The sequence below is a fragment of the Salvelinus fontinalis genome, chromosome 1, assembly GCF_029448725.1.
Source record: "Salvelinus fontinalis isolate EN_2023a chromosome 1, ASM2944872v1, whole genome shotgun sequence".
Classification (NCBI taxonomy): Eukaryota; Metazoa; Chordata; class Actinopteri; order Salmoniformes; family Salmonidae; genus Salvelinus; species Salvelinus fontinalis.
Genome location: NC_074665.1, coordinates 93,756,241 through 93,828,329, shown reverse-complemented (window position 1 = coordinate 93,828,329; position 72,089 = coordinate 93,756,241). Strand labels below are relative to the sequence as shown.

At 46.0% G+C, this 72,089-nt stretch overlaps 1 protein-coding gene across 1 annotated transcript; it reads left to right on the top strand.

Annotated features, from left to right (window-relative positions):
- The first annotated feature begins 35,170 nt into the window (after nt 1–35,170).
- On the top strand, nt 35,171–49,449 carry LOC129864024 (transmembrane protein 26-like). Its single transcript, XM_055936566.1, has 6 exons — nt 35,171–35,419; nt 35,605–35,701; nt 36,194–36,283; nt 42,945–43,153; nt 43,372–43,451; nt 46,441–49,449. The coding sequence occupies exons 1-6, from the start codon at nt 35,232–35,234 to the stop codon at nt 46,695–46,697; spliced, it is 921 nt and encodes a 306-aa protein (XP_055792541.1). The 5' UTR covers nt 35,171–35,231; the 3' UTR covers nt 46,698–49,449.
- Nucleotides 49,450–72,089: the final 22,640 nt, after the last annotated feature.

Genomic DNA, 72,089 nt, shown 5'->3' with positions numbered 1-72,089 from the left:
TCAATGTGGAGGCTATATACAGGGGGTACCGGTACAGAGTCATTGTGGAGGCTATATACAGTGGGTACCGGTACAGAGTCAATGTGGAGGCTATATACAGGGTGTTACGGTACAGAGTCAATGTGGAGGCTATATGCAGGGGGTACCGGTACAGAGTCAATGTGGAGGCTATATACAGGGGGTACAGGTACAGAGTCAATGTGGAGGCTATATACAGGCGGTACCAGTACAGAGTCAATGTGGAGGCTATATACAGGGGGTACCGGTACAGAGTCAATGTGGAGGCTATATACAGGGGGTACCGGTACAGAGTCAATGTGGAGGCTATATACAGGGTGTTACGGTACAGAGTCAATGTGGAGGCTATATACAGGGGGTACCGGTACAGATTCAATGTGGAGGCTATATACAGGGGGTACCGGTACAGAGTCAATGTGGAGGCTATATACAGGGGGTACCGGTACAGAGTCAATGTGGAATCTATATACAGGGGGTACCGATACAGAGTCAATGTGGAGGCTATATACAGGGTGTTACGGTAAAGAGTCAATGTGGAGGCTATATACAGGGGGTACCGGTAGAGAGTCAATGTGGAGGCTATATACAGGGGGTACCAGTACAGAGTCAATGTGGAGGCTATATACAGGGGGTACCAGTACAGAGTCAATTTGGAGGCTATATACAGGGGGTACCGGTACAGAGTCATTGTGAAGGCTATATACAGGGGGTACCAGTACAGAGTCAGCGTGGAGGCTATATACAGGGGGTACCGTACAGAGTCAATGTGGAGACTATATACAGGGGGTACCGGTTCAGAGTCAATGTGGAGGCTATATACAGGGGGTACCGTACAGAGTCAATGTGGAGGCTATATACAGGGGGTACCGGTACAGAGTCAATGTGGAGGCTATATACAGGGGGTACCGGTACAGAGTCAATGTGGAGGCTATATACAGGGGGTACCGGTACAGAGTCAATGTGGAGGCTATATACAGGGTGTTACGGTACAGAGTCAATGTGGAGGCTATATACAGGGGGTACCGGTACAGAGTCAATGTGGAGGCTATATACAGGCGGTACCAGTACAGAGTCAATGTGGAGGCTATATACAGGGGGTACCGGTACAGAGTCAATGTGGAGGCTATATACAGGGGGTACCGGTACAGAGTCAATGTGGAGGCTATATACAGGGTGTTACGGTACAGAGTCAATGTGGAGGCTATATACAGGGGGTACCGGTACAGATTCAATGTGGAGGCTATATACAGGGGGTACCGGTACAGAGTCAATGTGGAGGCTATATACAGGGGGTACCGGTACAGAGTCAATGTGGAATCTATATACAGGGGGTACCGATACAGAGTCAATGTGGAGGCTATATACAGGGTGTTACGGTAAAGAGTCAATGTGGAGGCTATATACAGGGGGTACCAGTACAGAGTCAATGTGGAGGCTATATACAGGGGGTACCAGTACAGAGTCAATTTGGAGGCTATATACAGGGGGTACCGGTACAGAGTCATTGTGAAGGCTATATACAGGGGGTACCAGTACAGAGTCAGCGTGGAGGCTATATACAGGGGGTACCGTACAGAGTCAATGTGGAGACTATATACAGGGGGTGCCGGTTCAGAGTCAATGTGGAGGCTATATACAGGGGGTACCGTACAGAGTCAATGTGGAGGCTATATACAGGGGGTACCGGTACAGAGTCAATGTGGAGGCTATATACAGGGGGTACCGGTACAGAGTCAATGTGGAGGCTATATACAGGGGGTACCGGTACAGAGTCAATGTGGAGGCTATATACAGGGGGTACCGGTACAGAGTCAATGTGGAGGCTATATACAGGGGGTACCGGTAAAGAGTTAATGTGGAGGCTATATACAGTGGGTACCGGTACAGAGTCAATGTGGAGGCTATATACAGGGGGTACCGGTAAAGAGTCATTGTGGAGTCTATATACAGGGGGTACCAGTACAGAGTCCATTTGGAGGCTATATACAGGGTGTTACGGTACAGAGTCAATGTGGAGGCTATATACAGGGGGTACCGGTACAGAGTCAATGTGGAGGATATATACAGGGGGTACCGGTACAGAGTCAATGTGGAGGCTATATACAGGAGGTACCGGTACAGAGTCAATGTGGAGGCTATATACAGGAGGTACCAGTACTGAGTCAATGTGGAGGCTTTATACAGGGGGTACCAGTACAGAGTCAATGTGGAGGCTATATAAAGGGTATTACGGTACAGAGTCACTGTGGAGGCTATATACAGGGTGTTACGGTACAGAGTCAATGTGGAGGCTAAATACAGGGGGTACCGGTACAGAGTCAGCGTGGAGGCTATATACAGGGGGTACCGGTACAGAGTCAATGTGGAGGCTATATACAGGGGGTACCGGTACTGAGTCAATGTGCAGGCTATATACAGGGGGTACCAGTACAGAGTCAATGTGGAGGCTGTATACAGGGGGTACCGAACAGAGTCAATGTGGAGGCTATATACAGGGGGTTACGGTACAGAGTCAATGTGGAGGCTAAATACAGGGGGTACTGGTACAGAGTCAATGTGGAGGCTATATACAGGGGGTACCGTACAGAGTCAATGTAGAGGCTATATACAGGGGGTACCGGTACAGAGTCAATTTGGAGGCTATATACAGGGGGTACCGGTACAGAGTCAATGTGGAGGCTATATACAGGGTATTACGGTACAGAGTCAGTGTGGAGGCTATATACAGGGTGTTACGGTACAGAGTCAATGTGGAGGCTATATACAGGGGGTACCGGTACAGAGTCAATGTGGAGGCTATATACAGGGGGTACCGGTACAGAGTCAATGTGGAGGCTATATACAGGGTGTTACGGTACAGAGTCAATGTGGAGGCTATATACAGGGTGTTACGGTACAGAGTCAATGTGGAGGCTATATACAGGGGGTACCGGTAGAGAGTCAATGTGGAGGCTATATACAGGGGGTACCGGTACAGAGTCAATGTGGAGGCTATATACAGGGGGTACCGGTACAGAGTCAATGTGGAGGCTATATACAGTGGGTACCGGTACAGAGTCAATGTGGAGGTTATATACAGGGGGTACCAGTACAGATTCAATGTGGAGAGTATATACAGGGGCTACCGGTACAGAGTCAATGTGGAGGCTATATAGAGGGGGTACCAGTACAGAGTCAATGTGGAGGCTTTATACAGGGGGTACCGGTACAGAGTCAATGTGGAGGCTATATACAGGGGGTACCAGTACAGAGTCAATGTGGAGGCTATATACAGGGGGTACCGGTACTGAGACAATGTGGAGGTTATATACAGGGAGTACCGGTACAGAGTCAATGTGGAGGCTATATACAGGGGGTACCGGTACAGAGTCAATGTGGAGGCTATATACAGGGGGTACTAGTACAGAGTCAATGTGGAGGCTATATACAGGGGATAACAGTACAGAGTCAATGTGGAGGCTATATACAGGGGGTACCGGTACAGAGTCAATGTGGAAGCTATATACAGGGGGTACCAGTACAGAGTCAATGTGGAGGCTATATACAGGGGGTACTGGTACAGAGTCAATGTGGAGGCTATATACAGGGTATTACGGTACAGAATCAATGTGGAGGCTATATACAGGGGGTACCGGTACAGAGTCATTATGAAGGCTATATACAGGGGGTACCAGTACAGAGTCAGCGTTGAGGCTATATACAGGGGGTACCGGTACAGAGTCAATGTGGAGATAATATACAGGGGGTACCGGTACTGAGTCATTGTGCAGGCTATATACAGGGGGTACCGGTACAGAGTCAATGTGGAGGCTATATACAGGGGGTACCGGTACTGAGTCAATGTGCAGGCTATATACAGGGGTTACCAGTACAGAGTCAATGTGGAGGCTATGTACAGGGGGCACCGGTACAGAGTCAATGTGGAGGCTATATACAGGGGCTACCAGTACAGAGTCAATGTCGAGGCAATATACAGGGTGTACCGGTACAGAGTCAATGTCGAGGCAATATACAGGGTGTACCGGTACAGAGTCAATGTGCTGGCTATATACAGGGGTTACCAGTACAGAGTCAATGTGGAGGCTATATACAGGGGGTACCGGTACAGAGTCAATGTGGAGGCTATATACAGGGTGTTACGGTACAGAGTCAGTGTGGAGGCTATATACAGGGGGTACCGGTACAGAGTCAATGTGGAGGCTATATACAGGGTGTTACGGTACAGAGTCAATGTGGAGGCTATATACAGGGGGTACCGGTACAGAGTCAATGTGGAGGCTATATACAGGGTGTTACGGTACAGAGTCAATGTGGAGGCTATATACAGGGGGTACCGGTACAGAGTCAATGTGGAGGCTATATACAGGGTGTTACGGTACAGAGTCAATGTGGAGGCTATATACAGTGGGTACCGGTACAGAGTCAATGTGGAGACTATATACAGGGGTACCGGTACAGAGTCAATGTGGAGACTATATACAGGGGGTACCGGTACAGAGTCAATGTGGAGACTATATACAGGGGGTACCGGTACAGAGTCAATGTGGAGGCTTTATACAGGGGGTACCGGTACAGAGTCAATGTGGAGACTATATACAGGGGGTACCAGTACAGAGTCAATGTGGAGGCTATATACAGGGGGTACCGGTACTGAGACAATGTGGAGGTTATATACAGGGAGTACCGGTACAGAGTCAATGTGGAGGCTATATACAGGGGGTACCGGTACAGAGTCAATGTGGAGGCTATATACAGGGGGTACCAGTACAGAGTCAATGTGGAGGCTATATACAGGGGATAACAGTACAGAGTCAATGTGGAGGCTATATACAGGGGGTACCGGTACAGAGTCAATGTGGAAGCTATATACAGGGGGTACCAGTACAGAGTCAATGTGGAGGCTATATACAGGGGGTACTGGTACAGAGTCAATGTGGAGGCTATATACAGGGTATTACGGTACAGAATCAATGTGGAGGCTATATACAGGGGGTACCGGTACAGAGTCATTATGAAGGCTATATACAGGGGGTACCAGTACAGAGTCAGCGTTGAGGCTATATACAGGGGGTACCGGTACAGAGTCAATGTGGAGATAATATACAGGGGGTACCGGTACTGAGTCATTGTGCAGGCTATATACAGGGGGTACCGGTACAGAGTCAATGTGGAGGCTATATACAGGGGGTACCGGTACTGAGTCAATGTGCAGGCTATATACAGGGGTTACCAGTACAGAGTCAATGTGGAGGCTATGTACAGGGGGCACCGGTACAGAGTCAATGTGGAGGCTATATACAGGGGCTACCAGTACAGAGTCAATGTCGAGGCAATGTACAGGGTGTACCGGTACAGAGTCAATGTCGAGGCAATATACAGGGTGTACCGGTACAGAGTCAATGTGCTGGCTATATACAGGGGTTACCAGTACAGAGTCAATGTGGAGGCTATATACAGGGGGTACCGGTACAGAGTCAATGTGGAGGCTATATACAGGGTGTTACGGTACATAGTCAGTGTGGAGGCTATATACAGGGGGTACCGGTACAGAGTCAATGTGGAGGCTATATACAGGGTGTTACGGTACAGAGTCAATGTGGAGGCTATATACAGGGGGTACCGGTACAGAGTCAATGTGGAGGCTATATACAGGGTGTTACGGTACAGAGTCAATGTGGAGGCTATATACAGTGGGTACCGGTACAGAGTCAATGTGGAGACTATATACAGGGGGTACCGGTACAGAGTCAATGTGGAGACTATATACAGGGGGTACCGGTACAGAGTCAATGTGGAGGCTATATAGAGGGGGTACCAGTACAGAGTCAATGTGGAGGCTATATACAGGGGGTACCGGTACAGAGTCAATGTGGAGGCTATATACAGGGGGTACTAGTACAGAGTCAATGTGGAGGCTATATACAGGGGGTACCGGTACAGAGTCAATGTGGAGGCTATATACAAGGGGTACCGGTACTGAGACAATGTGGAGGTTATATAGAGGGGGTACCGGTACAGAGTCAATGTGGAGGCTATATACAGGGGGTACCGGTACAGAGTCAATGTGGAGGCTATATACAGGGAGTACCGGTACAGAGTCAATGTGGAGGCTATATACAGGGGGTACCGGTACAGAGTCAATGTGGAGGCTATATACAGGGGGTACCGGTACAGAGTCAATGTGGAGGCTATATACAGGGGGTACCGGTACAGAGTCAATTATGAGGCTATATACAGGGGGTACCAGTACAGAGTCCATGTGGAGGCTATATACAGGGTGTTACGGTACAGAGTCAATGTGGAGGCTATATACAGGGGGTACCGGTACAGAGTCAATGTGGAGGCTATATACAGGGGGTACCGGTACGGAGTCGTTGTGGAGGCTATATACAGGGGGTACCAGTACAGAGTCAATGTGGAGGCTATATACAGGGGGTACCGGTACAGAGTTAATGTGGAGGCTATATACAGTGGGTACTGGTACAGAGTCAATGTGGAGGCTATATACAGGGGGTACCGGTACAGAGTCATTGTGGAGGCTATATACAGGGGGTACCAGTACAGAGTCCATGTGGAGGCTATATACAGGGTGTTACGGTACAGAGTCAATTTGGAGGCTATATACAGGGGGTACCGGTACAGAGTCAATGTGGAGGCTATATACAGGGTATTACGGTACAGAGTCAGTGTGGAGGCTATATACAGGGTGTTACGGTACAGAGTCAATGTGGAGGCTATATACAGGGGGTACCGGTACAGAGTCAATGTGGAGGCTATATACAGGGGGTACCGGTACAGAGTCAATGTGGAGGCTATATACAGGGTGTTACGGTACAGAGTCAATGTGGAGGCTATATACAGGGTGTTACGGTACAGAGTCAATGTGGAGGCTATATACAGGGGGTACCGGTACAGAGTCAATGTGGAGGCTATATACAGGGGGTACCGGTACAGAGTCAATGTGGAGGCTATATACAGGGGGTACCGGTACAGAGTCAATGTGGAGGCTATATACAGTGGGTACCGGTCAGAGTCAATGTGGAGGTTATATACAGGGGGTACCAGCACAGAGTCAATGTGGAGAGTATATACAGGGGGTACCGGTACAGAGTCAATGTGGAGGCTGTATAGAGGGGGTACCAGTACAGAGTCAATGTGGAGGCTATATACAGGGGGTACCGGTACAGAGTCAATGTGGAGGCTATATACAGGGGGTACCAGTACAGAGTCAATGTGGAGGCTATATACAGGGGATAACAGTACAGAGTCAATGTGGAGGCTATATACAGGGGGTACCGGTACAGAGTCAATGTGGAAGCTATATACAGGGGGTACCAGTACAGAGTCAATGTGGAGGCTATATACAGTGGGTACTGGTACAGAGTCACTGTGGAGGCTATATACAGGGTATTACGGGACAGAGTCAATGTGGAGGCTATATACAGGGGGTACCGGTACAGAGTCATTGTGAAGGCTATATACAGGGGGTACCAGTACAGAGTCAGCGTTGAGGCTATATACAGGGGGTACCGGTACAGAGTCAATGTGGAGGCTATATACAGGGTATTACGGTACAGAGTCAATGTGGAGGCTATATACAGGGGGTACCGGTACAGAGTCATTGTGAAGGCTATATACAGGGGGTACCAGTACAGAGTCAGCGTTGAGGCTATATACAGGGGGTACCGGTACAGAGTCAATGTGGAGGCTATATACAGGGGGTACCGGTACTGAGTCATTGTGCAGGCTATATACAGGGGGTACCGGTACAGAGTCAATGTGGAGGCTATATACAGGGGGTACCGGTACTGAGTCAATGTGCAGGCTATATACAGGGGTTACCAGTACAGAGTCAATGTGGAGGCTATGTACAGGGGGCACCGGTACAGAGTCAATGTGGAGGCTATATACAGGGGGTACCAGTACAGAGTCAATGTTGAGGCTATATACAGGGTGTACCGGTACAGAGTCAATGTGGAGGCTATATACAGGGGGTACCGGTACAGAGTCAATGTGGAGGCTATATACAGGGGGTACCGGTACAGAGTCAATGTGGAGGCTATATACAGGGGGTACCGGTACAGAGTCAATGTGGAGGCTATATACAGGGGGTACCGGTACAGAGTCAATGTGGAGGCTATATACAGGGGGTACCGGTACAGAGTCAATGTGGAGGCTATATACAGGGGGTACCGGTACACTGTCAATGTGGAGGTTATATACAGGGGGTACCGGTACAGAGTCAATGTGGAGGCTATATACACGGGGTACCGGTACAGAGTCAATGTGGAGGTTATATACAGGGGGTACCGATACAGAGTCAATGTGCTGGCTATATACAGGGGTTACCAGTACAGAGTCAATGTGGAGGCTATATACTGGGGGTACCGGTACAGAGTCAATGTGGAGACTATATACAGGGGGTACCAGTACAGAGTCAATGTGGAGGCTATATACAGGGGGTACCAGTACAGAGTCAATGTGGAGGCTATATACAGGGGGTACCGGTACAGAGTCAATGTGGAGGCTATATACAGGGGGTACCGGTACAGAGTCAATGTGGAGACTACATACAGGGGGTACCGGTACAGAGTCAATGTGGAGGCTATATACAGGGGGTACCGGTACAGAGTCAATGTGGAGGCTATATACAGGGGGTACCGGTACAGAGTCATTGTGGAGGCTATATACAGGGGGTACCAGTACAGAGTCAATGTGGAGGCTATATACAGGGTGTTACGGTACAGAGTCAATTTGGAGGCTATATACAGGGGGTACCGGTACAGAGTCAATGTGGAGGCTATATACAGGGTATTACGGTACAGAGTCAGTGTGGAGGCTATATACAGGGTGTTACGGTACAGAGTCAATGTGGAGGCTATATACAGGGGGTACCGGTACAGAGTCAATGTGGAGGCTATATACAGGGTGTTACGGTACAGAGTCAATGTGGAGGCTATATAAAGGGTGTTACGGTACAGAGTCAATGTGGAGGCTATATACAGGGGGTACCGGTACAGAGTCAATGTGGAGGCTATATACAGGGGGTACCGGTACAGAGTCAATGTGGAGGCTATATACAGGGGGTACCGGTACAGAGTCAATGTAGAGGCTATATACAGTGGGTACCGGTACAGAGTCAATGTGGAGGTTATATACAGGGGGTACCAGTACAGAGTCAATGTGGAGACTATATACAGGGGGTACCGGTACAGAGTCAATGTGGAGGCTATATAGAGGGGGTACCAGTACAGAGTCAATGTGGAGGCTATATACAGGGGCTACCGGTACAGAGTCAATGTGGAGGCTATATACAGGGGGTACCAGTACAGAGTCAATGTGGAGGCTATATACAGGGGGTACCAGTACAGAGTCAATGTGGAGGCTATATACAGGGGGTACCGGTACTGAGACAATGTGGAGGTTATATACAGGGGGTACCGGTACAGAGTCAATGTGGAGGCTATATACAGGGGGTACCGGTACAGAGTCAATGTGGAGGCTATATACAGGGGGTACCAGTACAGAGTCAATGTGGAGGCTATATACAGGGGGTACCGGTACAGAGTCAATGTGGAGGCTATATACAGGGGGTACCGGTACAGAGTCAATGTGGAGGCTATATACAGGGGGTACCGGTACAGAGTCAATGTGGAGGTTATATACAGGGGGTACCGGTACAGAGTCAATGTGGAGGCTATATACACGGGGGTACCGGTACAGAGTCAATGTGGAGGTTATATACAGGGGGTACCGGTACAGAGTCAATGTGCTGGCTATATACAGGGGTTACCAGTACAGAGTCAATGTGGAGGCTATATACTGGGGGTACCGGTACAGAGTCAATGTGGAGACTATATACAGGGGGTACCAGTACAGAGTCAATGTGGAGGCTATATACAGGGGGTACCAGTACAGAGTCAATGTGGAGGCTATATACAGGGGGTACCGGTACAGAGTCAATGTGGAGGCTATATACAGGGGGTACCGGTACAGAGTCAATGTGGAGACTACATACAGGGGGTACCGGTACAGAGTCAATGTGGAGGCTATATATAGGGGGTACCGGTACAGAGTCAATGTGGAGGCTATATACAGGGGGTTCCGGTACAGAGTCATTGTGGAGGCTATATACAGGGGGTACCAGTACAGAGTCAATGTGGAGGCTATATACAGGGTGTTACGGTACAGAGTCAATTTGGAGGCTATATACAGGGGGTACAGGTACAGAGTCAATGTGGAGGATATATACAGGGTGTTACGGTACAGAGTCAGTGTGGAGGCTATATACAGGGTGTTACGGTACAGAGTCAATGTGGAGGCTATATACAGGGGGTACCGGTACAGAGTCAATGTGGAGGCTATATACAGGGGGTACCGGTACAGAGTCAATGTGGAGGCTATATACAGGGTGTTACGGTACAGAGTCAATGTGGAGGCTATATACAGGGTGTTACGGTACAGAGTCAATGTGGAGGCTATATACAGGGGGTACCGGTACAGAGTCAATGTGGAGGCTATATACAGGGGGTACCGGTACAGAGTCAATGCGGAGGCTATATACAGGGGGTACCGGTACAGAGTCAATGTGGAGGCTATATACAGTGGGTACCGGTACAGAGTCAATGTGGAGGTTATATACAGGGGGTACCAGTACAGAGTCAATGTGGAGGCTATATACAGGGGGTACCGGTACAGAGTCAATGTGGAGGCTATATACAGGGGGTACCAGTACAGAGTCAATGTGGAGGCTATATACAGTGGGTACCAGTACAGAGTCAATGTGGAGGCTATATACAGGGGGTACCGGTACTGAGACAATGTGGAGGTTATATACAGGGGGTACCGGTACAGAGTCAATGTGGAGGCTATATACAGGGGGTACCGGTACAGAGTCAATGTGGAGGCTATATACAGTGGGTACCAGTACAGAGTCAATGTGGAGGCTATATACAGGGGATAACAGTACAGAGTCAATGTGGAGGCTATATACAGGGGGTACCGGTACAGATTCAATGTGGAGGCTATATACAGGGGGTACCGGTACAGAGTCAATGTGGAGACTACATACAGGGGGTACCGGTACAGAGTCAATGTGGAGGCTATATACAGGGGGTACCGGTACAGAGTCAATGTGGAGGCTATATACAGGGGGTTCCGGTACAGAGTCATTGTGGAGGCTATATACAGGGGGTACCAGTACAGAGTCAATGTGGAGGCTATATACAGGGTGTTACGGTACAGAGTCAATTTGGAGGCTATATACAGGGGGTACAGGTACAGAGTCAATGTGGCGGCTATATACAGGGTATTACGGTACAGAGTCAATGTGGAGGCTATATACAGGGGGTACCGGTACAGAGTCATTGTGAAGGCTATATACAGGGGGTACCAGTACAGAGTCAGCGTTGAGGCTATATACAGGGGGTACCGGTACAGAGTCAATGTGGAGGCTATATACAGGGTATTACGGTACAGAGTCAATGTGGAGGCTATATACAGGGGGTACCGGTACAGAGTCATTGTGAAGGCTATATACAGGGGGTACCAGTACAGAGTCAGCGTTGAGGCTATATACAGGGGGTACCGGTACAGAGTCAATGTGGAGGCTATATACAGGGGGTACCGGTACTGAGTCATTGTGCAGGCTATATACAGGGGGTACCGGTACAGAGTCAATGTGGAGGCTATATACAGGGGGTACCGGTACTGAGTCAATGTGCAGGCTATATACAGGGGTTACCAGTACAGAGTCAATGTGGAGGCTATGTACAGGGGGCACCGGTACAGAGTCAATGTGGAGGCTATATACAGGGGGTACCAGTACAGAGTCAATGTTGAGGCTATATACAGGGTGTACCGGTACAGAGTCAATGTGGAGGCTATATACAGGGGGTACCGGTACAGAGTCAATGTGGAGGCTATATACAGGGGGTACCGGTACAGAGTCAATGTGGAGGCTATATACAGGGGGTACCGGTACAGAGTCAATGTGGAGGCTATATACAGGGGGTACCGGTACAGAGTCAATGTGGAGGCTATATACAGGGGGTACCGGTACAGAGTCAATGTGGAGGCTATATACAGGGGGTACCGGTACACTGTCAATGTGGAGGTTATATACAGGGGGTACCGGTACAGAGTCAATGTGGAGGCTATATACACGGGGTACCGGTACAGAGTCAATGTGGAGGTTATATACAGGGGGTACCGATACAGAGTCAATGTGCTGGCTATATACAGGGGTTACCAGTACAGAGTCAATGTGGAGGCTATATACTGGGGGTACCGGTACAGAGTCAATGTGGAGACTATATACAGGGGGTACCAGTACTGAGTCAATGTGGAGGCTATATACAGGGGGTACCAGTACAGAGTCAATGTGGAGGCTATATACAGGGGGTACCGGTACAGAGTCAATGTGGAGGCTATATACAGGGGGTACCGGTACAGAGTCAATGTGGAGACTACATACAGGGGGTACCGGTACAGAGTCAATGTGGAGGCTATATACAGGGGGTACCGGTACAGAGTCAATGTGGAGGCTATATACAGGGGGTACCGGTACAGAGTCATTGTGGAGGCTATATACAGGGGGTACCAGTTCAGAGTCAATGTGGAGGCTATATACAGGGTGTTACGGTACAGAGTCAATTTGGAGGCTATATACAGGGGGTACCGGTACAGAGTCAATGTGGAGGCTATATACAGGGTATTACGGTACAGAGTCAGTGTGGAGGCTATATACAGGGTGTTACGGTACAGAGTCAATGTGGAGGCTATATACAGGGGGTACCGGTACAGAGTCAATGTGGAGGCTATATACAGGGTGTTACGGTACAGAGTCAATGTGGAGGCTATATAAAGGGTGTTACGGTACAGAGTCAATGTGGAGGCTATATACAGGGGGTACCGGTACAGAGTCAATGTGGAGGCTATATACAGGGGGTACCGGTACAGAGTCAATGTGGAGGCTATATACAGGGGGTACCGGTACAGAGTCAATGTGGAGGCTATATACAGTGGGTACCGGTACAGAGTCAATGTGGAGGTTATATACAGGGGGTACCAGTACAGAGTCAATGTGGAGACTATATACAGGGGGTACCGGTACAGAGTCAATGTGGAGGCTATATAGAGGGGGTACCAGTACAGAGTCAATGTGGAGGCTATATACAGGGGGTACCGGTACAGAGTCAATGTGGAGGCTATATACAGGGGGTACCAGTACAGAGTCAATGTGGAGGCTATATACAGGGGGTACCAGTACAGAGTCAATGTGGAGGCTATATACAGGGGGTACCGGTACTGAGACAATGTGGAGGTTATATACAGGGGGTACCGGTACAGAGTCAATGTGGAGGCTATATACAGGGGGTACCGGTACAGAGTCAATGTGGAGGCTATATACAGGGGGTACCAGTACAGAGTCAATGTGGAGGCTATATACAGGGGGTACCGGTACAGAGTCAATGTGGAGGCTATATACAGGGGGTACCGGTACAGAGTCAATGTGGAGGCTATATACAGGGGGTACCGGTACAGAGTCAATGTGGAGGTTATATACAGGGGGTACCGGTACAGAGTCAATGTGGAGGCTATATACACGGGGTACCGGTACAGAGTCAATGTGGAGGTTATATACAGGGGGTACCGGTACAGAGTCAATGTGCTGGCTATATACAGGGGTTACCAGTACAGAGTCAATGTGGAGGCTATATACTGGGGGTACCGGTACAGAGTCAATGTGGAGACTATATACAGGGGGTACCAGTACAGAGTCAATGTGGAGGCTATATACAGGGGGTACCAGTACAGAGTCAATGTGGAGGCTATATACAGGGGGTACCGGTACAGAGTCAATGTGGAGGCTATATACAGGGGGTACCGGTACAGAGTCAATGTGGAGACTACATACAGGGGGTACCGGTACAGAGTCAATGTGGAGGCTATATATAGGGGGTACCGGTACAGAGTCAATGTGGAGGCTATATACAGGGGGTTCCGGTACAGAGTCATTGTGGAGGCTATATACAGGGGGTACCAGTACAGAGTCAATGTGGAGGCTATATACAGGGTGTTACGGTACAGAGTCAATTTGGAGGCTATATACAGGGGGTACAGGTACAGAGTCAATGTGGAGGCTATATACAGGGTGTTACGGTACAGAGTCAGTGTGGAGGCTATATACAGGGTGTTACGGTACAGAGTCAATGTGGAGGCTATATACAGGGGGTACCGGTACAGAGTCAATGTGGAGGCTATATACAGGGGGTACCGGTACAGAGTCAATGTGGAGGCTATATACAGGGTGTTACGGTACAGAGTCAATGTGGAGGCTATATACAGGGTGTTACGGTACAGAGTCAATGTGGAGGCTATATACAGGGGGTACCGGTACAGAGTCAATGTGGAGGCTATATACAGGGGGTACCGGTACAGAGTCAATGCGGAGGCTATATACAGGGGGTACCGGTACAGAGTCAATGTGGAGGCTATATACAGTGGGTACCGGTACAGAGTCAATGTGGAGGTTATATACAGGGGGTACCAGTACAGAGTCAATGTGGAGGCTATATACAGGGGGTACCGGTACAGAGTCAATGTGGAGGCTATATACAGGGGGTACCAGTACAGAGTCAATGTGGAGGCTATATACAGTGGGTACCAGTACAGAGTCAATGTGGAGGCTATATACAGGGGGTACCGGTACTGAGACAATGTGGAGGTTATATACAGGGGGTACCGGCACAGAGTCAATGTGGAGGCTATATACAGGGGGTACCGGTACAGAGTCAATGTGGAGGCTATATACAGTGGGTACCAGTACAGAGTCAATGTGGAGGCTATATACAGGGGATAACAGTACAGAGTCAATGTGGAGGCTATATACAGGGGGTACCGGTACAGATTCAATGTGGAGGCTATATACAGGGGGTACCGGTACAGAGTCAATGTGGAGACTACATACAGGGGGTACCGGTACAGAGTCAATGTGGAGGCTATATACAGGGGGTACCGGTACAGAGTCAATGTGGAGGCTATATACAGGGGGTTCCGGTACAGAGTCATTGTGGAGGCTATATACAGGGGGTACCAGTACAGAGTCAATGTGGAGGCTATATACAGGGTGTTACGGTACAGAGTCAATTTGGAGGCTATATACAGGGGGTACAGGTACAGAGTCAATGTGGCGGCTATATACAGGGTATTACGGTACAGAGTCAGTGTGGAGGCTATATACAGGGGCTACCGGTACAGAGTCAATGTGGAGGCTATATAGAGGGGGTACCAGTACAGAGTCAATGTGGAGGCTTTATACAGGGGGTACCGGTACAGAGTCAATGTGGAGGCTATATACAGGGGGTACCAGTACAGAGTCAATGTGGAGGCTATATACAGGGGGTACCGGTACTGAGACAATGTGGAGGTTATATACAGGGAGTACCGGTACAGAGTCAATGTGGAGGCTATATACAGGGGGTACCGGTACAGAGTCAATGTGGAGGCTATATACAGGGGGTACCAGTACAGAGTCAATGTGGAGGCTATATACAGGGGATAACAGTACAGAGTCAATGTGGAGGCTATATACAGGGGGTACCGGTACAGAGTCAATGTGGAAGCTATATACAGGGGGTACCAGTACAGAGTCAATGTGGAGGCTATATACAGGGGGTACTGGTACAGAGTCAATGTGGAGGCTATATACAGGGTATTACGGTACAGAATCAATGTGGAGGCTATATACAGGGGGTACCGGTACAGAGTCATTATGAAGGCTATATACAGGGGGTACCAGTACAGAGTCAGCGTTGAGGCTATATACAGGGGGTACCGGTACAGAGTCAATGTGGAGATAATATACAGGGGGTACCGGTACTGAGTCATTGTGCAGGCTATATACAGGGGGTACCGGTACAGAGTCAATGTGGAGGCTATATACAGGGGGTACCGGTACTGAGTCAATGTGCAGGCTATATACAGGGGTTACCAGTACAGAGTCAATGTGGAGGCTATGTACAGGGGGCACCGGTACAGAGTCAATGTGGAGGCTATATACAGGGGCTACCAGTACAGAGTCAATGTCGAGGCAATATACAGGGTGTACCGGTACAGAGTCAATGTCGAGGCAATATACAGGGTGTACCGGTACAGAGTCAATGTGCTGGCTATATACAGGGGTTACCAGTACAGAGTCAATGTGGAGGCTATATACAGGGGGTACCGGTACAGAGTCAATGTGGAGGCTATATACAGGGTGTTACGGTACAGAGTCAGTGTGGAGGCAATATACAGGGGGTACCGGTACAGAGTCAATGTGGAGGCTATATACAGGGTGTTACGGTACAGAGTCAATGTGGAGGCTATATACAGGGGGTACCGGTACAGAGTCAATGTGGAGGCTATATACAGGGTGTTACGGTACAGAGTCAATGTGGAGGCTATATACAGGGGGTACCGGTACAGAGTCAATGTGGAGGCTATATACAGGGTGTTACGGTACAGAGTCAATGTGGAGGCTATATACAGTGGGTACCGGTACAGAGTCAATGTGGAGACTATATACAGGGGGTACCGGTACAGAGTCAATGTGGAGACTATATACAGGGGGTACCGGTACAGAGTCAATGTGGAGACTATATACAGGGGGTACCGGTACAGAGTCAATGTGGAGGCTTTATACAGGGGGTACCGGTACAGAGTCAATGTGGAGACTATATACAGGGGGTACCAGTACAGAGTCAATGTGGAGGCTATATACAGGGGGTACCGGTACTGAGACAATGTGGAGGTTATATACAGGGAGTACCGGTACAGAGTCAATGTGGAGGCTATATACAGGGGGTACCGGTACAGAGTCAATGTGGAGGCTATATACAGGGGGTACCAGTACAGAGTCAATGTGGAGGCTATATACAGGGGATAACAGTACAGAGTCAATGTGGAGGCTATATACAGGGGGTACCGGTACAGAGTCAATGTGGAAGCTATATACAGGGGGTACCAGTACAGAGTCAATGTGGAGGCTATATACAGGGGGTACTGGTACAGAGTCAATGTGGAGGCTATATACAGGGTATTACGGTACAGAATCAATGTGGAGGCTATATACAGGGGGTACCGGTACAGAGTCATTATGAAGGCTATATACAGGGGGTACCAGTACAGAGTCAGCGTTGAGGCTATATACAGGGGGTACCGGTACAGAGTCAATGTGGAGATAATATACAGGGGGTACCGGTACTGAGTCATTGTGCAGGCTATATACAGGGGGTACCGGTACAGAGTCAATGTGGAGGCTATATACAGGGGGTACCGGTACTGAGTCAATGTGCAGGCTATATACAGGGGTTACCAGTACAGAGTCAATGTGGAGGCTATGTACAGGGGGCACCGGTACAGAGTCAATGTGGAGGCTATATACAGGGGCTACCAGTACAGAGTCAATGTCGAGGCAATATACAGGGTGTACCGGTACAGAGTCAATGTCGAGGCAATATACAGGGTGTACCGGTACAGAGTCAATGTGCTGGCTATATACAGGGGTTACCAGTACAGAGTCAATGTGGAGGCTATATACAGGGGGTACCGGTACAGAGTCAATGTGGAGGCTATATACAGGGTGTTACGGTACAGAGTCAGTGTGGAGGCTATATACAGGGGGTACCGGTACAGAGTCAATGTGGAGGCTATATACAGGGTGTTACGGTACAGAGTCAATGTGGAGGCTATATACAGGGGGTACCGGTACAGAGTCAATGTGGAGGCTATATACAGGGTGTTACGGTACAGAGTCAATGTGGAGGCTATATACAGTGGGTACCGGTACAGAGTCAATGTGGAGACTATATACAGGGGGTACCGGTACAGAGTCAATGTGGAGACTATATACAGGGGGTACCGGTACAGAGTCAATGTGGAGACTATATACAGGGGGTACCGGTACAGAGTCAATGTGGAGTTCTATATAGAGGGGGTACCAGTACAGAGTCAATGTGGAGGCTATATACAGGGGGTACCGGTACAGAGTCAATGTGGAGGCTATATACAGGGGGTACTAGTACAGAGTCAATGTGGTGGCTATATACAGGGGGTACCGGTACAGAGTCAATGTGGAGGCTATATACAAGGGGTACCGGTACTGAGACAATGTGGAGGTTATATAGAGGGGGTACCGGTACAGAGTCAATGTGGAAGCTATATACAGGGGGTACCGGTACAGAGTCAATGTGGAGGCTATATACAGGGAGTACCGGTACAGAGTCAATGTGGAGGCTATATACAGGGGGTACCGGTACAGAGTCAATGTGGAGGCTATATACAGGGGGTACCGGTACAGAGTCAATGTGGAGGCTATATACAGGGGGTACCGGTACAGAGTCAATTATGAGGCTATATACAGGGGGTACCGGTACAGAGTCAATGTGGAGGCTATATACAGGGGGTACCGGTACAGAGTCAATGTGGAGGCTATATACAGGGGGTACCGGTACAGAGTTAATGTGGAGGCTATATACAGTGGGTACTGGTACAGAGTCAATGTGGAGGCTATATACAGGGGGTACCGGTACAGAGTCATTGTGGAGGCTATATACAGGGGGTACCAGTACAGAGTCCATGTGGAGGCTATATACAGGGTGTTACGGTACAGAGTCAATGTGGAGGCTATATACAGGGGGTACCGGTACAGAGTCAATGTGGAGGCTATATACAGTGGGTACCGGTACGGAGTCGTTGTGGAGGCTATATACAGGGGGTACCAGTACAGAGTCAATGTGGAGGCTATATACAGGGGGTACCGGTACAGAGTTAATGTGGAGGCTATATACAGTGGGTACTGGTACAGAGTCAATGTGGAGGCTATATACAGGGGGTACCGGTACAGAGTCATTGTGGAGGCTATATACAGGGGGTACCAGTACAGAGTCCATGTGGAGGCTATATACAGGGTGTTACGGTACAGAGTCAATTTGGAGGCTATATACAGGGGGTACCGGTACAGAGTCAATGTGGAGGCTATATACAGGGTATTACGGTACAGAGTCAGTGTGGAGGCTATATACAGGGTGTTACGGTACAGAGTCAATGTGGAGGCTATATACAGGAGGTACCGGTACAGAGTCAATGTGGAGGCTATATACAGGGGGTACCGGTACAGAGTCAATGTGGAGGCTATATACAGGGTGTTACGGTACAGAGTCAATGTGGAGGCTATATACAGGGTGTTACGGTACAGAGTCAATGTGGAGGCTATATACAGGGGGTACCGGTACAGAGTCAATGTGGAGGCTATATACAGGGGGTACCGGTACAGAGTCAATGTGGAGGCTATATACAGGGGGTACCGGTACAGAGTCAATGTGGAGGCTATATACAGTGGGTACCGGTCAGAGTCAATGTGGAGGTTATATACAGGGGGTACCAGCACAGAGTCAATGTGGAGAGTATATACAGGGGGTACCGGTACAGAGTCAATGTGGAGGCTGTATAGAGGGGGTACCAGTACAGAGTCAATGTGGAGGCTATATACAGGGGGTACCGGTACAGAGTCAATGTGGAGGCTATATACAGGGGGTACCAGTACAGAGTCAATGTGGAGGCTATATACAGGGGATAACAGTACAGAGTCAATGTGGAGGCTATATACAGGGGGTACCGGTACAGAGTCAATGTGGAAGCTATATACAGGGGGTACCAGTACAGAGTCAATGTGGAGGCTATATACAGTGGGTACTGGTACAGAGTCAATGTGGAGGCTATATACAGGGTATTACGGTACAGAGTCATTGTGAAGGCTATATACAGGGGGTACCAGTACAGAGTCAGCGTTGAGGCTATATACAGGGGGTACCGGTACAGAGTCAATGTGGAGGCTATATACAGGGTATTACGGTACAGAGTCAATGTGGAGGCTATATACAGGGGGTACCGGTACAGAGTCATTGTGAAGGCTATATACAGGGGGTACCAGTACAGAGTCAGCGTTGAGGCTATATACAGGGGGTACTGGTACAGAGTCAATGTGGAGGCTATATACAGGGGGTACCGGTACTGAGTCAATGTGCAGGCTATATACAGGGGTTACCAGTACAGAGTCAATGTGGAGGCTATATACAGGGGGTACTGGTACAGAGTCAATGTGGAGGCTATATACATGGGGTACCGGTACTGAGTCAATGTGCAGGCTATATACAGGGGTTACCAGTACAGAGTCAATGTGGAGGCTATGTACAGGGGGCACCGGTACAGAGTCAATGTGGAGGCTATATACAGGGGCTACCAGTACAGAGTCAATGTCGAGGCAATATACAGGGTGTACCGGTACAGAGTCAATGTCGAGGCAATATACAGGGTGTACCGGTACAGAGTCAATGTGCTGGCTATATACAGGGGTTACCAGTACAGAGTCAATGTGGAGGCTATATACAGGGGGTACCGGTACAGAGTCAATGTGGAGGCTATATACAGGGTGTTACGGTACAGAGTCAGTGTGGAGGCTATATACAGGGGGTACCGGTACAGAGTCAATGTGGAGGCTATATACAGGGTGTTACGGTACAGAGTCAATGTGGAGGCTATATACAGGGGGTACCGGTACAGAGTCAATGTGGAGGCTATATACAGGGTGTTACGGTACAGAGTCAATGTGGAGGCTATATACAGGGGGTACCGGTACAGAGTCAATGTGGAGGCTATATACAGGGTGTTACGGTACAGAGTCAATGTGGAGGCTATATACAGTGGGTACCGGTACAGAGTCAATGTGGAGACTATATACAGGGGGTACCGGTACAGAGTCAATGTGGAGACTATATACAGGGGGTACCGGTACAGAGTCAATGTGGAGACTATATACAGGGGGTACCGGTACAGAGTCAATGTGGAGGCTATATAGAGGGGGTACCAGTACAGAGTCAATGTGGAGGCTATATACAGGGGGTACCGGTACAGAGTCAATGTGGAGGCTATATACAGGGGGTACTAGTACAGAGTCAATGTGGTGGCTATATACAGGGGGTACCGGTACAGAGTCAATGTGGAGGCTATATACAAGGGGTACCGGTACTGAGACAATGTGGAGGTTATATAGAGGGGGTACCGGTACAGAGTCAATGTGGAGGCTATATACAGGGGGTACCGGTACAGAGTCAATGTGGAGGCTATATACAGGGAGTACCGGTACAGAGTCAATGTGGAGGCTATATACAGGGGGTACCGGTACAGAGTCAATGTGGAGGCTATATACAGGGGGTACTGGTACAGAGTCAATGTGGAGGCTATATACAGGGGGTACCGGTACAGAGTCAATTATGAGGCTATATACAGGGGGTACCGGTACAGAGTCAATGTGGAGGCTATATACAGGGGGTACCGGTACAGAGTCAATGTGGAGGCTATATACAGGGGGTACCGGTACAGAGTTAATGTGGAGGCTATATACAGTGGGTACTGGTACAGAGTCAATGTGGAGGCTATATACAGGGGGTACCGGTACAGAGTCATTGTGGAGGCTATATACAGGGGGTACCAGTACAGAGTCCATGTGGAGGCTATATACAGGGTGTTACGGTACAGAGTCAATGTGGAGGCTATATACAGGGGGTACCGGTACAGAGTCAATGTGGAGGCTATATACAGGGGGTACCGGTACGGAGTCGTTGTGGAGGCTATATACAGGGGGTACCAGTACAGAGTCAATGTGGAGGCTATATACAGGGGGTACCGGTACAGAGTTAATGTGGAGGCTATATACAGTGGGTACTGGTACAGAGTCAATGTGGAGGCTATATACAGGGGGTACCGGTACAGAGTCATTGTGGAGGCTATATACAGGGGGTACCAGTACAGAGTCCATGTGGAGGCTATATACAGGGTGTTACGGTACAGAGTCAATTTGGAGGCTATATACAGGGGGTACAGGTACAGAGTCAATGTGGAGGCTATATACAGGGTATTACGGTACAGAGTCAGTGTGGAGGCTATATACAGGGTGTTACGGTACAGAGTCAATGTGGAGGCTATATACAGGGGGTACCGGTACAGAGTCAATGTGGAGGCTATATACAGGGGGTACCGGTACAGAGTCAATGTGGAGGCTATATACAGGGTGTTACGGTACAGAGTCAATGTGGAGGCTATATACAGGGTGTTACGGTACAGAGTCAATGTGGAGGCTATATACAGGGGGTACCGGTACAGAGTCAATGTGGAGGCTATATACAGGGGGTACCGGTACAGAGTCAATGTGGAGGCTATATACAGGGGGTACCGGTACAGAGTCAATGTGGAGGCTATATACAGTGGGTACCGGTCAGAGTCAATGTGGAGGTTATATACAGGGGGTACCAGCACAGAGTCAATGTGGAGAGTATATACAGGGGGTACCGGTACAGAGTCAATGTGGAGGCTGTATAGAGGGGGTACCAGTACAGAGTCAATGTGGAGGCTATATACAGGGGGTACCGGTACAGAGTCAATGTGGAGGCTATATACAGGGGGTACCAGTACAGAGTCAATGTGGAGGCTATATACAGGGGATAACAGTACAGAGTCAATGTGGAGGCTATATACAGGGGGTACCGGTACAGAGTCAATGTGGAAGCTATATACAGGGGGTACCAGTACAGAGTCAATGTGGAGGCTATATACAGTGGGTACTGGTACAGAGTCAATGTGGAGGCTATATACAGGGTATTACGGTACAGAGTCAATGTGGAGGCTATATACAGGGGGTACCGGTACAGAGTCATTGTGAAGGCTATATACAGGGGGTACCAGTACAGAGTCAGCGTTGAGGCTATATACAGGGGGTACCGGTACAGAGTCAATGTGGAGGCTATATACAGGGTATTACGGTACAGAGTCAATGTGGAGGCTATATACAGGGGGTACCGGTACAGAGTCATTGTGAAGGCTATATACAGGGGGTACCAGTACAGAGTCAGCGTTGAGGCTATATACAGGGGGTACCGGTACAGAGTCAATGTGGAGGCTATATACAGGGGGTACCGGTACTGAGTCATTGTGCAGGCTATATACAGGGGGTACCGGTACAGAGTCAATGTGGAGGCTATATACAGGGGGTACCGGTACTGAGTCAATGTGCAGGCTATATACAGGGGTTACCAGTACAGAGTCAATGTGGAGGCTATGTACAGGGGGCACCGGTACAGAGTCAATGTGGAGGCTATATACAGGGGGTACCAGTACAGAGTCAATGTTGAGGCTATATACAGGGTGTACCGGTACAGAGTCAATGTGGAGGCTATATACAGGGGGTACCGGTACAGAGTCAATGTGGAGGCTATATACAGGGGGTACCGGTACAGAGTCAATGTGGAGGCTATATACAGGGGGTACCGGTACAGAGTTAATGTGGAGGCTATATACAGGGGGTACCGGTACAGAGTCAATGTGGAGGCTATATACAGGGGGTACCGGTACAGAGTCAATGTGGAGGCTATATACAGGGGGTACCGGTACAGAGTCAATGTGGAGGCTATATACAGGGGGTACCGGTACAGAGTCAATGTGGAGGCTATATACAGGGGGTACCGGTACAGAGTTAATGTGGAGGCTATATACAGGGGGTACCGGTACAGAGTCAATGTGGAGGCTATATACAGGGGGTACCGGTACAGAGTCAATGTGGAGGCTATATACAGGGGGTACCGGTACAGAGTCAATGTGGAGGCTATATACAGGGGGTACCGGTACAGAGTCAATGTGGAGGCTATATACAGTGGGTACCGGTCAGAGTCAATGTGGAGGTTATATACAGGGGGTACCAGCACAGAGTCAATGTGGAGAGTATATACAGGGGGTACCGGTACAGAGTCAATGTGGAGGCTGTATAGAGGGGGTACCAGTACAGAGTCAATGTGGAGGCTATATACAGGGGGTACCGGTACAGAGTCAATGTGGAGGCTATATACAGGGGGTACCAGTACAGAGTCAATGTGGAGGCTATATACAGGGGATAACAGTACAGAGTCAATGTGGAGGCTATATACAGGGGGTACCGGTACAGAGTCAATGTGGAAGCTATATACAGGGGGTACCAGTACAGAGTCAATGTGGAGGCTATATACAGTGGGTACTGGTACAGAGTCAATGTGGAGGCTATATACAGGGTATTACGGTACAGAGTCAATGTGGAGGCTATATACAGGGGGTACCGGTACAGAGTCATTGTGAAGGCTATATACAGGGGGTACCAGTACAGAGTCAGCGTTGAGGCTATATACAGGGGGTACCGGTACAGAGTCAATGTGGAGGCTATATACAGGGTATTACGGTACAGAGTCAATGTGGAGGCTATATACAGGGGGTACCGGTACAGAGTCATTGTGAAGGCTATATACAGGGGGTACCAGTACAGAGTCAGCGTTGAGGCTATATACAGGGGGTACCGGTACAGAGTCAATGTGGAGGCTATATACAGGGGGTACCGGTACTGAGTCATTGTGCAGGCTATATACAGGGGGTACCGGTACAGAGTCAATGTGGAGGCTATATACAGGGGGTACCGGTACTGAGTCAATGTGCAGGCTATATACAGGGGTTACCAGTACAGAGTCAATGTGGAGGCTATGTACAGGGGGCACCGGTACAGAGTCAATGTGGAGGCTATATACAGGGGGTACCAGTACAGAGTCAATGTTGAGGCTATATACAGGGTGTACCGGTACAGAGTCAATGTGGAGGCTATATACAGGGGGTACCGGTACAGAGTCAATGTGGAGGCTATATACAGGGGGTACCGGTACAGAGTCAATGTGGAGGCTATATACAGGGGGTACCGGTACAGAGTTAATGTGGAGGCTATATACAGGGGGTACCGGTACAGAGTCAATGTGGAGGCTATATACAGGGGGTACCGGTACAGAGTCAATGTGGAGGCTATATACAGGGGGTACCGGTACACTGTCAATGTGGAGGTTATATACAGGGGGTACCGGTACAGAGTCAATGTGGAGGCTATATACACGGGGTACCGGTACAGAGTCAATGTGGAGGTTATATACAGGGGGTACCGATACAGAGTCAATGTGCTGGCTATATACAGGGGTTACCAGTACAGAGTCAATGTGGAGGCTATATACTGGGGGTACCGGTACAGAGTCAATGTGGAGACTATATACAGGGGGTACCAGTACAGAGTCAATGTGGAGGCTATATACAGGGGGTACCAGTACAGAGTCAATGTGGAGGCTATATACAGGGGGTACCGGTACAGAGTCAATGTGGAGGCTATATACAGGGGGTACCGGTACAGAGTCAATGTGGAGACTACATACAGGGGGTACCGGTACAGAGTCAATGTGGAGGCTATATACAGGGGGTACCGGTACAGAGTCAATGTGGAGGCTATATACAGGGGGTACCGGTACAGAGTCATTGTGGAGGCTATATACAGGGGGTACCAGTACAGAGTCAATGTGGAGGCTATATACAGGGTGTTACGGTACAGAGTCAATTTGGAGGCTATATACAGGGGGTACCGGTACAGAGTCAATGTGGAGGCTATATACAGGGTATTACGGTACAGAGTCAATTTGGAGGCTATATACAGGGGGTACCGGTACAGAGTCAATGTGGAGGCTATATACAGGGGGTACCGGTACAGAGTCAATGTGGAGGCTATATACAGGGTGTTACGGTACAGAGTCAATGTGGAGGCTATATAAAGGGTGTTACGGTACAGAGTCAATGTGGAGGCTATATACAGGGGGTACCGGTACAGAGTCAATGTGGAGGCTATATACAGGGGGTACCGGTACAGAGTCAATGTGGAGGCTATATACAGGGGGTACCGGTACAGAGTCAATGTGGAGGCTATATACAGTGGGTACCGGTACAGAGTCAATGTGGAGGTTATATACAGGGGGTACCAGTACAGAGTCAATGTGGAGACTATATACAGGGGGTACCGGTACAGAGTCAATGTGGAGGCTATATAGCGGGGGTACCAGTACAGAGTCAATGTGGAGGCTATATACAGGGGGTACCGGTACAGAGTCAATGTGGAGGCTATATACAGGGGGTACCAGTACAGAGTCAATGTGGAGGCTATATACAGGGGGTACCAGTACAGAGTCAATGTGGAGGCTATATACAGGGGGTACCGGTACTGAGACAATGTGGAGGTTATATACAGGGGGTACCGGTACAGAGTCAATGTGGAGGCTATATACAGGGGGTACCGGTACAGAGTCAATGTGGAGGCTATATACAGGGGGTACCAGTACAGAGTCAATGTGGAGGCTATATACAGGGGGTACCGGTACAGAGTCAATGTGGAGGCTATATACAGGGGGTACCGGTACAGAGTCAATGTGGAGGCTATATACAGGGGGTACCGGTACAGAGTCAATGTGGAGGTTATATACAGGGGGTACCGGTACAGAGTCAATGTGGAGGCTATATACACGGGGTACCGGTACAGAGTCAATGTGGAGGTTATATACAGGGGGTACCGGTACAGAGTCAATGTGCTGGCTATATACAGGGGTTACCAGTACAGAGTCAATGTGGAGGCTATATACTGGGGGTACCGGTACAGAGTCAATGTGGAGACTATATACAGGGGGTACCAGTACAGAGTCAATGTGGAGGCTATATACAGGGGGTACCAGTACAGAGTCAATGTGGAGGCTATATACAGGGGGTACCGGTACAGAGTCAATGTGGAGGCTATATACAGGGGGTACCGGTACAGAGTCAATGTGGAGACTACATACAGGGGGTACCGGTACAGAGTCAATGTGGAGGCTATATATAGGGGGTACCGGTACAGAGTCAATGTGGAGGCTATAAACAGGGGGTTCCGGTACAGAGTCATTGTGGAGGCTATATACAGGGGGTACCAGTACAGAGTCAATGTGGAGGCTATATACAGGGTGTTACGGTACAGAGTCAATTTGGAGGCTATATACAGGGGGTACAGGTACAGAGTCAATGTGGAGGCTATATACAGGGTGTTACGGTACAGAGTCAGTGTGGAGGCTATATACAGGGTGTTACGGTACAGAGTCAATGTGGAGGCTATATACAGGGGGTACCGGTACAGAGTCAATGTGGAGGCTATATACAGGGGGTACCGGTACAGAGTCAATGTGGAGGCTATATACAGGGTGTTACGGTACAGAGTCAATGTGGAGGCTATATACAGGGTGTTACGGTACAGAGTCAATGTGGAGGCTATATACAGGGGGTTCCGGTACAGAGTCATTGTGGAGGCTATATACAGGGGGTACCAGTACAGAGTCAATGTGGAGGCTATATACAGGGTGTTACGGTACAGAGTCAATTTGGAGGCTATATACAGGGGGTACAGGTACAGAGTCAATGTGGCGGCTATATACAGGGTATTACGGTACAGAGTCAGTGTGGAGGCTATATACAGGGTGTTACGGTACAGAGTCAATGTGGAGGCTATATACAGGGGGTACCGGTACAGAGTCAATGTGGAGGCTATATACAGGGGGTACCGGTACAGAGTCAACGTGGAGGCTATATACAGGGTGTTACGGTACAGAGTCAATGTGGAGGCTATATACAGGGTGTTACGGTACAGAGTCAATGTGGAGGCTATATACAGGGGGTACCGGTACAGAGTCAATGTGGAGGCTATATACAGGGGGTACCGGTACAGAGTCAATGTGGAGGCTATATACAGGGGGTACCGGTACAGAGTCAATGTGGAGGCTATATACAGGGGGTACCAGTACAGAGTCAATGTGGAGGCTATATACAGTGGGTACCAGTACAGAGTCAATGTGGAGGCTATATACAGGGGGTACCGGTACTGAGACAATGTGGAGGTTATATACAGGGGGTACCGGTACAGAGTCAATGTGGAGGCTATATACAGGGGGTACCGGTACAGAGTCAATGTGGAGGCTATATACAGTGGGTACCAGTACAGAGTCAATGTGGAGGCTATATACAGGGGATAACAGTACAGAGTCAATGTGGAGGCTATATACAGGGGGTACCGGTACAGAGTCAATGTGGAGGCTATATACAGGGGGTACCGGTACAGAGTCAATGTGGAGACTACATACAGGGGGTACCGGTACAGAGTCAATGTGGAGGCTATATACAGGGGGTACCGGTACAGAGTCAATGTGGAGGCTATATACAGGGGGTTCCGGTACAGAGTCATTGTGGAGGCTATATACAGGGGGTACCAGTACAGAGTCAATGTGGAGGCTATATACAGGGTGTTACGGTACAAAGTCAATTTGGAGGCTATATACAGGGGGTACAGGTACAGAGTCAATGTGGCGGCTATATACAGGGTATTACGGTACAGAGTCAGTGTGGAGGCTATATACAGGGTGTTACGGTACAGAGTCAATGTGGAGGCTATATACAGGGGGTACCGGTACAGAGTCAATGTGGAGGCTATATACAGGGGGTACAGGTACAGAGTCAACGTGGAGGCTATATACAGGGTGTTACGGTACAGAGTCAATGTGGAGGCTATATACAGGGTGTTACGGTACAGAGTCAATGTGGAGGCTATATACAGGGGGTACCGGTACAGAGTCAATGTGGAGGCTATATACAGGGGGTACCGGTACAGAGTCAATGTGGAGGCTATATACAGGGGGTACCGGTACAGAGTCAATGTGGAGGCTATATACAGTGGGTACCGGTACAGAGTCAATGTGGAGGTTATATACAGGGGGTACCAGTACAGAGTCAATGTGGAGACTATATACAGGGGGTACCGGTACAGAGTCAATGTGGAGGCTATATAGAGGGGGTACCAGTACATAGTCAATGTGGAGGCTATATACAGGGGGTACCGGTACAGAGTCAATGTGGAGGCTATATACAGGGGCACCAGTACAGAGTCAATGTGGAGGCTATATACAGTGGGTACCAGTACAGAGTCAATGTGGAGGCTATATACAGGGGGTACCGGTACTGAGACAATGTGGAGGTTATATACAGGGGGTACCGGTACAGAGTCAATGTGGAGGCTATATACAGGGGGTACCGGTACAGAGTCAATGTGGAGGCTATATACAGGGGGTACCAGTACAGAGTCAATGTGGAGGCTATATACAGGGGATAACAGTACAGAGTCAATGTGGAGGCTATATACAGGGGGTACCGGTACAGAGTCAATGTGGAAGCTATATACAGGGGGTACCAGTACAAAGTCAATGTGGAGGCTATATACAGGGGGTACTGGTACAGAGTCAATGTGGAGGCTATATACAGGGTATTACGGTACAGAGTCAATGTGGAGGCTATATACAGGGGGTACTAGTATAGAGTCAATGTGGAGGCTATATACAGGGGGTACCGGTACAGAGTCAATGTGGAGGCTATATACAGGGGGTACCGGTAGAGAGTCAATGTGGAGTCTATATACAGGGGGTACCGGTACAGAGTCAATGTGGAGGCTATATACAGGGGGTACCGGTACAGAGTCATTGTGAAGGCTATATACAGGGGGTACCAGTACAGAGTCAGCGTTGAGGCTATATACAGGGGGTACCGGTACAGAGTCAATGTGGAGGCTATATACAGGGGGTACCGGTACTGAGTCATTGTGCAGGCTATATACAGGGGGTACAGAGTCAATGTGGAGGCTATATACAGGGGGTACCGGTACAGAGTCAATGTGGAGGCTATATACAGGGGGTACTGGTACAGAGTCAATGTGGAGGCTATATACAGGGGGTACCAGTACAGAGTCAATGTGGAGGCTATATACAGGGGGTACCGGTACTGAGTCAATGTGGAGGCTATATACAGGGGGTACCAGTACAGAGTCAATGTGGAGGCTATATACAGGGTGTACCGGTACAGAGTCAATGTGCTGGCTATATACAGGGGGTACCGGTACAGAGTCAATGTGGAGGCTATATACAGGGGTTACCAGTACAGAGTCAATGTGGAGGCTATATACAGGGGGTACTGGTACAGAGTCAATGTGGAGACTATATACAGGGGGTACCAGTACAGAGTCAATGTGGAGGCTATATACAGGGGGTACCAGTACAGAGTCAATGTGGAGGCTATATACAGGGGGTACCGGTACAGAGTCAATGTGGAGGCTATATACAGGGGGTACCGGTACAAAGTCAATGTGGAGACTACATACAGGGGGTACCAGTACAGAGTCAATGTGGAGGCTATATACAGGGGGTACCGGTACAGAGTCAATGTGGAGGCTATATACAGGGGGTACCGGTACAGAGTCAATGTGGAGGCTATATACAGGGTGTTACGGTACAGAGTCAATGTGGAGGCTATATACAGGGGGTACCGGTACAGAGTCAATGTGGAGGCTATATACAGGGGGTACCAGTACAGAGTCAATGTGGAGGCTATATACAGGGGGTACCGGTACTGAGTCAATGTGGAGGCTATATACAGGGGGTACCAGTACAGAGTCAATGTGGAGGCTATATACAGGGTGCACCGGTACAGAGTCAATGTGCTGGCTATATACAGGGGGTACCGGTACAGAGTCAATGTGGAGGCTATATACAGGGGTTACCAGTACAGAGTCAATGTGGAGGCTATATACAGGGGGTACTGGTACAGAGTCAATGTGGAGACTATATACAGGGGGTACCAGTACAGAGTCAATGTGGAGGCTATATACAGGGGGTACCAGTACAGAGTCAATGTGGAGGCTATATACAGGGGATACCGGTACAGAGTCAATGTGGAGGTTATATACAGGGGGTACCGGTACAAAGTCAATGTGGAGACTACATACAGGGGGTACCAGTACAGAGTCAATGTGGAGGCTATATACAGGGGGTACCGGTACAGAGTCAATGTGGAGGCTATATACAGGGGGTACCGGTACAGAGTCAATGTGGAGGCTATATACAGAGAGAGTAGAGTTATTAAAGAGACTATGCATAGATGACAACAACAGAGAGTAGCAGTGGTGTAAAAGAGGTGGGTATCATTTGATTAGATGTTCAGGAGTCTTATGGCTTGGGGCTTAAAGCTTTGATCCAAGATGGCGTAGCAGTCAGACGTCTTTGTCGTGTCCCATGTATATATCTTTTTCTACTGTATTATTGACTATGTTTGTTTATTCCATGTGGAACTGTGTTGTTGTATGTGTCGAACTGCTTTGCGTTATCTTTATCTAATAATGTTTACATATTTTACATACCGATCTCATATGTATATATACCATCCTGCCTATGTCGCTCGGTCATCGTTCATCCATATATTTATATGTACATATTCTTATTCCATAACTTTAGATTTGTGTTTATAAGGTAGTTGTTGTGAAATTGTTAGATTACTTGCTGGTTATTACTGCACTATCGGAACTAGAAGCATAAGCATTTCGCTACACTCGCATTAACATCTGCTAACCATGTGTATGTGACCAATAACATCTGATTTTATTTGTGGGGGGGGGTTAAGTGCCTTGATCAAGGGCACAACGGCAGGAGATGGTGGGTCTACATGGGATCAGACATAGCAGCCTTCCAGTGTCAGTAATGCTTTCTCATGTAGGCTATAATGGGAGTCATGAACATGTTGCTCAGCCATGGAGAAGGCATGGAGAAGGCATGGAGAAGGCATGGAGAAGGCATGGAGAAGGCATGGAGAAGGCATGGAGAAGGCATGGAGAAGGCATGGAGAAGGCATGGAGAAGGCATGGAGAAGGCATGGAGAAGGCATGGAGAAGGCATGGAGAAGGCATGGAGAAGGCATGGAGAAGTCATGGAGAAGGCATGGAGAAGGCATGGAGAAGTCATGGAGAAGGCATGGAGAAGGCATGGAGAAGTCATGGAGAAGGCATGGAGAAGTCATGGAGAAGGCATGGAGAAGGCATGGAGAAGGCATGGAGAAGGCATGGAGAAGGCATGGAGAAGGCATGGAGAAGGCATGGAGAAGGCATGGAGAAGGCATGGAGAAGTCATGGAGAAGGCATGGAGAAGGCATGGAGAAGGCATGGAGAAGTCATGGAGAAGGCATGGAGAAGGCATGGAGAAGGCATGGAGAAGGCATGGAGAAGTCATGGAGAAGGCATGGAGAAGGCATGGAGAAGGCATGGAGAAGGCATGGAGAAGTCATGGAGAAGGCATGGAGAAGGCATGGAGAAGGCATGGAGAAGGCATGGAGAAGTCATGGAGAAGGCATGGAGAAGGCATGGAGAAGGCATGGAGAAGGCATGGAGAAGGCATGGAGAAGGCATGGAGAAGGCATGGAGAAGTCATGGAGAAGGCATGGAGAAGGCATGGAGAAGTCATGGAGAAGTCATGGAGAAGTCATGGAGAAGGCATGGAGAAGGCATGGAGAAGGCATGGAGAAGGCATGGATAAGGCATGGAGAAGGCATGGAGAAGGCATGGAGAAGGCATGGAGAAGGCATGGAGAAGGCATGGAGAAGGCATGGAGAAGGCATGGAGAAGGCATGGAGAAGGCATGGAGAAGGCATGGAGAAGGCATGGAGAAGGCATGGAGAAGGCATGGAGAAGGCATGGATAAGGCATGGAGAAGGCATGGAGAAGGCATGGAGAAGGCATGGAGAAGGCATGGAGAAGGCATGGAGAAGGCATGGAGAAGGCATGGAGAAGGCATGGAGAAGGCATGGAGAAGGCATGGAGAAGTCATGGAGAAGTCATGGAGAAGGCATGGAGAAGGCATGGAGAAGGCATGGAGAAGGCATGGAGAAGGCATGGAGAAGGCATGGAGAAGGCATGGAGAAGGCATGGAGAAGGCATGGAGAAGTCATGGAGAAGGCATGGAGAAGGCATGGAGAAGGCATGGAGAAGGCATGGAGAAGGCATGGAGAAGGCATGGAGAAGTCATGGAGAAGGCATGGAGAAGGCATGGAGAAGGCATGGAGAAGGCATGGAGAAGGCATGGAGAAGGCATGGAGAAGGCATGGAGAAGGCATGGAGAAGGCATGGAGAAGGCATGGAGAAGGCATGGAGAAGGCATGGAGAAGGCATGGAGAAGGCATGGAGAAGTCATGGAGAAGGCATGGAGAAGGCATGGAGAAGGCATGGAGAAGTCATGGAGAAGGCATGGAGAAGGCATGGAGAAGGCATGGAGAAGGCATGGAGAAGGCATGGAGAAGGCATGGAGAAGGCATGGAGAAGTCATGGAGAAGTCATGGAGAAGGCATGGAGAAGGCATGGAGAAGGCATGGAGAAGGCATGGAGAAGTCATGGAGAAGTCATGGAGAAGGCATGGAGAAGGCATGGAGAAGGCATGGAGAAGGCATGGAGAAGGCATGGAGAAGTCATGGAGAAGGCATGGAGAAGTCATGGAGAAGTCATGGAGAAGGCATGGAGAAGGCATGGAGAAGTCATGGAGAAGGCATGGAGAAGGCATGGAGAAGGCATGGAGAAGGCATGGAGAAGGCATGGAGAAGGCATGGAGAAGTCATGGAGAAGGCATGGAGAAGGCATGGAGAAGGCATGGAGAAGGCATGGAGAAGGCATGGAGAAGGCATGGAGAAGGCATGGAGAAGGCATGGAGAAGGCATGGAGAAGTCATGGAGAAGGCATGGATAAGGCATGGAGAAGTCATGGAGAAGGCATGGAGAAGTCATGGAGAAGGCATGGAGAAGGCATGGAGAAGTCATGGAGAAGGCATGGAGAAGTCATGGAGAAGGCATGGAGAAGGCATGGAGAAGGCATGGAGAAGGCATGGATAAGGCATGGAGAAGGCATGGAGAAGTCATGGAGAAGGCATGGAGAAGGCATGGAGAAGGCATGGAGAAGGCATGGAGAAGGCATGGAGAAGGCATGGAGAAGTCATGGAGAAGGCATGGAGAAGTCATGGAGAAGGCATGGAGAAGGCATGGAGAAGGCATGGAGAAGGCATGGAGAAGGCATGGAGAAGTCATGGAGAAGTCATGGAGAAGGCATGGAGAAGTCATGGAGAAGGCATGGAGAAGGCATGGAGAAGGCATGGAGAAGGCATGGAGAAGTCATGGAGAAGTCATGGAGAAGGCATGGAGAAGGCATGGAGAAGGCATGGAGAAGGCATGGAGAAGTCATGGAGAAGTCATGGAGAAGTCATGGAGAAGGCATGGAGAAGTCATGGAGAAGGCATGGAGAAGTCATGGAGAAGTCATGGAGAAGGCATGGAGCAGGCATGGAGAAGTCATGGAGAAGTCATGGAGAAGTCATGGAGAAGGCATGGAGAAGGCATGGAGAAGGCATGGAGAAGGCATGGAGAAGTCATGGAGAAGTCATGGAGAAGTCATGGAGAAGGCATGGAGAAGGCATGGAGAAGGCATGGAGAAGTCATGGAGAAGGCATGGAGAAGGCATGGAGAAGGCATGGAGAAGTCATGGAGAAGGCATGGAGAAGTCATGGAGAAGGCATGGAGAAGGCATGGAGAAGGCATGGAGAAGTCATGGAGAAGGCATGGAGAAGGCATGGAGAAGGCATGGAGAAGGCATGGAGAAGTCATGGAGAAGTCATGGAGAAGTCATGGAAAATGTGTATGAACCTTTAACAGTGAATAATCAGAGGTCACTAGAGCATAATGTCATTTGTGGATTTCGGTGAACGTGCTTCGATGGAGCTCTACAGACAATTCCTTCGTCCTCATGGCTTGGTTTTTGCTCTGACTTGCACTGTCAACTGTGGGATCTTATATAGACAGGTGTGTGCCTTTCCAAATCACGTCCAATCAATTGAATTTACCACAGGTGGACTCCAATCAAGTTGTAGAAACATCTCAAGGATGATCAATGGAAACAAGATGCACCTGAGCTCAATTTTGAGTCTCATAGTCAAGTAAATAAACAAATATTTCTGTTTACATTTTTTATGCATTTGCTCAAATTAAAAAACTGTTTTCGATTTGCCATCATGCGGTATAGTCTGTAGATTGATGAGAGAAAAAATAATTGTATACATTTTAGAATAAGTCTGTAACGTAACAAAATGTAGAAAGGGGTCTGAAAACTTTCCGAATGCACTGTATAATAATACTTCCGACATGCAACTGCCTTAAACACGTAACATTAACTTTTACTCAACTAATTGCTTTGCGATGTCGCGCGTCAAGCGCAGAATGTTGCCAACGGCAGCACCCATTGGGTATTTCTTGTGCGGAGGCGTGCCTAAACCTTCTCCACTTTTCCAACGGTGTGTTGAAGCGGCTGAAAGCGAGCGGACTAGAAGCACCGTTAATGTGGCGGCTGGAGTTGTATAGTATTTCTCAGACGCAGAGAACAAGATGATCGTGAAGTTTATCTGTGCGGTTGTTACCCGGTCCCTATTCCTCCTCCTCTCTCTGATAGGAGTATGGAGGGTGGTCTGGGTTAAGAATAATGATCTTTATTGGTTACTGACGATCCTTTATCTTCCTCTGGTGATCGAGATGATTTTAACCCTGAAGAGAAAACAATTACAGGATTATAAATGGTAAATCTAAATAATATACAACTGTGAAATTACAGGATTATAAATGGTAGATCTAAATAACATAGAACTGTAAAATTACAGGATTATAAATGGTAAATCTAAATAACATAGAAGTGTGAAATTACTTTTTCTTAAAGTTTAGTTTGTTTTTAATACGTTTTAATTTGGTCTTTCCATGTGTCCAGGTTTTCTCCTGCCATCTTCCTGTTTCTCATCAGTATCATTCCATCTCTATGGATTCTAGAGTTACATCATCAGGAGAACAAAGCTACTGATTCCAGAGTGAGGACTTTCATCTTCTGTTCTAGTTAGGCTTTTTAATCACTACTTCACTTTATTTAGGCTTTTTAATCATTCCTTCACTTTATTTAGGCTTTTTAATCACTACTTCACTTTATTTAGGCTTTTTAATCATTCCTTCACTTTATTTAGGCTTTTTAATCACTACTTCACTTTCTTTAGGCTTTTTAATCATTCCTTCACTTTAGTTGTACATTTATTTGTAACTTGCATAATAAGCGGAAATCAAATACTGTACTCTGTGTAAATGGTGGTGAATGTAATCATATACTCTGTGTAAATGATGGTGAATGTAGTCATATACTCTGTGTAAATGATGGTGAATATAACCATACACTGTGTGTAAATGATGGTGAATGTAACCATATACTCTGTGTAAGTGATGCTGTTTCTTTTCTATTGTCCGTACTGTGGGCTAGAACACATAGTATAGTATCAATTGAACTCATGTACTGTATGTCTGTTCATCTTCAGTGTGACAAACTGGATTCCTCTGAAAACATAAAGAGCCTGATGAACATGTGGAGAGGGAATTCCACCAATGGCAGCGAGACGTTATTCCAGGTAGGCAGAAGCCACAGTGTTTCCTGTGTCCAGCAGGTTTTTCCCTACAGGCCCGTCTAGACAGAGGCGGTCTTTAACACCAGTTTGTTTGGTAATGCTGCTGGTGCACCTCAAAGACGTTATTGTGAGCTGGGACTTTTTATAACTAAAATACATCTGTAGAAATTGTTTTTAACTCAACAACCCTTAATGAAAACTATTACCAGCTTAGTCACACAGGACCTTTATTCATCTGGCCTCCTCTGCTGCTGGCTGTAGTACCCTCCCCTGGCCTGCACTGGGCACCTCCCTTAACCTCTTAGAAAACATTCATTCATGTTATTTAAGGAGATTTTGAGAGACTGATCTTAAATAATAACAACACTGGATGGAGTTATCAAGCCATTAATAACCTCTAATCAGTTATACTAACCACTAATAACCTCTAATCAGTTATACTAACCATTAATAACCTCTAATCAGTTATACTAACTATTAATAACCTCTAATCAGTTATACTAACCATTAATAACCTCTAATCAGTTATACTAACTATTAATAACCTCTAATCAGTTATACTAATCATTAATAACCTCTAATCAGTTATACTAATCATTAATAACCTCTAATCAGTTATACTAATCATTAATAACCTCTAATCAGTTATACTAACCATTGGCGCCCAACGTGGGGCACGAGGACGAATAAATTCAGATTAACTACGAAACTAAGAATCCACTATCCCCGAGTAAGAGATAGATGGCAACATCTATTAACGTTACAAAAGCGCATATGGAGCAACGAAGAGTAGAGACTAACCATGCCGAGCAAGAAGCAGGCTTACCCGACACCAGACTAGCTATCTGTGTGCCAGGGGTAGACTAACCATGCCGAGCAAGAAGCAGGCTTACCCGACACCAGACTAGCTATCTGAGTGCCAGGGGTAGACTAACCATGCCGAGCAAGAAGCAGGCTTACCCGACACCAGACTAGCTATCTGAGTGCCAGGGGTAGACTAACCATGCCGAGCAAGAAGCAGGCTTACCCGACACCAGACTAGCTATCTGAGTGCCAGGGGTAGACTAACCATGCCGAGCAAGAAGCAGGCTTACCCGACACCAGACTAGCTATCTGAGTGCCAGGGGTAGACTAACCATGCCGAGCAAGAAGCAGGCTTACCCGACACCAGACTAGCTATCTGTGTGCCAGGGGTAGACTAACCATGCCGAGCAAGAAGCAGGCTTACCCGACACCAGACTAGCTATCTGTGTGCCAGGGGTAGACTAACCATGCCGAGCAAGAAGCAGGCTTACCCGACACCAGACTAGCTATCTGTGTGCCAGGGGTAGACTAACCATGCCGAGCAAGAAGCAGGCTTACCCGACACCAGACTAGCTATCTGTGTGCCAGGGGTAGACTAACCATGCCGAGCAAGAAGCAGGCTTACCCGACACCAGACTAGCTATCTGTGTGCCAGGGGTAGACTAACCATGCCGAGCAAGAAGCAGGCTTACCCGACACCAGACTAGCTATCTGTGTGCCAGGGGTAGACTAACCATGCCGAGCAAGAAGCAGGCTTACCCGACACCAGACTAGCTATCTGTGTGCCAGGGGTAGACTAACCATGCCGAGCAAGAAGCAGGCTTACCCGACACCAGACTAGCTATCTGTGTGCCAGGGGTAGACTAACCATGCCGAGCAAGAAGCAGGCTTACCCGACACCAGACTAGCTATCTGAGTGCCAGGGGTAGGGGGGCTTACCCGACACCAGACTAGCTATCTGAGTGTGCCAGGGGTAGACTAACCATGCCGAGCAAGAAGCAGGCTTACCCGACACCAGACTAGCTATCTGTGTGCCAGGGGTAGACTAACCATGCCGAGCAAGAAGCAGGCTTACCCGACACCAGACTAGCTATCTGTGTGCCAGGGGTAGACTAACCATGCCGAGCAAGAAGCAGGCTTACCCGACACCAGACTAGCTATCTGAGTGCCAGGGGTAGACTAACCATGCCGAGCAAGAAGCAGGCTTACCCGACACCAGACTAGCTATCTGAGTGCCAGAGTATATACTATTTGCCAGAGTCCCACTCGTCACAACTCTCCTTCCCTGGCAATAGAGAACAGTAAAACTCCAGCCAACACGTTTAAAAAGGTCAAAGGTGACGCCAAATCTCCCAGCATTCCCTTCAACCATTTCCTAAATTCCTCCACAAGGCAAAGACTGTCAAGAACAGAACAGACGGCCATTAAACAAATGATGAACTGGGAGGGTCGACAAACCTTCTGGGAAGAATCTCAATATGCCCCAAAAAAAGATAAATGGACGTGAAATTCCAATCAGACAAGTAAAAAGTTGGATCATAATTAAGGTGGTTCCACAAGAGAAAGAAGACCTAGACCAGTATAACCTTAGGACAGATGAGTCATCTCCTAAAGCCATTCTGGGGAGATGCAACAGCATTGGTTAAAGAAGGAGGCACTAAAACAGAGCGCCAACAAAAAAAAAATGACCTACAAAATATGAATATGGGCGGGGACAACCGAATAGACCCGAGAACGGTAACTTCCTCCTTACACGGGCTGCAGAGCCCTGAGGAAGAGGAAGGACCCCGACCAGGCTATATCCCTCCTTACACGGGCTGCAGAGCCCTGAGGAAGAGGAAGGACCCCGACCAGGCTATATCCCTCCTTACACGGGCTGCAGAGCCCTGAGGAAGAGGAAGGACCCCGACCAGGCTATATCCCTCCTTACACGGGCTGCAGAGCCCTGAGGAAGAGGAAGGACCCCGACCAGGCTATATCCCTCCTTACACGGGCTGCAGAGCCCTGAGGAAGAGGAAGGACCCCGACCAGGCTATATCCCTCCTTACACGGGCTGCAGAGCCCTGAGGAAGAGGAAGGACCCCGACCAGGCTATATCCCTCCTTACACGGGCTGCAGAGCCCTGAGGAAGAGGAAGGACCCCGACCAGGCTATATCCCTCCTTACACGGGCTGCAGAGCCCTGAGGAAGAGGAAGGACCCCGACCAGGCTATATCCCTCCTTACACGGGCTGCAGAGCCCTGAGGAAGAGGAAGGATCCCGACCAGGCTATATCCCTCCTTACACGGGCTGCAGAGCCCTGGAGGAAGAGGAAGGACCCCGACCAGGCTATATCCCTCCTTACACGGGCTGCAGAGCCCTGAGGAAGAGGAAGGACCCCGACCAGGCTATATCCCTCCTTACACGGGCTGCAGAGCCCTGGAGGAAGAGGAAGGACCCCGACCAGGCTATATCCCTCCTTACACGGGCTGCAGAGCCCTGAGGAAGGACCCCGACCAGGCTATATCCCTCCTTACACGGGCTGCAGAGCCCTGGAGGAAGAGGAAGGATCCCGACCACCAAGTAGGACAATGTCAACCGCCACCATATGGGAAGAAGACGACAGGCCCCCACCAAATGCACCCCCAGTAGAGCCAGAAGGGCAGTCAACCGGACCATTTATGGCCCAAATACAGCCCCTGACGACACCCGTAGTAGGAGGAGGAAATAGGCTATATCCCTCGTTAGAAGAGATAGGGAATAGCCCCACAGACCCACGGTAATTCCACCCCAAACTATTACCCCCCCGCCCCTAAGAGATGAGAACATACTGAAGCAGTAATAGAGGCCCTCACTAGGCTAGATTGAGGTTAGGAATGAAACTAAATCTAACCAAAAGTCAGATAGCTGACTTCCTTCCTGCCTTTCTCGGTTTCACTACTAGTGACGGTATAACAGCAAGTGAAGGGTACCTAGAAAAAGTACAGAAAATGGAGAAACCACAGACGGTGAATGAGATGCAGAAGTGCCTGGGTAAACTGGGGTATATCAGAAACCACAAACCAGGTTATAGCAGAGTAGAAAAACACTGTTATAAGGGCATCACAAGGCGAGAAGACCAAATAAGTCTGACTCATAAACAATTTGGACGAGAACCCATAATCTGGACAGACAAAATGACAGACTCTTGGGATAAACTTAAAAGAAATGGCAGGCCAAGCTCAAACAAATGAACCCAGGAACCCAGACCTACCCCTATGGATATGTATAACACTAGAAGGAGAAGAGGTAGAAAGGAATGGATTCTTATGGAGGGTCAGAGAGAACTGTAAAGTAACACACAAAGTGCTACAGAAAACAATTTAAAGGTCCAGTAATGAAATATACTTCAGAAGGGGTAAAGATGGCCTTATTAGAAATGTATTGGAATAAGATAGTAGCCCTAGCTCAGGGACAACTAATCATAATAAAGGATAACGAACTGAATAAACTATGGGCTGCTAACAACACTAAAAAGGTGTTAGGAGTAACAACAACCACTTGGGACAAATGGAGAAATGTGGTTGGAACAAAAGGAGTGCTCTTTGTAGCTGACAAAGGCTGGGAGCAAGAGGATGAACCCCCAAAACCAGGGAAAATGAAACACAAAGTCCCAAAAGAAAAAACCTAGGGACATGGTGGTATTCACAGACGGCAGTGAAAAATCCGAAAAAACTAGATGGGGCTTTATACACTGCTCAAAAAAATAAAGGGAACACTTAAACAACACAATGTAACTCCAAGTCAATCACACTTCTGTGAAATAAAACTGTCCACTTAGGAAGCAACACTGATTGACAATAAATTTCACATGCTGTTGTGCAAATGGAATAGACAACAGGTGGAAATTATAGGCAATTAGCAAGACACCCCCAATAAAGGAGTGGTTCTGCAGGTGGTGACCACAGACCACTTCTCAGTTCCTATGCTTCCTGGCTGATGTTTTGGTCACTTTCGAATGCTGGCGGTGCTTTCACTCTAGTGGTAGCATGAGACGGAGTCTACAACCCACACAAGTGGCTCAGGTAGTGCAGCTCATCCAGGATGGCACATCAATGCGAGCTGTGGCAAGAAGGTTTGCTGTGTCTGTCAGCGTAGTGTCCAGAGCATGGAGGCACTACCAGGAGACAGGCCAGTACATCAGGAGACGTGGAGGAGGCCGTAGGAGGGCAACAACCCAGCAGCAGGACCGCTACCTCCGCCTTTGTGCAAGGAGTTGCACTGCCAGAGCCCTGCAAAATGACCTCCAGCAGGCCACAAATGTGCATGTGTCTGCTCAAACGGTCAGAAACAGACTCAATGAGGGTGGTATGAGGGCCCGACGTCCACAGGTGGGGGTTGTGCTTACAGCCCAACACCGTGTAGGACGTTTGGCATTTGCCAGAGAACACCAAGATTGGCAAATTTGCCACTGGCGCCCTGTGCTCTTCACAGATGAAAGCAGGTTCACACTGAGCACGTGACAGACGTGACAGTCTGGAGACGCCGTGGAGAACGTTCTGCTGCCTGCAACATCTTCCAGCATGACCGGTTTGGCGGTGGGTCAGTCATGGTGTGGGGTGGCATTTCTTTGGGGGGCCGCACAGCCCTCCATGTGCTCGCCAGAGGTAGCCTGACTGCCATTAGGTACCGAGATGAGATCCCCAGACCCCTTGTGAGACCATGTGCTGGTGCGGTTGGCCCTGGGTTCCTCCTAATGCACGACAATGCTAGACCTCATGTGGCTGGAGTGTGTCAGCAGTGCCTGCAAGAGGAAGGCATTGATGCTATGGACTGGCCCGCCCGTTCCCCAGACCTGAATCCAATTGAGCACATCTGGGACATCATGTCTCGCTCCATCCACCAACGCCACGTTGCACCACAGACTGTCCAGGAGTTGGCTGACGCTTTAGTCCAGGTCTGGGAGGAGATCCCTCAGGAGACCATCCGCCACCTCATCAGGAGCATGCCCAGGCGTTGTAGGGAGGTCATACAGGCACGTGGAGGCCACACACACTACTGAGCCTCATTTTGACTTGTTTTAAGGACATTACATCAAAGATCAGCCTGTAGTGTGGTTTTCCACTTTAATTTTGAGTGTGACTCCAAATCCAGACCTCCGTGAGTTGATAAATTTGATTTACATTGATAATTTTTGTGTGATTTTGTTGTCAGCATATTCAACTTTGTAAAGAAAAAAGTATTTAACCTCTACCGACCCACCCTCCTGGATCCGGGATCCTCCTCATCAGAAACGCTGACTAGCATAGCCTAGCATAGCGTCACAAGTAAATAATAGCATGAAATCACAAGTCCAATACAGCAAATGAAAGGTAAACATCTTGTGAATCCAGCCAACATGTCCGATTCTTAAAATGTTTTACAGCGAAAACACAACATATATTTATGTTAGCTCACCACAATAGCCCAAAACACAACGCCATTTTTTCACAGCAAAGATAGCTTTCACAAAACCCACAAATAGAAATAAAAATAATCACTAACCTTTGAACAACTTCATCATATGACAGTCTTATGACATTATGTTATACAATACATTTATGGTTTGTTCGAAAATGTGCAAGGGCCGTGACACATTAATAACCTCTAATCAGTTATACTAACCATTAATAACCTCTAATCAGTTATACTAACCGTTAATAACCTCTAGTCGGTTACCTAGCCGTTAATAACCTCTAATCAGTTATACTAACCATTAATAACCTCTAATCAGTTATACTAATCATGAATAACCTCTAATCAGTTATACTAACCACTAATAACCTCTAATCAGTTACCTAGCCGTTAATAACCTCTAATCAGTTATACTAACCACGATGTGTCTCTCTGGTTGACCCAACAGGGTTCAGTATCTCTGTTGTCGTCAGTGTGTGCTAACGACTGGATCCTGGCGCTGCACCAGATCCTGTTGATCCTGCTGGTCGTAGGGAAGTGGCTTCTCCCGATAGCAGGAGGGGTGACCAGGGATGAACTGTCTCAGCTCCTCCTCATCTTCATAGGCACTGCCGCTGACATCCTGGAGTTCACCTCAGAGACACTGTTGGATGTCAAGTCAGTACCTTAACCCTAACCCCTGACCTCAGAGATACTGTCTGATGTAGATATTTTAAGTCAGTAGACATTATACGTAGCCTGTGTGCCAGTCTGTTTCTGCACTCTTGGCATGACAATTCCATAATGAACACTAACAGACTGGACCCAGGCAGAGAAACATACATGTGAATGCCTTACGTCACACCCTTAACAATGTTAAACCACGTCTCCCACAGGGACAGCAGTCCCAGCATGGTGTACGTCATCCTAGGAGTCTGGACGTGGAGTATGTTCCAGTTTCCTCTCCACCTGTCAGGTACTGTGTGTTTCTATACTGGCTCTTCTTATGGTTACGGTAACCATAATGTTATTGCTCTGTTGTACAGGGAATTATGGTAACCATAATGCTTTTGCTCTGTTATACAGGGAATTACAGTAACCATAATGTTATTGCTCTGTTATACAGGGGATTACGGTAACCATAATGTTATTGCTCTGTTATACAGGGAATTATGGTAACCATAATGTTATTGCTCTGTTATACAGGGGATTACGGTAACCATAATGTTATTATAATTTTTTTTTTGTAAAAAATGATTTGACCTTTATTTAACCAGCTAGGCTAGTTGAGAACAAGTTAATTTGCAACTGCGACCTTGTCAAGATAAAGCAAAGCAGTGCGACATAAACACAGATAAGGGAGGTAAGGCAATAAATAGGCCACGGTGGTGAAGTAATTACAATATAGCAATTAAACACTGGAATGGTAGGATGTGCAGAAGATGAATGTGCAAGTAGAGATACTGGGGTGCAAAGGAGCAAGATAAATAAATAAATACAGTATGGGGATGAGATGGATTGGATGGGCTATTTACAGATGAGCTATGTACAGGTGCAGTGATCTGTGAGCTGCTCTGGCAGCTGGTGCTTAAAGCTAGTGAGGTAGGTAAGAGTCTCCAGCTTCAGAGATTTTTGCAGTTCGTTCCAGTCGTTGGCAGCAGAGAACTGGAAGGAGAGGCGGCCAAAGCAAGAGTTCGCTTTGGTCGGTGACCAGTGAGATATACCTGCTGGAGCGCGTGCTACGGGTGGGTGCTGCTATGGTGACCAGTGAGCTGAGATAAGGCGGGGCTTTACCTAGCAGAGACTTGTAGATGACCTGGAGCCAGTGGGTTTGGCGACGAGTATGAAGCGAGGGCCAGCCGACGAGAACATACAGGTTGCAGTGGTGGGTAGTATATGGGGCTTTGGTGACAAAACAGATGGCACTGTGATAGACAGCATCTAATTTGCTGAGTACAGTATTGGAGGCTATTTTGTAAATGACATCACCGAAGTCGAGGATTGGTAGGATAGTCAGTTTTACGAGGGTATGTTTGGCAGCATGAGTGAAGGATGCTTTGGTGCGAAATAGGAAGCCGATTCTAGATTTAATTTTGGATTGGAGATATTTAATGTCTGGAAGGAGAGTTTACAGTCTAACCAGACACCTAGGTATTTGTAGTTGTCCACATATTCTAAGTCAGAGCCATCCAGAGTAGTGATGTTGGACAGGCGGGCAAGTGCAGGCAGCGATCGATTGAAGAGCATGCATTTAGTTTTACTTGCATTTAAGAGCAGTTGGAGGCCACAGAAGGAGAGTTGTATAGAATTGAAGCTCATCTGGAGATTTGTTAAAACAGTGTCCAAAGAAGGGCCAGAAGTATACAGAATGGTGTCGTCTGCGTAGAGGTGGATCAGAGAATCACCAGCAGCAAGAGCGACATCATTGATGTATACATAGAAGAGAGTCGGCCCGAGAATTGAACCCTGTGGCACCCCCAGAGACCGCCAGAGGGCCAGACAACAGGCCCTCCGATTTGTCACACTGAACACTAACAGTGAAGTAGTTGGTAAACAAGGCGAGGCAATCATTTGAGAAACAAAGGCTGCCGAGTCTGCCAAATAGAATGTTGTGATTGACAGAGTCAAAAGCCTTGGCCAGGTCGATGAATACGGCTGCACAGTAATGTCTCTTATCGATGGCGATTATGATGTCATTTAGGACCTTGAGCGTGGCTGAGGTGCACCCGTGACCAGCTCTGAAACCAGATTGCATAGCGGAGAAGGTACGGTGGGATTCGAAATGGTTGGTAATCTGTTTGTTAACTTGGCTTTCAAAGACCTTAGAAAGACAGGGTAGAATAGATATAGGTCTGTAGCAATTGGGTCTAGAGTGTCTCCCCCTTTGAAGAGGAAGATGACCACAGAAGCTTTCCAATCTATGGGAATGTCAGACGATACGAAAGAGAGGTTGAACAGGCTAGTAATAGGGGTTGCAACAATTTCGGCAGATCATTTTAGAAAGAGAGGGTCCAGATTGTCTAGCCCGGCTGATTTGTAGGAGTCCAGATTTTGCAGCTCTTTCAGAACATCAGCTATCTGGATTTGGGTGAAAGAGAAATGGTGGGGGAGGTTTGGGCGAGTTGCTATGGGGAGCGCAGGGCTGTTGACCGGGGTAGGGGTAGCCGTGGGGGGTGCAGGGCTGTTGACCGGGGTAGGGGTAGCCAGGTGGAAAGCATGGCCAGCCGTAGAAAAATGCTTATTGAAATTCACAATTATTGTGGATTTATCGGTAGTAACAGTGTTTCCTAGCCTCAGTGGGCAGCTGGGAGGAGGTGCTCTTATTCTCCATGGATTTTACAGTGTCCAAAAACTTTTTTGCGTTTGTGCTACAGGATGCAAATTTCTGCTTGCTCTGTTATACAGGGAATTATGGTAACCATAATGTTATTGCTCTGTTATACAGGGAATTATGGTAACCATAATGTTATTGCTCTGTTATACAGGGAATTATGGTAACCATAATGTTATTGCTCTGTTATACAGGGAATTATGGTAACCATAATGTTATTGCTCTGTTATACAGGGAATTATGGTAACCATAATGTTATTGCTCTGTTATACAGGGAATTATGGTAACCATAATTTTATTGCTCTGTTATACAGGGAATTATGGTAACCATAATGTTATTGCTCTGTTATACAGGGAATTATAGTAACAACAATATTTTTCCACCAGAATTTCTTGGGACCCCACCGCAAATATATTTATTTTTATCTTATTCAGTCAGTATGTGATATTTAGACACAGATGTGGATTTCAATGTCACTAACTTATCCCACATGACCAGTTGACCAATGTCTCTTCTCTCCCCAGTGTCTACCTCCAGACCTGATGAATACTCCGAGGGGGATGTCTCTCTGCTGGCCAGACTACACTAACTTATCCCACATGACCAGTTGACCAATGTCTCTTCTCTCCCCAGTGTCTACCTCCAGACCTGATGAATACTCCGAGGGGGATGTGTCTCTGCTGGCCAGACTAAGAGCAGATATCTGGAGCATGGTGGAGAGCCTCTTCATCCATGACGGACCCTTCCTGGTGGTCCGCCTCACCCTCATCCTCTACTTCCACGTCATACACCAGATGCTCATCTTCTTTGCCATCAAGAACTTCCTGGTGGTCCTTCTGAACTTCTACCGTCTGTCTGTCATCTACTGCGACTACAAGGCTTCAGGTTAATCTGAGGTTATTGTCACGACTTCTTCCGAAGTCGGTTCCCTCTCCTTGTTCGGGCGACGTTCGGCGGTCGACGTCACCGGTCTTGTAGCCATTGCCGATCCACCTTTAATTTTACATTTGTTTTTTGTCTTGTCTTTCAACACACCTGGTTCCAATTCCATTCATTACATGTTGTGTATTTAACCCTCTCTTCACCCCCTCTCTGAGGTCATTAAAGATCCCATGGCACTTATCGTAAGAGTAGGGGTGTTAACCCCGGTGTCCTGGCTAAATTCCCAATCTGGCCCTCAAACCATCATGGTCACCTAATAATCCCCAGTTTACAATTGGCTCATTCATCCCCCTCCTCTCCCCTGTAACTATTCCCCAGGTCGTTGCTGCAAATGAGAACGTGTTCTCAGTCAACTTACCTGGTAAAATAACGGTAAAATAAATAAATAAAATGTCCTTGTCCGGAATCGGTTGTTGTAAGTGCTTGTGCACTTTATGTCTGGTGTGCTTTGGGTTATGTACCCATTTATTGATTGTTCTGTTTTCCGGTGTTTTTTATGATTAAACTGCTCCGTTGGAAACACAGTTATTTTTCTCCTGCGTCTGACGTCTCTGCCGCCAGTACGCACCCCTTACAATTATAACAAGATGAAGCTGGAACTGGAACTGATGAATATATCTGGGTGGGTAGAGGGCTGACAGCAGAGGGGTACGGACCCCTTACAGTTATAACAAGATGAAGCTGGAACTGATGAATATATCTGGGTGGGTAGAGGGGTGACAGCAGAGGGGTACGCACCCCTTACAGTTATAACAAGATGAAGCTGGAACTGATGAATATGTCTGGGTGGGTAGAGGGCTGACAGCAGAGGGGTACGGACCCCTTACAGTTATAACAAGATGAAGCTTCAGCTGGAACTGATGAATATATCTGGGTGGGTAGAGGGGTGACAGCAGAGGGGTACGGACCCCTTACAGTTATAACAAGATGAAGCTGGAACTGATGAATATATCTGGGTGGGTAGAGGGCTGACAGCAGAGGGGTACGGACCCCTTACAGTTATAACAAGATGAAGCTGGAACTGATGAATATATCTGGGTGGGTAGAGGGCTGACAGCAGAGGGGTACGCACCCCTTACAGTTATAACAAGATGAAGCTGGAACTGATGAATATATCTGGGTGGGTAGAGGGCTGACAGCAGAGGGGTACGGACCCCTTACAGTTATAACAAGATGAAGCTGGAACTGATGAATATATCTGGGTGGGTAGAGGGCTGACAGCAGAGGGGTACGGACCCCTTACAGTTATAACAAGATGAAGCTGGAACTGATGAATATATCTGGGTGGGTAGAGGGCTGACAGCAGAGGGGTACGCACCCCTTACAGTTATAACAAGATGAAGCTGGAACTGATGAATATATCTGGGTGGGTAGAGGGCTGACAGCAGAGGGGTACGGACCCCTTACAGTTATAACAAGATGAAGCTGGAACTGATGAATATATCTGGGTGGGTAGAGGGCTGACAGCAGAGGGGTACGGACCCCTTACAGTTATAACAAGATGAAGCTGGAACTGATGAATATATCTGGGTGGGTAGAGGGCTGACAGCAGAGGTGTACGGCCTGACAGGATGCTCTCAAATGTGCATTTGTAAAAGTTTGAGGGTTTTAGGTGCCAAGCTGTTGCACCTTCTTCACCACACTGTGTGGGTGGACCATTTCAGATCATCAGTGATGTGTACACTGAGGAACTTGAAGCTTTCCACCTTTTCCACTGCGGTCCTGTAGATGTGGATAGGGGGGTGCTCCCTCTGCTGTTTCCACCATCATCTCCTTTGTTTTGTTGACGTTGAGTGAAAGGTTATTTTCCTGGCACCACACTCTCAGAGCCCTCACCTCCTCCCTGTAGGCCGTCTCGTCCCCTTGTGGGGCCCTCACCTCCTCCCTGTAGGCCGTCTCGTCCCCTTGTGGGGCCCTCACCTCCTCCCTGTAGGCCGTCTCGTCCCCTTGTGGGGCCCCAGTGTTGAAGTTCAGCGAAGTGGAGCTCTCACCTCCTCCCTGTAGGCCGTCTCGTCCCCTTGTGGGGCCCTCACCTCCTCCCTGTAGGCCGTCTCGTCCCCTTGTGGGGCCCTCACCTCCTCCCTGTAGGCCGTCTCGTCCCCTTGTGGGGCCCCAGTGTTGAAGTTCAGCGGAGGTGTGTACAGTGTGTAGAGTGATAGCATCGTCTGTGGATCTATTGGGGGCGGTAAGCAAATGATTTGTACAGCCTGTGTGTGGAATGCCAGTGAGGGGTTTGTAGTCAGTATAGATAGTAGCAACGCTCATAACAGAAGAATGTAGTTATATTACGCTGTATCTTTATTATTTTATTCAACACAGAGTTTAATGTCAAGCGTTGTTTCATCTTTACAGTCTGTAGAAACTATGAGAATAGAACGGTTCAGAACTTGTGTGAAAAGGAACATAAACAGACTGGACAGACTTGTGTGAAACATCACAGCACAGTTGATATCTGGCAAATAGAAATGAAATGGATGGTGGTCAGAGATAGATGAGAGGGGTTGAGGGGAGCTGAAGGGTGGGACTGAATGGTGTTCAGAGATAGATGGGAGAGGTTGAGGGTAGGATGGGACTGAATGGTGTTCAGAGATAGGGGAGCTGAAGGGGGGGGGACTAAAAACAAACAAGAGATAACTATTGTAAATAGACTGCCTGTAAAATGTACATAGTATGTCTGAGCTGGAAGGAGAAGCCTCAATGTTGTTGTCTATTAGTTTACTCCAATTAGGGGAGGGGTGGGTTAGGGGAAAATAATAAAGGAAAATATATTTTAAAATAAGTGTTTGATATATACAGTACTTATTTTCCATCATAATTTGCAAATAAATTCATAAAAAATCCTACAATGTGATTTTCTTTTCTCATTTTGTCTGTCATAGTTGAAGAGTACCTATGATGACAATTACAGGCCTCTCATCTTTTTAAGTGGGAGAACTTGCACAATTAGTGGCTGACTAAATACTTTTTTGCCCCACTGTATATATATGTACAGTGCATTGGGAAAATATTCATACCCCTTGACTTTTTCCACATGTTGTTACGTTACAGCCTGTTTTCCTCATCAATCTACACACAACACCCCATAATGACAAAGCAAAAATAGAAATACCTTATTTACATAAGTATTCAGACCCTTTGCTATGAGACTTGAAACTGAGCTCAGGTGCATCCTGTTTCCATTGATCATCCTTGAGATGTTTCTACAACTTGATTGGAGTCCACCTGTGGTAAATTCAATTGATTGGACATGATTTGGAAAGGCACACACCTGTCTATATAAAACTCCCACAGTTGACAGTGCATGTCAGAGCAGAAACCAAGCCATGACGTAGAAGGTATTGTCCGTAGAGCTCCGAGACAGGATTGTGTCTAGGCACAGATCTGGGGAAGTGTACCAAAACATTTCTGCAGTATTAAAGGGGTCTGAATACTTTTGGAATGCACTGTATAATGTCTCTGTAACTCTGTCCTCAGTTATGGGAACTATAATGTCTCTAACTCTGTGGTCTGTTATGGGAACTATAATGTCTCTGTAACTCTGTCCTCAGTTATGGGAACTATAATGTCTCTGGTCTGTTATGGGAACTATAATGTCTCTGTAACTATTGTCTGTTATGGGAACTATAATGTCTCTGGTCTGTTATGGGAACTATAATGTCTCTGTAACTCTCTGGTCTGTTATGGGAACTATAATGTCTCTGGTCTGTTATGGGAACTATAATGTCTCTGGTCTGTTATGGGAACTATAATGTCTCTGTAACTCTGGTCTGTTATGGGAACTATAATTTCTCTAACTCTCTGGTCTGTTATGGGAACTATAATGTCTCTGGTCTGTTATGGGAACTATAATGTCTCTGTAACTGTGGTATGTTATGGGAACTATAATGTCTCTGTAACTCTGGTCTGCTATGGGAACTATAATGTCTCTGGTCTGTTATGGGAACTATAATGTCTCTGGTCTGTTATGGGAACTATAATGTCTCTGTAACTCTGTGGTCTGTTATGGGAACTATAATGTCTCTGTAACTATGGTCTGTTATGGGAACTATAATGTCTCTGGTCTGTTATGGGAACTATAATGTCTCTGGTCTGTTATGGGAACTATAATGTCTCTGGTCTGTTATGGGAACTATAATGTCTCTGGTCTGTTTTGGGAACTATAATGTCTCTGGTCTGTTATGGGAACTATAATGTCTCTGTAACTGTGGTCTGTTATGGGAAGTATAATGTCTCTGTAACTCTGGTATGTTATGGGAACTATAATGTCTCTGGTCTGTTATGGGAACTATAATGTCTCTGGTCTGTTATGGGAACTATAATGTCTCTGGTCTGTTATGGGAACTATAATGTCTCTGGTCTGTTATGGGAACTATAATGTCTCTGGTCTGTTATGGGAACTATAATGTCTGTGGTCTGTTATGGGAACTATAATGTCTCTGGTCTGTTATGGGAACTATAATGTCTCTGGTCTGTTAAGGGAACTATAATATCTCTGGTCTGTTATGGGAACTATAATGTCTCTGGTCTGTTATGGGAACTATAATGTCTCTGTAACTCTGTTATGGGAACTATAATGTCTCTGGTCTGTTATGGGAACTATAATGTCTCTGTAACTCTGGTCAGTTATGGGAACTATAATGTCTCTGGTCTGTTATGGGAACTATAATGTCTCTGGTCTGTTATGGGAACTATAATGTCTCTGGTCTGTTATGGGAACTATAATGTCTCTGGTCTGTTATGGGAACTATAATGTCTCTAACTCTCTGGTCTGTTATGGGAACTATAATGTCTCTGGTCTGTTATGGGAACTATAATGTCTCTGGTCTGTTATGGGAACTATAATGTCTCTGTGGTCTGTTATGGGAACTATAATGTCTCTGGTCTGTTATGGGAACTATAATGTCTCTGGTCTGTTATGGGAACTATAATGTCTCTGGTCTGTTATGGGAACTATAATGTCTCTGGTCTGTTATGGGAACTATAATGTCTCTGGTCTGTTATGGGAACTATAATGTCTCTGTGGTCTGTTATGGGAACTATAATGTCTCTGGTCTGTTATGGGAACTATAATGTCTCTGGTCTGTTATGGGAACTATAATGTCTCTGGTCTGTTATGGGAACTATAATGTCTCTGTAACTCTGTGGTCTGTTATGGGAACTATAATGTCTCTGGTCTGTTATGGGAACTATAATGTCTCTGTGGTCTGTTATGGGAACTATAATGTCTCTGGTCTGTTATGGGAACTATAATGTCTCTGTGGTCTGTTATGGGAACTATAATGTCTCTGGTCTGTTATGGGAACTATAATGTCTCTGTAACTCTGTTATGGGAACTATAATGTCTCTGGTCTGTTATGGGAACTATAATGTCTCTGTAACTCTGGTCTGTTATGGGAACTATAATGTCTCTAACTCTCTGGTCTGTTATGGGAACTATAATGTCTCTGTAACTCTGTGGTCTGTTATGGGAACTATAATGTCTCTGGTCTGTTATGGGAACTATAATGTCTCTGTGGTCTGTTATGGGAACTATAATGTCTCTGGTATGTTATGGGAACTATAATGTCTCTGTGGTCTGTTATGGGAACTATAATGTCTCTGTGGTCTGTTATGGGAACTATAATGTCTCTGTAACTCTGTTATGGGAACTATAATGTCTCTGGTCTGTTATGGGAACTATAATGTCTCTGTAACTCTGGTCTGTTATGGGAACTATAATGTCTCTAACTCTCTGGTCTGTTATGGGAACTATAATGTCTCTGTAACTCTGTGGTCTGTTATGGGAACTATAATGTCTCTGGTCTGTTATGGGAACTATAATGTCTCTGTGGTCTGTTATGGGAACTATAATGTCTCTGGTCTGTTATGGGAACTATAATGTCTCTGTGGTCTGTTATGGGAACTATAATGTCTCTGGTCTGTTATGGGAACTATAATGTCTCTGTAACTCTGTTATGGGAACTATAATGTCTCTGGTCTGTTATGGGAACTATAATGTCTCTGGTCTGTTATGGGAACTATAATGTCTCTGGTCTGTTATGGGAACTATAATGTCTCTGTGGTCTGTTATGGGAACTATAATGTCTCTGGTCTGTTATGGGAACTATAATGTCTCTGGTCTGTTATGGGAACTATAATGTCTCTGGTCTGTTTTGGGAACTATAATGTCTCTGTGGTCAGTTATGGGAACTATAATGTCTGTTGTCCGTTATGGGAACTATAATGTCTCTGGTCTGTTATGGGAACTATAATGTCTCTGGTCTGTTATGGGAACTATAATGTCTCTGTAACTCTGGTCTGTTATGGGAACTATAATGTCTCTGTAACTCTCTGGTCTGTTATGGGAACTATAATGTCTCTGGTCTGTTATGGGAACTATAATGTCTCTGGTCTGTTATGGGAACTATAATGTCTCTGTGGTCTGTTGTGGGAACTATAATGTCTCTGGTCTGTTATGGGAACTATAATGTCTCTGGTCTGTTATGGGAACTATAATGTCTCTGTAACTCTGTGGTCTGTTATGGGAACTATAATGTCTCTGTGGTCTGTTATGGGAACTATAATGTCTCTGGTCTGTTATGGGAACTATAATGTCTCTGGTCTGTTATGGGAACTATAATGTCTCTGTAACTCTCTGGTCTGTTATGGGAACTATAATGTCTCTGGTCTGTTATGGGAACTATAATGTCTCTGGTCTGTTATGGGAACTATAATGTCTCTGGTCTGTTATGGGAACTATAATGTCTCTGGTCTGTTATGGGAACTATAATGTCTCTGGTCTGTTATGGGAACTATAATGTCTCTGGTCTGTTATGGGAACTATAATGTCTCTGTAACTATGGTCTGTTATGGGAACTATAATGTCTCTGGTCTGTTATGGGAACTATAATGTCTCTGGTCTGTTATGGGAACTATAATGTCTCTGGTCTGTTATGGGAACTATAATGTCTCTGTGGTCTGTTGTGGGAACTATAATGTCTCTGGTCTGTTATGGGAACTATAATGTCTCTGGTCTGTTATGGGAACTATAATGTCTCTGTAACTCTGTGGTCTGTTATGGGAACTATAATGTCTCTGTGGTCTGTTATGGGAACTATAATGTCTCTGGTCTGTTATGGGAACTATAATGTCTCTGGTCTGTTATGGGAACTATAATGTCTCTGTAACTCTCTGGTCTGTTATGGGAACTATAATGTCTCTGGTCTGTTATGGGAACTATAATGTCTCTGGTCTGTTATGGGAACTATAATGTCTCTGGTCTGTTATGGGAACTATAATGTCTCTGGTCTGTTATGGGAACTATAATGTCTCTGGTCTGTTATGGGAACTATAATGTCTCTGGTCTGTTATGGGAACTATAATGTCTCTGTAACTATGGTCTGTTATGGGAACTATAATGTCTCTGGTCTGTTATGGGAACTATAATGTCTCTGTAACTCTGGTCTGTTATGGGAACTATAATGTCTGTAACGGCGATCCTCCTCCTCTCCCTCTTCGGAAAAGGAGGAGTATTGAGGGAACCAAGGCGCAGCGAAGTTTGAACACATATTTATTAAACAAGACGGAAAACGAACACGAACTACACTTGAAATGATACAAAATAACAAACGACGTTGACTGACCTAAACATGAGAACTTACATAGACACGAAGAACGCACGAATAGGAAACAGACTACATAAACCGAACAAGCCGTATACAGTTCCGTATGGTGCAAACATAACACAAACACGGAAGACAATCACCCACAACGAACACTGTGACAACGCCTACCTAAATATGACTCTTAATTAGAGGAACGCCAAACACCTGCCTCTAATTAAGAGCCATACCAGGCAACCCAAAACCAACACAGAAACAGAAAACATAGAATGCCCACCCAACCTCACGTCCTGACCAACTAACACACATAACAACTAACATAAATAGGTCAGGACCGTGACAATGTCTCTGTAACTCTGTGGTCTGTTATGGGAACTATGATGTCTCTGGTCTGTTATGGGAACTATAATGTCTCTAACTCTGTGGTCTGTTATGGGAACTATAATGTCTCTGGTCTGTTATGGGAACTATAATGTCTCTAACTCTGTGGTCAGTTATGGGAACTATAATGTCTCTGGTCTGTTATGGGAACTATAATGTCTCTGGTCTGTTATGGGAACTATAATGTCTCTGTGGTCTGTTATGGGAACTATAATGTCTCTCTGGTCTGTTATGGGAACTATAATGTCTCTCTAACTCTGTGGTCTGTTATGGGAACTATAATGTCTCTGGTCTGTTATGGGAACTATAATGTCTCTGGTCTGTTATGGGAACTATAATGTCTCTGTAACTCTGTGGTCTGTTATGGGAACTATAATGTCTCTGTAACTATGGTCTGTTATGGGAACTATAATGTCTCTGGTCTGTTATGGGAACTATAATGTCTCTGGTCTGTTATGGGAACTATAATGTCTCTGGTCTGTTATGGGAACTATAATGTCTCTGGTCTGTTATGGGAACTATAATGTCTCTGGTCTGTTATGGGAACTATAATGTCTCTGTAACTGTGGTCTGTTATGGGAAGTATAATGTCTCTGTAACTCTGGTATGTTATGGGAACTATAATGTCTCTGGTCTGTTATGGGAACTATAATGTCTCTGGTCTGTTATGGGAACTATAATGTCTCTGGTCTGTTATGGGAACTATAATGTCTCTGGTCTGTTATGGGAACTATAATGTCTCTGGTCTGTTATGGGAACTATAATGTCTGTGGTCTGTTATGGGAACTATAATGTCTCTGGTCTGTTATGGGAACTATAATGTCTCTGGTCTGTTATGGGAACTATAATATCTCTGGTCTGTTATGGGAACTATAATGTCTCTGGTCTGTTATGGGAACTATAATGTCTCTGTAACTCTGTTATGGGAACTATAATGTCTCTGGTCTGTTATGGGAACTATAATGTCTCTGTAACTCTGGTCAGTTATGGGAACTATAATGTCTCTGGTCTGTTATGGGAACTATAATGTCTCTGGTCTGTTATGGGAACTATAATGTCTCTGGTCTGTTATGGGAACTATAATGTCTCTGGTCTGTTATGGGAACTATAATGTCTCTAACTCTCTGGTCTGTTATGGGAACTATAATGTCTCTGGTCTGTTATGGGAACTATAATGTCTCTGGTCTGTTATGGGAACTATAATGTCTCTGTGGTCTGTTATGGGAACTATAATGTCTCTGGTCTGTTATGGGAACTATAATGTCTCTGGTCTGTGATGGGAACTATAATGTCTCTGGTCTGTTATGGGAACTATAATGTCTCTGGTCTGTTATGGGAACTATAATGTCTCTGTGGTCTGTTATGGGAACTATAATGTCTCTGTGGTCTGTTATGGGAACTATAATGTCTCTAACTCTGTGGTCTGTTATGGGAACTATAATGTCTCTAACTCTGTGGTCTGTTATGGGAACTATAATGTCTCTGTGGTCTGTTATGGGAACTATAATGTCTCTGGTCTGTTATGGGAACTATAATGTCTCTCTAACTCTGGTCTGTTATGGGAACTATAATGTCTCTGGTCTGTTATGGGAACTATAATGTCTCTGGTCTGTTATGGGAACTATAATGTCTCTGTAACTCTGTGGTCTGTTATGGGAACTATAATGTCTCTGGTCTGTTATGGGAACTATAATGTCTCTGTGGTCTGTTATGGGAACTATAATGTCTCTGGTCTGTTATGGGAACTATAATGTCTCTGTGGTCTGTTATGGGAACTATAATGTCTCTGGTCTGTTATGGGAACTATAATGTCTCTGTAACTCTGTTATGGGAACTATAATGTCTCTGGTCTGTTATGGGAACTATAATGTCTCTGTAACTCTGGTCTGTTATGGGAACTATAATGTCTCTAACTCTCTGGTCTGTTATGGGAACTATAATGTCTCTGTAACTCTGTGGTCTGTTATGGGAACTATAATGTCTCTGGTCTGTTATGGGAACTATAATGTCTCTGTGGTCTGTTATGGGAACTATAATGTCTCTGGTATGTTATGGGAACTATAATGTCTATGTGGTCTGTTATGGGAACTATAATGTCTCTGTGGTCTGTTATGGGAACTATAATGTCTCTGTAACTCTGTTATGGGAACTATAATGTCTCTGGTCTGTTATGGGAACTATAATGTCTCTGTAACTCTGGTCTGTTATGGGAACTATAATGTCTCTAACTCTGTGGTCAGTTATGGGAACTATAATGTCTCTGGTCTGTTATGGGAACTATAATGTCTCTGGTCTGTTATGGGAACTATAATGTCTCTGTGGTCTGTTATGGGAACTATAATGTCTCTCTGGTCTGTTATGGGAACTATAATGTCTCTCTAACTCTGTGGTCTGTTATGGGAACTATAATGTCTCTGGTCTGTTATGGGAACTATAATGTCTCTGTAACTCTGTGGTCTGTTATGGGAACTATAATGTCTCTGGTCTGTTATGGGAACTATAATGTCTCTGGTCTGTTTTGGGAACTATAATGTCTCTGTGGTCAGTTATGGGAACTATAATGTCTGTGGTCTGTTATGGGAACTATAATGTCTCTGGTCTGTTATGGGAACTATAATGTCTCTGTAACTCTGTGGTCTGTTATGGGAACTATAATGTCTCTGGTCTGTTATGGGAACTATAATGTCTCTGGTCTGTTATGGGAACTATAATGTCTCTGGTCTGTTATGGGAACTATAATGTCTCTGGTCTGTTATGGGAACTATAATGTCTCTGGTCTGTTATGGGAACTATAATGTCTCTGGTCTGTTATGGGAACTATAATGTCTCTGGTCTGTTATGGGAACTATAATGTCTCTGTAACTATGGTCTGTTATGGGAACTATAATGTCTCTGGTCTGTTATGGGAACTATAATGTCTCTGTAACTCTGGTCTGTTATGGGAACTATAATGTCTCTAACTCTCTGGTCTGTTATGGGAACTATAATGTCTCTGGTCTGTTATGGGAACTATAATGTCTCTGTAACTCTGTGGTCTGTTATGGGAACTATGATGTCTCTGGTCTGTTATGGGAACTATAATGTCTCTAACTCTGTGGTCTGTTATGGGAACTATAATGTCTCTGGTCTGTTATGGGAACTATAATGTCTCTAACTCTGTGGTCAGTTATAGGAACTATAATGTCTCTGGTCTGTTATGGGAACTATAATGTCTCTGGTCTGTTATGGGAACTATAATGTCTCTGTGGTCTGTTATGGGAACTATAATGTCTCTCTGGTCTGTTATGGGAACTATAATGTCTCTCTAACTCTGTGGTCTGTTATGGGAACTATAATGTCTCTGGTCTGTTATGGGAACTATAATGTCTCTGGTCTGTTATGGGAACTATAATGTCTCTGTAACTCTGTGGTCTGTTATGGGAACTATAATGTCTCTGTAACTCTGGTCTGTTATGGGAACTATAATGTCTCTGGTCTGTTATGGGAACTATAATGTCTCTGGTCTGTTATGGGAACTATAATGTCTCTGGTCTGTTATGGGAACTATAATGTCTCTGTGGTCTGTTATGGGAACTATAATGTCTCTGGTCTGTTATGGGAACTATAATGTCTCTGTAACTCTGTGGTCTGTTATGGGAACTATAATGTCTCTGTAACTCTGTTATGGGAACTATAATGTCTCTGGTCTGTTATGGGAACTATAATGTCTCTGTGGTCTGTTATGGGAACTATAATGTCTCTGTGGTCTGTTATGGGAACTATAATGTCTTTGGTCTGTTATGGGAACTATAATGTCTCTGTAACTCTGTCCTCAGTTATGGGAACTATAATGTCTCTGTAACTCTGGTCTGTTATGGGAACTATAATGTCTCTGTAACTATGGTCTGTTATGGGAACTATAATGTCTCTGGTCTGTTATGGGAACTATAATGTCTCTGTAACTCTGGTCTGTTATGGGAACTATAATACCTCTGGTCTGTTATGGGAACTATAATGTCTCTGGTCTGTTATGGGAACTATAATGTCTCTGGTCTGTTATGGGAACTATAATGTCTCTGGTCAGTTATGGGAACTATAATGTCTCTGGTCTGTTATGGGAACTATAATGTCTCTGGTCTGTTATGGGAACTATAATGTCTCTGGTCTGTTATGGGAACTATAATGACTCTGTAACTCTGTGGTCTGTTATGGGAACTATAATGTCTCTGGTCTGTTATGGGAACTATAATGTCTCTAACTCTGTGGTCTGTTATGGGAACTATAATGTCTCTGGTCTGTTATGGGAACTATAATGTCTCTGGTCTGTTATGGGAACTATAATGTCTCTGTGGTCTGTTATGGGAACTATAATGTCTTTGGTCTGTTATGGGAACTATAATGTCTCTGTAACTCTGTCCTCAGTTATGGGAACTATAATGTCTCTGTAACTCTGGTCTGTTATGGGAACTATAGTGTCTCTGTAACTAGGGTCTGTTATGGGAACTATAATGTCTCTGTAACTGTGGTCTGTTATGGGAACTATAATGTCTCTGGTCTGTTATGGGAACTATAATGTATCTCTGGTCTGTTATGGGAACTATAATGTCTCTAACTCTCTGGTCTGTTATGGGAACTATAATGGAATGTAGGACTGGTCTGTTATGGGAACTATAATGGAATGTAGGACCGAACAAATCACCAGACTTCAAAGCCTTGTTTATAACAAGATGTAAACAGCTGATTGGGATCAGTTGAAGTGGTTTACTCTTCACATCCTGAATGATTAGCTGGGTTGAAGTCATTCTACACAATCCTACATCAAGTTCTGTTTTTGTGAAAAGGGTTTTTATTTGATATGAAGGAGTGGAGGTGATAGTTCCCTGCAACCTGACCTTAATGCAGCCTTTCTTCTGAATGTCTGCTCTGTAAATACAACCTGACATGGTCACTAAACTAAACAACAATAGTAATGACATCATCTGTCCTCCAGGAGGAGGTATGGTCACTAAACAATAATAGTAATGACATCATCTGTCCTCCAGGAGGAGGTATGGTCACTAAACAACAATAGTAATGACATCATCTGTCCTCCAGGAGGAGGTATGGTCACTAAACAACAATAGTAATGACATCATCTGTCCTCCAGGAGGAGGTATGGTCACTAAACAACAATAGTAATTACATCATCTGTCCTCCAGGAGGAGGTATGGTCACTAAACAACAATAGTAATTACATCTGTCCTCCAGGAGGAGGTATGGTCACTAAACAACAATAGTAATTACATCATCTGTCCTCCAGGAGGTAAGGTCACTAAACAACAATAGTAATGACATCATCTGTCCTCCAGGAGGTATGGTCACTAAACAACAATAGTAATTACATCATCTGTCCTCCAGGAGGTTAGGTCACTAAACAACAATAGTAATGACATCCTCTGTCCTCCAGGAGGTATGGTCACTAAACAACAATAGTAATTACATCATCTGTCCTCCAGGAGGAGGTATGGTCACTAAACAACAATAGTAATTACATCATCTGTCCTCCAGGAGGAGGTATGGTCACTAAACAACAATAGTAATTACATCATCTGTCCTCCAGGAGGAGGTATGGTCACTAAACAACAATAGTAATTACATCATCTGTCCTCCAGGAGGAGGTATGGTCACTAAACAACAATAGTAATTACATCATCTGTCCTCCAGGAGGTATGGTCACTAAACAACAATAGTAATGACATCATCTGTCCTCCAGGAGGTATGGTCACTAAACAACAATAGTAATTACATCATCTGTCCTCCAGGAGGAGGTATGGTCACTAAACAACAATAGTAATTACATCATCTGTCCTCCAGGAGGTATGGTCACTAAACAACAATAGTAATTACATCATCTGTCCTCCAGGAGGTATGGTCACTAAACAACAATAGTAATTACATCATCTGTCCTCCAGGAGGTATGGTCACTAAACAACAATAGTAATTACATCATCTGTCCTCCAGGAGGAGGTATGGTCACTAAACAACAATAGTAATTACATCATCTGTCCTCCAGGAGGAGGTATGGTCACTAAACAACAATAGTAATTACATCATCTGTCCTCCAGGAGGTATGGTCACTAAACAACAATAGTAATTACATCATCTGTCCTCCAGGAGGAGGTTAGGTCACTAAACAACAATAGTAATGACATCATCTGTCCTCCAGGAGGAGGTATGGTCACTAAACAACAATAGTAATTACATCATCTGTCCTCCAGGAGGAGGTATGGTCACTAAACAACAATAGTAATTACATCATCTGTCCTCCAGGAGGTATGGTCACTAAACAACAATAGTAATGACATCATCTGTCCTCCAGGAGGTATGGTCACTAAACAACAATAGTAATTACATCATCTGTCCTCCAGGAGGTATGGTCACTAAACAACAATAGTAATGACATCATCTGTCCTCCAGGAGGTATGGTCACTAAACAACAATAGTAATTACATCATCTGTCCTCCAGGAGGAGGTATGGTCACTAAACAACAATAGTAATTACATCATCTGTCCTCCAGGAGGAGGTATGGTCACTAAACAACAATAGTAATTACATCATCTGTCCTCCAGGAGGTATGGTCACTAAACAACAATAGTAATTACATAATCTGTCCTCCAGGAGGAGGTATGGTCAAAAGAAAAAAGGTATGGTCGAAGGAAATGTAATTACAGTGTACAAGATGAAGATGGAGGAAAAGGGAAACCGCACACTGCTCTTGATAGTATCACCGATATTTAATAAGCTTTACGTATCGGCCACACGGCCTTCGTCAGAGCTTTTGGGATCTTTTTAAATTTGCTCCCTTATGTAGACCTGGCCCCACCCACATCCGTTCTACATATCGAAGGGGGTTGGAGGCAAAGGAAAAAACAAATAAGTGCTACCAAATATAACAATATGCATTTCATAAATATTACACAAGTGTATAAATAAGGCGTATTGAACACGTCTGTAAAATCTCAATGAGGACATAGCAAGTTTTCATTAGTCATTGGGTCCATCGTACGAAAAACGTCAGAATAATCTACAAGAGACACTTATTTCATGTTCAAATTCACAACATAACATACAGAGGCATTTCATCATTAAGTCCTTTAGGAAATAATGTCTGGAGGGTGAAAATCCCAAAAACATTCTCTTTTACTCAGAGTATTATTAATATCTCCTCCCCTGTCTGATATCTTAACTTTCTCTATGCCACAAAATCTAAAGGTAGAAATGTCATGATTTAGGGCATTAAAATGTACAGCGACTGGATAATCCATGTCGTTTCTCCTGATTGAACTTTTATGTTCACTAATTCTCTGTTTGAGAGAGCGGGTGGTTTTACCGACATAACAGAGCCCACATGGACATTTAATAATGTAAATAACATGGGTGGTGGAACACCTAATAATGTCATTTATTTGGAACCGTTTCCCTATGTGAGGGTGACAGAAATATTCACACTTTATCATATTGTTGCACTGTGCGTATCCTCTGCATTTATAGCTACCATTTGGTAGAGGGCGTAAAAGAGCTTGGCTAATTTTCTTAAGTGGCTGGCAGTTGGCATGAACCAATTTATCGCGTAAATTGCGACCTCTCCTATACACAATACGTGGTGGATTTTTAAATTCAGCCGGCAAAGCTGGGTCCGATGATAAAATATGCCAATGTTTCTTGACCACATCTCCCACTTTTCGCGAATTCAAAGTATATGTAGTTGTGAACATTACAGAGTGTTCTTTAGCGGGTCTTTGTTGTAGCAGTTCATCTCGTGTTTTTTCCAATGCCAAATGAAGAGCTTCATCCACACATTGTGACGAATAGCCTCTTAGAAACCTACTGCGCATCTCTGCTGCTGTTTCTAGATAATCCTCTGTGGAAAGTGGCATATACGGCGCAGTCTGAAAAACTGGCTTCTTGGAAGTTCTCTTTTTAAATCGCTCAGGGTGGAAGCTGTCCCCCTGTAATTGAGTATTTCTGTCCGGTTCTTTTCTATACAGAGTTGTAAAACAGGGTTCCATTTGATTTCTCAATCCACATATCGAGGCAATGAACACGTTGAGTGTCACGTTCAATAGTGAATTTGAGATTAGGGTCAATGTCATTGAGTAGTGCCATAACATCTGACAGCTCTTCAGTTCCTACCCATATACAAACAGAATGGTCAATATATCGATACCACTTCAGGACTTTATTCAAAAATGGATTCTCGTTTTCATTATTAACCAAACGTTCTTCAAGAAGACCCATATAGAGGTCCATCTCGGAGCGGATGTGGAGCCCAACGATGTTCCATTCGTTTGGAGGTTGTATTCATCATCAAACCTGAAATAGTTGTACGTCAAAACATATTCCGCTCTAGAATGAAGTTTGTTGGTGGATATTCATTAGTATGTCTGTCTCCCAAATAGTGTGCTAGTGCTGCCAGCCCTCCCCACATGGGGAACGCATGTATATAGACTCTCGACATCTAATGTGACCAAAATACAGTCTTCTGTTAAACCCGTTATTGGTGAGATCTTGTTGATGAAGTCTATAGAATATTTTACATGTGATGGCAACGCTTTGCACATGAGATTTAATAAAAGAGTCCACAAAGATCGACAATGGCTCTAACATTGAGCCTATTCCTGCCACCACTGGTCTGCCTGGATAGTTGCCTTGTGTTTTAGGTTTGTGTAATTTCGGTCAAATGTATAAGCATGGACGTATGGCACATTTGCAGCAAAGATATTCATATTCAGGTTTTCAGATAAGGTTGTTTAATAGGGCTTGCTTCAGATTTTTTATTGTTCAGGAATGTGGTGGGTCGTCTCTTCGTTCGCTGGACTTTATCCTGCTAACTGTTACAAATGTCCGAACTGAATTTGGTAAAAGGGCTTTTATGTACTCTGCGCCATCGTCTTGGAACACCTTACACAATACTTTTTAACTGGAAGAACTTGTCCCAATTGGTGTTTTTAAATCACTGATGAAGGATTTTGAGGCTGATTCCCTGACCTGTCAATGTTTTTAACTTGCTGTTTTTGATTCTGTTATACTCTTGTGAATTCAATGGCTTTTACTAGATTACTTCTAGTTTTTCATGTTGTTTGTCTAATTTTTGTAATGACTTGATGCTGCCTATCTTGGCCAGGACGCTCTTGAAAAAGAGATTTTAAATCTCAATGAGCGCTTCCTGGTTAAATAAAGGTTAAATAAAATAAAAAATCCGAGCATATTTCCCTTTGCCAATGCCAATTTAGTTAGGTCAGGGTTAGGTCAGGGTGTGACAGGGGGATGTATGTGTTTTGTATTGTCTAGGGTTTTTTGTATGTTTATGGGGCAGTGTTTAGTCTAGGTGTATGTATGTCTATGGTTGCCTAGATTGGTTCTCAATTAGAGACAGCTGTCTATCGTTGTCTCTGATTGGGAACCATATTTAGGCAGCCATATTCATTAGGTAGTTCGTGGGTGATTGTCTATGTGTAGTGTTTAGTGTCAGCACTATTTGGTTTATAGCGTCACGTTTGTTGTTTTGTATAGTTTGGTCCTCCTCTCTTACACGTTACGACGATCGTGACATGTACAATGCTGTTTTGAGGTTGCCAAGGCGATGCTGCTGAACTATACGTTTCTGATTGATGATGTTCTCTTCTGTCGTCGCGGTAACAAGCCGTTCAAAGGCATTCCATCTCTCTATCATTTAACGGAAGAAGAATTGTCATTTAGCAGACGCTCTTACCCAGAGCAACTAGGGTTACATAGCTTGATCAAGGGCACATCAGCAGATTTTTTTCACATAGTCAGCTCTGGGATTCAAACCAGCAACCTTTCAGTTACTGTCCCAATGCTTTTAACCGCTAGGCTACCTGCCGCCCTCATATCTTCCTTTCTCTCCTCTTCTATCATCCCTTCCTCTCCATCACTCCTTCTCTTGGGAAGAAGGAAAGCGATCCCATCTGAGTCTCTAAACGGTTTCATTGTATTTTCCCTGTGAATAGCCAGTGGCAATATTTGCATTTTATCCCAACTGACAGTAACTGACTACAGCCTCGGTCCTGGTCAGCCCTGTTCCCTATGTAGTACACTACTTTATACTACAGCCCTATGGAGCCCTGTTCCCTATGTAGTACACTACTTTATACTACAGCCCTATGGAGCCCTGTTCCCTATGTAGTACACTACTCTATACTACAGCCCTATGGAGCCCTGTTCCCTATGTAGTACACTACTTTATACTACAGCCCTATGGAGCCCTGTTCCCTATGTAGTACACTACTTTATACTACAGCCTCGGTCCTGGTCAGCCCTGTTCCCTATGTAGTACACTACTTTATACTACAGCCCTATGGAGCCCTGTTCCCTATGTAGTACACTACTTTATACTACAGCCCTATGGAGCCCTGTTCCCTATGTAGTACACTACTTTATACTACAGCCTCGGTCCTGGTCAGCCCTGTTCCCTATGTAGTACACTACTTTATACTACAACCCTATGGAGCCCTGTTCCCTATGTAGTACACTACTTTATACTACAACCCTATGGAGCCCTGTTCCCTATGTAGTACACTACTTTATACTACAGCCTCGGTCCTGGTCAGCCCTGTTCCCTATGTAGTACACTACTTTATACTACAACCCTGTTCCCTATGTAGTACACTACTTTATACTACAGCCCTATGGAGCCCTGTTCCCTATGTAGTACACTACTTTATACTACAGCCCTGTTCCCTATGTAGTACACTACTTTATACTACAGCCTCGGTCCTGGTCAGCCCTGTTCCCTATGTAGTACACTACTTTATACTACAGCCACGGTCCTGGTCAGCCCTGTTCCCTATGTAGTACACTACTTTATACTACAGCCCTGTTCCCTATGTAGTACACTACTTTATACTACAACCCTATGTTCCCTATGTAGTACACTACTTTATACTACAACCCTATGGAGCCCTGTTCCCTATGTAGTACACTACTTTATACTACAGCCTCGGTCCTGGTCAGCCCTGTTCCCTATGTAGTACACTACTTTATACTACAGCCCTGTTCCCTATGTAGTACACTACTTTATACTACAGCCTCGGTCCTGGTCAGCCCTGTTCCCTATGTAGTGCACTACTTTATACTACAGCCCTGTTCCCTATGTAGTACACTACTCTATACTACAGCCTCGGTCCTGGTCAGCCCTGTTCCCTATGTAGTACACTACTTTATACTACAGCCCTGTTCCCTATGTAGTACACTACTCTATACTACAGCCTCGGTCCTGGTCAGCCCTGTTCCCTATGTAGTGCACTACTTTATACTACAGCCCTGTTCCCTATGTAGTACACTACTCTATACTACAGCCTCGGTCCTGGTCAGCCCTGTTCCCTATGTAGTACACTACTTTATACTACAGCCCTGTTCCCTATGTAGTACACTACTTTATACTACAGCCTCGGTCCTGGTCAGCCCTGTTCCCTATGTAGTACACTACTCTATACTACAGCCTCGGTCCTGGTCAGCCCTGTTCCCTATGTAGTACACTACTTTATACTACAGCCTCGGTCCTGGTCAGCCCTGTTCCCTATGTAGTACACTACTTTATACTACAGCCTCGGTCCTGGTCAGCCCTGTTCCCTATGTAGTACACTACTTTATACTACAGCCCTATTCCCTATGTAGTACACTACTCTATACTACAGCCTCGGTCCTGGTCAGCCCTGTTCCCTATGTAGTACACTACTTTATACTACAGCCTCGGTCCTGGTCAGCCCTGTTCCCTATGTAGTACACTACTTTATACTACAGCCTCGGTCCTGGTCAGCCCTGTTCCCTATGTAGTACACTACTTCATACTACAGCCTCGGTCCTGGTCAGCCCTGTTCCCTATGTAGTACACTACTCTATACTACAGCCTCGGTCCTGGTCAGCCCTGTTCCCTATGTAGTACACTACTTTATACTACAGCCTCGGTCCTGGTCAGCCCTGTTCCCTATGTAGTACACTACTTTATACTACAGCCTCGGTCCTGGTCAGCCCTGTTCCCTATGTAGTACACTACTTTATACTACAGCCTCGGTCCTGGTCAGCCCTGTTCCCTATGTAGTACACTACTTTATACTACAGCCTCGGTCCTGGTCAGCCCTGTTCCCTATGTAGTACACTACTCTATACTACAGCCTCGGTCCTGGTCAGCCTTGTTCCCTATGTAGTACACTACTTTATACTACAGCCTCGGTCCTGGTCAGCCCTGTTCCCTATGTAGTACACTACTTTATACTACAGCCTCAGTCCTGGTCAGCCCTGTTCCCTATGTAGTACACTACTTTATACTACAGCCTCGGTCCTGGTCAGCCCTGTTCCCTATGTAGTACACTACTTTATACTACAGCCTCGGTCCTGGTCAGCCCTGTTCCCTATGTAGTACACTACTTTATACTACAGCCTCGGTCCTGGTCAGCCCTGTTCCCTATGTAGTACACTACTTTATACTACAGCCACGGTCCTGGTCAGCCCTGTTCCCTATGTAGTGCACTACTTTATACTACAGCCTCGGTCCTGGTCAGCCCTGTTCCCTATGTAGTACACTACTTTATACTACAGCCCTGTTCCCTATGCAGTACACTACTTTATAATACAGCCTCGGTCCTGGTCAGCCCTGTTCCCTAAGTAGTACACTACTTTATACTACAGCCCTGTTCCCTATGTAGTACACTACTTTATACTACAGCCCTGTTCCCTATGTAGTACACTACTTTATACTACAGCCTCGGTCCTGGTCAGCCCTGTTCCCTATGTAGTGCACTACTTTATACTACAGCCCTGTTCCCTATGTAGTACACTACTTTATACTACAGCCTCGGTCCTGGTCAGCCCTGTTCCCTATGTAGTACACTACTTTATACTACAGCCCTGTTCCCTATGTAGTACACTACTTTATACTACAGCCTCAGTCCTGGTCAGCCCTGTTCCCTATGTAGTGCACTACTTTATACTACAGCCCTGTTCCCTATGTAGTACACTACTTTATACTACAGCCCTGCTCCCTATGTAGTACACTACTTTATACTACAGCCCTATTCCCTATGTAGTACACTACTCTATACTACAGCCTCGGTCCTGGTCAGCCCTGTTCCCTATGTAGTACACTACTCTATACTACAGCCTCGGTCCTGGTCAGCCCTGTTCCCTATGTAGTACACTACTTTATACTACAGCCCTGTTCCCTATGTAGTACACTACTTTATACTACAGCCCTGTTCCCTATGTAGTACACTACTTTATACTACAGCCCTGTTCCCTATGTAGTACACTACTTTATACTACAGCCTCGGTCCTGGTCAGCCCTGTTCCCTATGTAGTACACTACTCTATACTACAGCCTCGGTCCTGGTCAGCCCTGTTCCCTATGTAGTACACTACTTTATACTACAGCCCTGTTCCCTATGTAGTGCACTACTTTATACTACAGCCTCGGTCCTGGTCAGCCCTGTTCCCTATGTAGTGCACTACTTTATACTACAGCCCTGTTCCCTATGTAGTACACTACTTTATACTACAGCCTCGGTCCTGGTCAGCCCTGTTCCCTATGTAGTACACTACTTTATACTACAGCCCTGTTCCCTATGTAGTACACTACTTTATACTACAGCCTCGGTCCTGGTCAGCCCTGTTCCCTATGTAGTGCACTACTTTATACTACAGCCCTGTTCCCTATGTAGTACACTACTTTATACTACAGCCTCGGTCCTGGTCAGCCCTGTTCCCTATGTAGTGCACTACTTTATACTACAGCCTCGGTCCTGGTCAGCCCTGTTCCCTATGTAGTACACTACTTTATACTACAGCCCTGTTCCCTATGTAGTACACTACTTTATACTACAGCCCTGTTCCCTATGTAGTACACTACTTTATACTACAGCCTCGGTCCTGGTCAGCCCTGTTCCCTATGTAGTACACTACTCTATACTACAGCCTCGGTCCTGGTCAGCCCTGTTCCCTATGTAGTACACTACTTTATACTACAGCCTCGGTCCTGGTCAGCCCTGTTCCCTATGTAGTACACTACTTTATACTACAGCCTCGGTCCTGGTCAGCCCTGTTCCCTATGTAGTACACTACTTTATACTACAGCCCTGTTCCCTATGTAGTACACTACTTTATACTACAGCCCTGTTCCCTATGTAGTACGCTGGTGTAGCCTATTACAGGCAACTACAGGAGTATAATGGCAGAATCTGTGAAGGAAGGCCTGTGAAGGAAGGCCTGAACTGTCTGATGCTTTAAGCTGTTTGATTAAATAATTAAGACTGACAAATGACTTGGGAGGGAGCCCGAAATCAAGATAACCAGAAGGAAAAACCCTTGTTCCTGACCCTCCTCCCTCTGCTGCTGGCCTTCCTTCACAGATTCTGACTGTCCTCCCTCTGCTGCTGGCCTTCCTTCACAGATTCTGACCTTCATCCCTCTGCTGCTGGCCTTCCTTCACAGATTCTGACCCTCATCCCTCTGCTGCTGGCCTTCCTTCACAGATTCTGACCCTCCTCCCTCTGCTGCTGGCCTTCCTTCACAGATTCTGCCATTATACTCCTGTAGTTGCCTGTAATAGGCTACACCAGCGGTCGGCAACCTTTTCCATATGGAGGGCAGATTTATCTTACCATTTCTACCAATCCGAGGGCCAGTTATGATTTTCATTTGCACATTTTCGTGGAACCGTTTAATTTCATTTATAATTGTCTTTGTATCTCAAAATCATCTAAATGTCAAAATGTAAATTAAAATTATACAAATCTAAAAGTAACTTATTGCCATTGTCAACTATGTAAAAATAGCCCACATAAAGCCAACACATAAAAACATTGCAGCCTGCAGGTAGATAATATCCTGATAAAAATAAATATCCTATAAATCACATTGGCTACACATGACCTGTCTGTCAACGAACTGGAAACATTGTATCAACTGGGTCTGCCCAAAACTCAAGCTAGCAAACCTGAAACATTGTATGAAATATTGTGTGCCCTCAGTTTCCCTCTCCAGTGACCTCGGGACAGACACAGCTGTAGGCTGTTTGTTACAATGGATAAGAAGTAGACAGGTATTTTATGGCCTTTCCACTGGATCAGAGCATTACATTTTTCCCTTTCATGCTGAGTGGTTATTGAAAGGGAAAGAGCTGAAAATATTGTTCAAATACTTTGAGGAACTATTATCATTCTCAGTTGATTCTAAAAACAGACTTTGTTTACTTGCTGTTTGAGGTGAAGAAAAAATACTTTGAGAAGCTCCACAGCTCAATAGTGGTGGTGAGTTAAGACAATCAGAAATACTCTCAGACAAATGAGAACAGTTATAGGCGCAGGCCATGTAGATTAGTCCTACTTCTATATGTGTAACAGTTTAACTTCCTCCCTCTGCTTTAACCCCTCTCCCCGACCCGGGTGCGAACCAGGAACCTTCTGCACACACCAACAACAGTCACCCACGAAGCATCGTTACCCATCGCTCCACAAAAGCCGCGGCCCTTTCAGAGCAAGGGGAACCACTACTTCAAGGTCTCAGAGCGAGTGACGTCACCGATTGAAACGCTATTAGCGCGCACCACCGCTAACTAGCTGGCCATTTCACATCCGTTACATAATCAGGTGCGTGTCCTTTCTCAACATTGACAGGAGCGTTTCAAACAAAATATTATTAATAAACTGACAAAACTCCTAAATGGGAGTGAAATAAACAGAAACTTGTTTCTCACAAGTGTAGCATCAAATGTATTTATAAAGCCCTTCTTACATCAGCTGATATCTCAAAGTGCTGTACAGAAACCCAGCCTAAAACCCCAAACAGCAAGCAATGCAGGTGTAGAAGCACGGTGGCTAGGAAAAACTCCCTAGAAAGGCCAAAACCTAGGAAGAAACCTAGAGAGGAACCAGGCTATGAGGGGTGGCAAAACATATGTCCACTCCGACAATGAGAACCGTAGTTTCTTAACGACTGGATTAATACAGGGACGAAAATTAACACCGGTAGATTTTGGAATTGGCATTTCACTTGCATTTGTGAATTAAAATAGTCAAGTACGATCACATTTATAGCAAAGTAAATGCTGCCGTTGCTGTTTTCAAATTATTTCTACCGTTTTCATAACTGGCTAATTTAATCGCACAAAGTGAAAGAACTACAAATCCTATAGCCTGTCCTACGTCGAACTGCAACACTGTCTGGCTGGGAAGGTGCGCAGTCATAAAAGTTGGTCTAGTTTACTTTAAACGACAGTCTACTGAATTGAGACTTTGTCCTTCTGTTTTTTTTTGTTGCTATTTACGTTGTTTTGTTCACAAACTAGGCTGGTTTTTCAATGTTTGAGTATCAGCTGCTAGTGAACACAAGAAAACGCAGCTACTAGTCAGACTGTCAATCTCACTGCTACACGACTCTCCAGTCGCGTTGCCACGGTAACCTCCGCCCTTAAAGGGGCAGGGTGTTTTCAATACAGACCCCTTTTCGTCATCCGGTATTCCATATAAGGCATCCATACCTTATGAAAGTTGCACAGTATACCCTTAATCTGGTAATGCATCTAATCTAGTGATTCATAACTTGACATCCATTGTGTCATTGTTGTTGGATTAACAACCTTCAAATTAATGGCAATGCATTTCTTAGCCGTTATAGATGCTAGGTTACACAGTTTCTTCTGATAACAGTCTCCTGTATCAACATCTCCAGTATCAACATCTCCTGTATCAACATCTCCAGTATCAACATCTCCTGTATCAACATCTCCTGTATCAACATCTCCTGTATCAACATCTCCAGTATCAACATCTCCATCTCCTGTATCAACATCTCCTGTATCAACATCTCCTGTATCAACATCTCCTGTATCAACATCTCCAGTATCAACATCTCCAGTATCAACATCTCCAGTATCAACGTCTCCAGTATCAACATCTCCTGTATCAACATCTCCAGTATCAACATCTCCTGTATCAACATCTCCAGTATCAACATCTCCTGTATCAACATCTCCTGTATCAACATCAACATCTCCAGTATCAACATCTCCAGTATCAACATCTCCAGTATCAACATCTCCTGTATCTCCATCTCCAGTATCAACATCTCCAGTATCAACATCTCCAGTATCAACATCTCCAGTATCAACATCTTCTGTATCAACATCTCCTGTATCTCCATCTCCAGTATCAACATCTCCAGTATCAACATCTCCAGTATCAACATCTCCTGTATCAACATCTCCTGTATCTCCATCTCCAGTATCAACATCTCCTGTATCAACATCTCCTGTATCAACATCTCCTGTATCAACATCAACATCTCCAGTATCAACATCTCCAGTATCAACATCTCCAGTATCAACA

Bases quoted from the DNA above. Each gene is read 5' to 3' on its own strand.
- LOC129864024 (XM_055936566.1), top strand. From the start codon at position 35,232: ATGATCGTGAAGTTTATCTGTGCGGTTGTTACCCGGTCCCTATTCCTC. The intron at 35,420-35,604 runs GTAAATCTAAAT...CCATGTGTCCAG, and splicing joins CAATTACAGGATTATAAATG to GTTTTCTCCTGCCATCTTCC. The intron at 36,284-42,944 runs GTAGGCAGAAGC...TTGACCCAACAG, and splicing joins GCAGCGAGACGTTATTCCAG to GGTTCAGTATCTCTGTTGTC.